The 69,672-nt window shown below is 54.0% G+C and overlaps 3 protein-coding genes and 1 long non-coding RNA gene across 4 annotated transcripts in view; 2 read left to right on the top strand and 2 right to left on the bottom strand.

Moving 5' to 3' along the window:
• The first annotated feature begins 15,774 nt into the window (after positions 1 to 15,774).
• Positions 15,775 to 60,012, top strand: LOC135291629 (oocyte zinc finger protein XlCOF6.1-like). The gene is made up of 3 exons (XM_064405885.1): positions 15,775 to 16,534; positions 16,723 to 17,289; positions 59,297 to 60,012. The coding sequence occupies exons 2-3, from the start codon at positions 16,775 to 16,777 to the stop codon at positions 59,991 to 59,993; spliced, it is 1,212 nt and encodes a 403-aa protein (XP_064261955.1). The 5' UTR covers positions 15,775 to 16,534; positions 16,723 to 16,774; the 3' UTR covers positions 59,994 to 60,012.
• On the bottom strand, positions 38,847 to 39,761 carry LOC135291631 (uncharacterized). The gene is made up of 3 exons (XR_010354396.1): positions 39,629 to 39,761; positions 39,297 to 39,445; positions 38,847 to 38,976 (listed from the first exon to the last, which is right to left on the bottom strand). It is a non-coding gene; the product is annotated as an uncharacterized LOC135291631 (long non-coding RNA).
• Positions 47,893 to 48,974, bottom strand: LOC135291630 (olfactory receptor 14J1-like). The gene has a single exon (XM_064405886.1). The coding sequence runs from the start codon at positions 48,972 to 48,974 to the stop codon at positions 48,042 to 48,044; it is 933 nt and encodes a 310-aa protein (XP_064261956.1). The 3' UTR covers positions 47,893 to 48,041.
• A 9,236-nt stretch (positions 60,013 to 69,248) lies between the features above and the next one.
• Positions 69,249 to 69,672, top strand: part of LOC135291576 (serine/threonine-protein kinase pim-1-like) — a 7,922-nt gene continuing 7,498 nt past the window's right edge. The window contains exon 1 of the mRNA XM_064405857.1: positions 69,249 to 69,359. Coding sequence (XP_064261927.1) covers positions 69,249 to 69,359 — 111 coding nt within the window. The remainder of the gene's footprint in view (positions 69,360 to 69,672) is intronic.

The following is a 69,672-nucleotide window of genomic DNA, read 5'->3' as shown; positions in this document are numbered from 1 at the left end:
CAGTGCCTCAATGGTCTCCACAGGAAGAAAACAGCCGAGCCCCAGGGGCAGATGAGAGGCAGTCACCAGAGGCCAAGGCTAACCAGACTTGACTGTATTGGCAGATTTTGTCTGGGAGAACGCCTTGGATATAGGGAATTTTAGAGGTGGAATCCTAATTTAAGCCATGGGAGCCTAGACAAGAAAAATAGTTTTCTTTTCCATAGGAAGGCAAGCACAGAGTCCCAGTGCTTCACAGTCAGATGGGAAGTGGCCCTTGACATGTCAAATTCAGCGGGACCTGTCAGACAGCTCCCAGGAGGCCAAACCAGGCAGACCTGTTCCATGTTCCGCTGATATCATGGGTCCCCATACCATCACAATGGTCTCCTTGATTCCATGAAGTCTGGCAATGTCACAATGGCTTCTTGGTTTCATGGGACCCAACAAAGTCTCAGTGGTCCCTTGGCTCCATGCGGCCCTGCTGTGTCACAATGGCTCCTTGTTTCTATGGGCCCCACAGTTTGATCATTGACCCTTGCTTCCACCGGGCCCCTGAACTGCACAATGCTTTCCTTGATTCCATGAAGTTCCACAGTCCCACCATAGTTTCCTTGGACCCGCGTTGTCACAAGTGACCCTTGGTTCCATGAGGTTCCGCAGTGTCACTGTGGTCGCTGTCAGAGGCTGGATGAGATCGATGTCCTGAGACACCTCGGGATGCTCGGAATGCCCGTGTGGGGCCAGGGCCGGGTCAGGCCTTGGTTTGTGGGGGAACAGAGCCCCGTCCCCAGCCCTGGCCTGGCAGAGCTGTCAATCACACAGCAGGGGCGGTGCTATCCCAGCTGTGATTGGCAGCAGAGCAGATGTAGCAGATGTTGATGGGACAGGAGCCCTGCGGGGCTGTCAGGGACCTGCAGCTTGCAAGGTGCTCTGCTCTCCCTCAGGTGCTCTCGGAGAGATCCAATCCCAGCTGGGCACCTCAGGGCACAAGTGGCACTGCCTGTTCATGGGCACACAGCCTGGAAAGAGGCACAGGTTTTAATACCTGTTAGTTTCATAATGTACCAGAAAATATTTTTTATCTGGATTACTTGAGTACTTTGAAGAAATGGCAAAGTTTTCCCACCAGGAACAGGAGTTTCCTGGATCTCATGGATTCTTCTACTGATGGCAGGAGAAAAAATACTGATCTTCCCCTCTACCTTTGCCAGCAACATTCAGTGTAGTATTTCCCGGCCGTCTTCCTTTAGGCGTTTGGAGCTCTTCTGGATAAATGGCCATGCCTAATGACATCTCTTCATTTAGAGCAGCTGGATCTATGCCCTTCCCCTTGCTCCCAGATTTCCTCCTACAGCTGTTCTCTGGTTATTCCAATGTGTCTCCCTTGACTGGCTTCATGCTTTGAGCATCAGGGAATTGCCCAATTTTTCAAAACTTTAAATACCTTCTTAGTCAGCATCTTAGTTGTGTTTTTATCTTTTCTATCACCTCTTCCTATGTCTTTGTCTAAACTCCTTCCTGTATGGCAATCCCTTGTGGATAGTGGACATGTCAGATGTTGCTGGGATGTCACAAGGAACTTAGGGAAGGGGTTTGATATTTCTTAAATTTTATAATGTTCACTTTTTTTTTATGTTGTCCATGAACAGAAACCTTTCTGTGCCTCTGAGTCTCACTAGTTCCTGGTTCCCCAAAGGACACAAACCTGATGAGTTGTGGTTCCCATTCCAGTGGTTGCACTTGGACCTCCCTCCATAGCCAAAGCAGAGCTCCCTTGTCCCAGAAAGTGCATGGCAATGCAGGGATAAACGAAACAGGCTGTGGGGATCAGGGGCAGGGCAGAGCCAGGGAGAAGAATGACTTTTGCATTTAATGGAGCTGTGCCTTTCCTTGGCTTTGTTGGCTGACAAGAAATGAACATCCCTCTGTGTCTCAGGCAGCTCCTTCTCCAAGGAAAGCAGGTGGGACTTAGAGCCAAGGAGCTGAAAGCTGCAGGTCCAGCCTGGGCTGGAGGGAGCTCAGATTTGCACAAGGCTGCTTTGAATGCCAGGGGTTGGATGGGGGAAATCGTGGGGAGAGGGTAGGGATGGAGTCTGACTGATTGTCAGCCATGAAGGATCTTGATTTTCATATCTATTCAAACTGCATGAGGAGGTACTTGGATTCAATGCCAACTGGCAATTGCACAAATCCATTTATTAACTGGGAAAAAAAACCTAAAGAGGACCTAAAAAATTATTTCTCACTGACTTTTAAAATAGTATATATTCAATTTGAATACACTACTGAAATCTGTCTAATTAACCCCAAAAGATTTGAATACTGAAATCAAATTATCCCCAGAGGCTTGGCTTGTTAAGGTATTCTAAATGTTAATGAGCCCTGGGACACTGAATTCCTGCACTGAAGAGCTGCAGGCTGAAGAAGCCTCTAGAGCAGTGAATCCAGCAGCAGCCTCCAAGTTGCTGAGGATGTCAGCAGCCCCCACTGAGGCCATCCCTGCCCAGAGACCGTGGGGGAATGGGCAGACAAGGAGAGCGTCCCTGGGGCTGGGCCAGCAGAACTCAGAGGCACCAGCAGCTCCAGCTGGGAAATGGAGTGTGGAATGTGGCTGGGAAAGCCCTGCCTGGGCTGTGCCAAGCAGGACAGACAAGCCCTGACTCCCATCCACTAAAAAACTCTCTCAAGGAGACATTTAAGAGGAATTACAGTCGCTTGTGTACTCTGAGTTTTATGTGCTGGAGAAACACTGACAACAGATTCTCAGGAGGTGAAAACAACAAAACAGCCTTTACTGGCAATTTTAGAAAATTAGAGAAATTTTGCACGAGGTTTAATATGACATTCAGTCAATCAAAGACACTTCAGAAAGCATTAACTTGGCCCATTCAATTTCACAAACTCTTAGCTTGTTCAATTTTAAGTTACTCAAAATTTGCAAGCAGGAGGCTGTGAAGTCTCTTACTGGTGTCTCCATTGTTCCATGAGGACTTGCAGTGTCAATTTGGCCTGTTGGTTCCATGACACCCCAAGGTGTCCTAATGGTCTCCATGCTTCCAGGAGGCCCCACAGTGTCACAATGGTCACTTGGTGTCACAGGCCCCACAGTGTCACCATGGTCCCTTGCTTCCATGGGCCCTGTGCTGCTGCATTCCCCCCTCCCCTTCTCAGGCTGCCCTGCCAGCTCAGAAATGCTCCTTGGACCTCGGCCTTGGCCAACAGCCCCTGGGCTCAGCTCCTCTGCAGCTCAGCACAAACACTGTCTGCTCCAGGCACTGCTGCTGCCCAACCAGCTCCTGGTTGCTGTAGGAGCAGCCCTGGGAACTGGTTTTGTTCCCTCAGTGGCACAACATCCCTGTTCTCACAGTGCCAAAGAAAGCTGTTGATGCCAAGTGTGGCCAGGATGAACCATTGCTGTGACTGAAGCCCCTCTCTTGGGGCCTTACAAACAGCGTTGCAAAAGGAGCCCCTTGGAGCTCTCCTGGGCCAGCGACTCCCTCTGAGTGGGGCCTCTCCCAGCTGGGAACTCTCCCATTTGCTGCACTCGGGGATCCCTGAACAACGACGGAGCCTGGGCCGATCCCCCCACTCCTCCAGGCTCAACCCTTCACCCTCTGGGGAGATGCCAAAGCATCCACAGGGAGCATTTCCTGCCCTCAGGGGAATTTCTCACAGGTGCCTTGCACTGACTCTTTGTGTCTGTGTGCACACAGGAGTGCCTGTGCTGGGGAAATGTGGCAGAAATGCTGCTCTCGGAGGGGTTGGAGTGCCTTGGATAGCTGAGTCAGTCAGGCCTGGAAGAAAGGCTGTAACAAGTTCTAAGTGAAGTTAAATGCTGCTAAGAGTTGTTCTGTTGCTAAGTTGTTATGTTTAACATAAGTTATAAGCTAAGTTGTATATTGAGTGTTATTCCTCTGTTAAATTGCTGATCCCTTGCTGGGGATGTTTTCAGTGCTCTCAAGCCCTCGTTCGTAACAGGGTGAAGGAGCCCTGGCCCAGGCTCTGGCCCTGGGGGACACAGGGACACTGCTGGGGGTCCCTGTCCCCCTGTCCCACCCCTCAGGGCCCCGTCCCTGTGTCAGGCTCTGGGGTCGATGTCGTGGAACATCCTCTGGGGGAGGCTGCGGTGCCGGGGGCAGGGGGACCCGGGGGGACAGGGGACCCCGCTGTGCACGAGCAGCGTTGGACTGCTCTGGGGGAACTGTGAGGGGGGCTGGGGCAGAGTCACCTCCCCAGTGACATCACACAGCTCCTGTGACCTTACACAGCTCCTGTGATGTCACAAAGCCCCTGTGACATCACACAGCCCATTTGTGATGTCACAGCCCACATTACGATGTCACAGTTATTGTAGTGATATTACACAACCTACCCTGGGATGTCACACAGCCATTTTGTGATGTCACAACCCCTCTCTGATGTCACACAGATACCCTGTGATAGCAGAATCCATTCTATGATGTCCAGCCTATGATGTCACAGAGCCTACTCTATGATGTCACAGGCAACTCAGTGATGACACACTACTGCTCTGTGATGTCACAGCCTGCTCTGTGATGTCACAAAGCAGCTTCATGATATCAAGGGGCCAGTGCTGGGATACCATTCTGTGATATTATAAATCTGCACTGTGATGTCACAGAAGATTTGGTGATGTCACAAAGTCACCATGTGATGTCACAGTCTGTTCTATGACATCACAGCTGGCTCTATGATATTACACCGTCACACGGTGATGTCACAACCCACTCTCTGATGTCACAGAGTCACCTTCCATGATGGCAGAGGCTACTCCATGGCCTCAAACACTACTCTATGATGTAACAGACAGCTCTGTGATGTCACAACCCCCTCTGTGATGTTACACAATCCTCTCTGTGATGCCATACTGCCACTCTGTAATGCCACAGCACACACTTTCACATCACAGCCTGCTCTATGATGTCATACAGCCATACCATGATGTCACAGCCTGCTCTGTGATGTCACACAGAATCCCCTCTGTGATGCTGTTGCTACTCAATGACCTCACACAAGAAACTCTGTGATGTCATAGTCCAACCTGTGACCTCACACAGCCCACTCGGTGCTGTCACACAGCCCCTTGCTGACATCACAGCTGCTCTGTGCCTCTAGGACACAGCCACAGAGGTGTCGCTGTGACACAGCCCCCTCTGGGACATCCCCCAGCCCCTGCCAGTGCTGAGCCCCTGTCAGCTCTGGCTGTGCCCTGCTGGTGTCCCTGAGCTGCCCTGGCAGTGCCCCAGCCCTGCTGGGCTGTGCACAGGAGCTGCTCCTGGCCAGAGCTGTCTCTCTGCAGCACTGCCCTTGCCAGGAGCTGCCTCTGGGCCAGGAGCCCGGCCCAGCTCAGCAGCACAGACACAGCACAAGGACTTTAATCACCCTCTGGGGCTTTGGTGCTCTTTGTGTCTGCCATGGCCCAAGTGCTGCCCAAGGTGGCTCTGTCAGGGTCTCGCAGCTGCTGCCCATCCCTGTGCCCTGTGCAGCCCAGGCTGTCCTACGGTGTCCCTGCCCTGCACCTCTGTCCCTGCAGGCTGTCATCATCCCCCAGCTGCCCCACCTGGCTGGCCCCTTCCTTTGCTGGCAGCTCTGCCTCCTGCCTGCCTCTGCCTGCCCACACAAAGCCTTGGGCTGCTCCAGGCTCCTTCTGGGGGATGTGCTGCACCACAGCCCTGCCCTGGGAGGGAAATTCCTTTCTCCTGGTGTCCAGTCTGGACCACCCCAGCTGCACTTGGTGCCTCTCTCTGTTTGATACAGTGAAGAAAAGCTCCAGCCTCTCTGAAACCACCCTTCAATCCCTCCTAGGCTACTACTGTTGTCCTCAGTTTCCACACCACTGAGCCCAGAGCCATCAGCCTCTCCCTGCTGCTTATGGGATCAGGCCTCCACACCCCATCTTGGGAGATTTTTGGATCTTCTCCAAGGTCTGTGAAAATGGAAAAACACTGGTCAAAGTTATTTTCTCCCAAATCTTGCAGTGACAGAAAAATCGTCAATATCTCTCAACTGAATGAGGGTGGATTTACATTTGTTAGACAGAAGAAAAATTTTGCAATTATGAGTGGTACAAAATTGCAACTGTTTTTCCCGAAAAGTGGATGCCCCATCCCAGGAATTGGGAAATCTCCCAATCCCAGGAATCCAAGAGCAGGAGCTTTGTACAACCTGACCCAGTGAAACAATCTCATCCCCAAGGACAGAATTCCTGTTGTGTGGGTTCTCTGCTGTGCTGGGTGCCCTCACAACACTTCTGGCCAGAATGTCTGCTGAGGGCAGCCAGGCTGCTGCAGGGGCAGTGACCTCACAGCCATCACCATGGCAGCCCTGTGCCCTGGGCCTGGCTCTCCCCTTTCCTCTGCCCCTGCCTTGTCTCTGCTGGCATGAAGAGTTTTGTCATTCATATCTTGTCCCCAAGGTGCTGGGGCCAATGGCTTCCCAGGCAGGCTCCTGGAGCAGAAGTGGCTTTTCAGAGCCCAGGCAGAAATGAGCCCTGAGGCAGCAGCTCTGCAGTGCTGGCCACCAGGCCGGGCTGCCAAGGGAGGCTTCTGGCCATGGCCTGCAAGCAGCTGCTGCTGCCAAGGTGCCTTTGGTGTCTCAGGCTCTGCCTGGCACAGCTCCCAGCACGGCACTCTGCCCTTGTGCCCGAGCCCTTCCCTGTGCTGGGGCTGGCCTGGGGCTTTTCCTGCAGCGGGACCTGCCCTGCTGATGGCACAGGAAAGGCAGTTCCTGCTGGAGCAGGAGGCTCTGCCTGCCATGGGCTCCAACAACTCCAGACAGGCCCTGTTTGCAAAGACCCCAGCGGGAAATGAAGGAGGGTCATGTTGCTTTTGGGGTTGAATAATGCTGAAAGCAGACTTCTCCATCCCAAAATCCTGAGAGGGAGAGGAAGCTGTGGCAGGGATGGAATATTTCACAGAGAAAGCAAGAACCAAGGGACAGCACTGTGAGCTTCTGCAGAGCTGCTGAGCTGGCCCAGCCTGGGCACATCTGACTGAGAGGGCAGCACTTCAGACCAGAGAAGCCCTGTCCCAGATTTTAACTGCAGCATCCCCTGACATTTCCCTACTTGGGGGTGTGGTGATTCCTCCCTACAGTGGGGACACCCCTCAAGGTCACTTCTCCAGGCTGAGACAAAGGAACTTGCCCACGATCATTCGTCTTGGGGAGTGACATTAATCTCTCTTAAATAACCGGTTTTGCTTTAACACAGTTGCTTTGAAATCACTTCCAAGTACTCTATACAATATAATATGTTATAGCTCTTATATATTGGTGTAAATATTTCTGATTAAGATCATTTTGTCTCATCAGTGCTATAATAGATATTTATATAAAAATCTCTGGTTTGCTATCCTTAATCCTGTGAAACAAATTCTATAAAGGTGTCATGGTTTGGCCCTGGCACAATGCCAGTGCCCCCATGAAAGTATACTTGCAAAATGGTTACTGTGAGATGGGACTTGGAAACAGAACAAAGCAGGCTCCAACTTGGGAATGGAGCGGAAAAAAACCCCAACACTTTATTAATCTACAACATAGAGACAAAAGGGTGTTGCCATGATATTTTAGTGAAAAAGCCTCTGCTAGGATTTTTCCTGTCCTGATGAGCTGAGAGCCTCAGAAAAGAAATGTAAACAATAACTATCTGCTGCTGTGGAATGCCACAGGTGCATCTTCCATTGGTCCATGTGGATTGTTTTCAATCAGTGAACAATCACAGCCACCTGTGCCAAGGCTGTGAGCAGTCACAGGATTTTTGTTATTCATTCCTATTCTATTCTTGTCTTTGTAGCCTTCTGATCTTCCTCTCTCTGTTCTTTTAGTGTAGTTGTAATGTAGTATTTTAGTATAATATATAACATAATAAATCAGCCCTCTGATGAAAATGGAGTCAAGCCTCGTGTCCTCGCACCAGGGATCACAGTCTAAGCAAGAATTGGTGACCCCTGGATGTGTGAAACTGATGGTCACCCCAAGAGTGACCACGGAGTCCAGCCTGGAGCTGAAGAAACGAGACCCCGAAGATGGGCAGAGTTCACAGCCAAGGCAAACAGGAGAACCTGTTGGACTTTCCTGGACATTGTGTCCAGAGACCGCAGAGCAGCAGAGCTGCACAGCTGGATCCACAAGGACACTGTCTAAAGGTACTGTTATTTTTTCCCTTCCTGAAGATCCTGCCATTCGCAGAAGGTGGGAGGAAAGTTGGAAAAACATACCTTCGGGAGCTCAGGTTCCGTTTACTGCGTCAGAGAAGAAAGTTATTAAAATCTGGCACAGATGGGGACACGAGAACGGAGTTAATAGTGTGTGGGAGAGACTGTGTTATGAGTTTTTCAGATGGGCAAAATTTCATAGATTTTTTACAAATGTCGTATACTCCCTTGATTTAGATCTTTGGGAGTTCATGGACGCTGCTTTTGAGTGGACAAAGGACCAGGGTGTTACACTCCCAACAATGTATGGAGTACACCTATGGCTCTTATTCTGTATTTTGGAAAAAAGGGAGGCTGCAGGGGACATCGTGGCTCGGTGGCGCGGTCGCGCTCCGTTTCCACCAGGTTCAGCACGAGAGGAGCCTCTCAAAGAAGACAAACCGCGGGTTCGCAGCGCCCCCGCATTGCCCACAGCTGAGCAAAAGTTTTTCTCCGCTCCCTTGGAGCATGAGCAGGCAGAGCTGCCTTCCCCCCCGCTCTTTCTCTTGGGGGAGATGGGGAGCCGGCCCCGCTGCCCGTGCCGAGCCTGCTGCTCCCTGCCAACCCAATTGCAGTGAAAGAGCATGCCAAGAATGGTGCTGAGCCCACGGGACCGTCTCAAGAGCCGACACCAGCGCCCGTGCTGCCCGCACCACCCACCCCAGTTGTCCCGCTGCCTTCCAGAGCTCCGACCTTCGCATCAGACCCTGTGAACAGTCTGTCCCTCCATGGAGAGGGCACGGCCCGCCAGCTCACCGCAGGAGCAGTTCGGCTGGCTGTGTTCAAATCAGTGTGGTTTCTGGGCCATTTCGCGTGTGGTCGGGGGCTTCTCCCTGGGGGTTGGGGTGCCTGCCTCCCCCCGAGCGCCCCAGCGGCGTGGGGGAGTTGGCTCCTGTGGTATCTGCCTCTGGTTCCCAGCCCAGTGGGGATGGGGGTGGTGCCGAGGGGCAGAAAGCAGGAGCAGTGGCATTTGCATTGCAGGAGCAAGAGAAACAGAGCAAAGCAAGCATTGCTCGCTTGCTCTGGGGACAAGAAACCCTCAGATCTGGGATGACAATTCCTGAGAAAGCTTCTCTTCCCGAGCTGCCGGTGTGCACCGGTGCTGCCGGGGGGAGGAAGCATTTGGTCACTTCTGCTCTGAAGACACTGGCAGCATGGTCCTGCCAGGTTCTGAGCACACAGAGCCCGCCTCACGGGCTGGTTCTGGGCCGTTTGGCTCATTTCCCTGGGCCAGGGCCTCCGCCCCGTCCAGTGCTGGGTTTGGGGACTTTGCTTTCCCCACAGGGACCTGGGCCACCATTCTGTGAGCCAGGTCTGGGTTCTCTGGTCCGCCCACCAGGACCAGGGCCACCTAAAGGTCCTAGAGACCCTCTGCTGCTGCTGTTGCTCTTCTTCTTTTGGAAAAAAAAAATTAATAAAGAAAAGTGGAAAGAGCTAGCAGCTCAAAAGCATTGAAAAGCCAAAAATTAGCCTCAGCCCAAGTGGTTCAGTAAAGGGCTGTGGCCAGGGCATTCCAGAAATTTTTTCTCTGAATTGTTTCATGACTGTCAATGAATTGTTTGATAATTCTTGTTTTCTTTAGCAGTTCTTTGTTTCAGAATTCTGCAAGCCTGCTTCAGGACCAAAGGGGATTTCCAGAGATGTCAAAGAAGAGCATCTTCAGTCCATGCACTCTGTCCTGAAATTCAGCTGTTTGGACTTGAAACAATGAACTTTCTTTGCATGAGTTTTTGCATTGTCTTATTTTTTAAGATTGTTTTAGTGATATGATAGAATTTGATGTTTTACAGGTGAAGAATTTCCCTGACCATTCCACATCAGCAGATGATTGAGATTTTGATTGGCAACAGATGAACCTCAAGAGGTGTTGTTCTCTCTTCTGCAAAGTCCTAGTAGAAGAGATTGCAAACATTTCTTTTTCTATTTAATTTAATAATTTAAAAGCGTGAGAGGTTGCCATGATAATTTTAGGGAAAAAGCCTCTGCTAGGATTTTTCCTGTCCTGAGGAGCTGAGGGCCTCAGGAAAGAAATGTAAACAATAACTATCTGCTGCTGTGGAATGCCACAGGTGCATCTTCCATTGGTTCATGTAGGTTGTTTTCAATCAGTGACCAATCACAGCCACCTGTGCCAAGGCTGTGAGAAGGCACAGGTTTTTGTTATTCATTCCTATTCTATTCTTGTCTTTGTAGCCTTCTGATCTTCCTCTCTCTGTTCTTTTAGTATAGTTGTAATGTAGTATTTTAGTATAATATATAACATAATAAATCAGCCCTCTGATGAAAATGGAGTCAAGCCTCGTGTCCTCGCACCAGGGATCTCAGTTTAAACAAGAATACGGATCTTCCCCTCTATCTTTGCCATGGACATCATTCACTCTAATATTTCATGACCCCCTCCTTTACGTGTTTCCAGCTCTCCTTTTGAAATGGCCATGTCTAAGGACATCTCTTCATTTAGAGCAGCTGGATCCTTGTCCTTCGCATTGCTCCCAGAAGTCTTCCTCCAGATGCTCTCTGCTCCTTCCAATGTGTCGTCCTTGATTGGCTTCATGATTTGAGCATTAGGGAATTGCCCAATCTTTCAGAAGTTTAAATACCTCCTTAGCCAGCATCTTAGTTGTAGTTTTATCTTTTCCATCACCTCTTTTTATGTTTTTGTCTAAAATCCATCCTGTAGGGCAATCCATTGTGGATGGTGGACATGTCAGAGGTTGCTGGGATGTCACAAGAAACTGAATGAAGGCTTTTGATATTTATTAAATTTATCATGTTCACATTTTTTGTTTTCCATGAAGAGAAACCTTCCTGTGCCTCTAGTCTCACCAGTTCCTGACCTCCAAAGGACACAAATCTGATGAGTTGTGGTTCCCACTCCAGGGGCTGCACTTGGACCTCCCTCCATAGCCAGAGCAGAGCTCCCTTGTCCCACAGTGCCTGACAAAGGAGGGATGAAGGAAGCAGGACAGGCTGTGGGGATAAGGGGCAAGGTAGAGCCAGGGGGAAGAATGAATTTTGCATTTGATGAAGCTGTGCCTTCCCTTGGCTTTGTTGGCTGACAATCAATGAACATCCCTCTGTGTCTCGGGCAGCTCCTTCTCCAAGGAAAGCAGATGGGAGCTGGAGCCAGGGAGCTGAAAGCTGCAGGTCCAGCCTGGGCTGGAGGGAGCTGAGATTTGCACAAGGCTGCTCTGAGTGCCAGGGTTTGGATGGGGGAAATGGTGGGGAGGGGGTAGGGACAGAGTCTGATTGATTGTCAGCCATGAAGGGTCTTGATTTTCAAATCTATTCAAACTGCATGAGGAGGTACTTGGATTCAGTGCCAGTTGGAGATTGCACATATCAATGAATTAACATGGAAAAGAAACCTAAACAGGTCCTAAAAATGTTTTCTCATTGTCTTTTTAAATAGAATATATTCAGTTTGAATAGGCTTCTGAAATCTGTCTAATTAACCACAAATTATTTGAAAACTGAAATCAAATTACTCCCAGAGGCTTGGCTTGTTAAGGTGCTCTGAATGTCAATGAGCCCTGGGACACTGAATTCCTGCACTGAAGAGCTGAAGGCTGACCAAGCCTCTGGAGCAGTGAAATCCAGCAGCAGCCTCCAAGTTGCTGAGGACGTCAGCAGCCCCCACTGAGGCCATCCCTGCCCAGAGACCGTGGGGGAATGGGCAGACAAGGAGAGCGTCCCTGGGGCTGGGCCAGCAGAACTCAGAGGCACCAGCAGCTCCAGCTGGGAAATGGAGTGTGGAATGTGGCTGGGAAAGCCCTGCCTGGGCTGTGCCAAGCAGGACAGACAAGCCCCGACTCCCATCCTCCAAACAACTCTCTCAGTGAGACATTTAAAAATAATTACAATTGTTAGTGTATTCTGAGTTGGATGTACTGTAGAAATACTATGAAGTGATCCTGAAGAGCTTAGAACGACCAAGCAGACTTTACTGGGAAATTTAGAAAATCAGATGACCTTTGGAAGAAGGTTTAGTATGACATTCAACCAACAAAAAACACTTCTCAAAGCATTAATTTGGCCTATTCAACTTGACAAACTCTAAGCCTGTTCAATTTTAATTAAACTCAAATTTTCCTAGAGGGCATATAAAGTAGAAGTAGACACAGAGAGAGAGAGAATGAGAAGTAAGAAATATAGAGACAGGCACACACTGAGCTACCAACTCCTGTATTCCAGCACTGTTCAAATGAAAATTCCAAGAGGAGGTAGGGTCAAGATGTGTGCTTGCCTTGTGGTCAGCCTTCAATAGCCCTGGTTCTTCCTGGGCCCTTCTCCCAGGTGGGACTTGGGCTCATTTGGTCACTCAGGAGCTGGGCTGGGGCTCCAGAGGTGGCTGGGGAGCATTGCCTGTGCTGTGCCAGGGACTGGCAGCCACTGCTGGGCAGGGATAGAGGCTCTGGGGGGATTGGGATTCCAGAGCAGGGCAGTGCTGGGGTTCCAGGGCAGGGCAAGGCTGGACCTGCCCCTTCCTCCCCCACACATGTAATATTTCGAGCCAAAAATTTCCAGTCTCTTCACAAATAGGCAATGTTCGAGGTGGAATCCCAATTCTGGCCATGGACACCTGGAGGACAATGACAGTACTTTTCCATAGGATTGAAAGCCCCAGTTCTTGGTTCATTTTTTATTTGATTGCTTGGATTTTGTTTGGTTTTGTTGTTGCCGTGTTTCCCTGGTGTGCCTGAAGTGTCCAGTCAGAAGCAGAGTGACTCTTGCCAAGTAACTTTGTGGTGCTGTCACTTAATATTAAATCTGGTTTCTGCTGATCTCTTGCTGGGGATTTTTTCAGTGCTCTCAAGCCCTCATTTGTAACAGGGTGAAGGAGCCCTGGCCCAGGCTCTGGCCCTGGGGGACACGGGGATGCTGCTGGGGGGTCCCTGTCCCCCTGTCCCACAGCCCCGGCCCCCCATTCCCATGTCAGGCTCTGGGGTCGATCTCGTGGAACATCCTCTGGGGGAGGCTGCGGCACCGGGGGCGGGGGGACCCGGGGGGACAGGGGACCCCGCTGTGCACGAGCAGTGTTGGACTGCTCTGGGGGAACTGTGAGGGGAGCTGGGGCAGAGTGACCTCCCCAGTGACCTCACACAGCCACCTGTGATGTCACACAGCCCTTTTGAGATGTCACACAGCATCCTTGTGATGTTACAGAGCCAATTCTGGGATGTCACCCTGGAATGTCATGCAGATGCACTGTGATATCACAGAAGACTCTGTGATGTCAGAAAGTCAGCCTGTGATGCCACAGTCTGTTCTGTGATGACACAGCCTGCTCTATGATGTTACACAACCACCTAGTGATGTCACAACCCACTCGCTGATGTCACAGAGCCACCCTCCATGATGGCAGGATCTGCTTTTTGGCCACACACCTTACTCTATGATGTCACAGACAGCTGTGTGATGTCACAGCCTCCTCAGTGATGTCATAAAACCCTCTCTGTGATTTCATACTGCTACTCTGTAGTGCTACAGCACACACTTTGACCTCACAGCCTGCTCTATGATGTCATACAGCCATGCCATGATGTCACAGCCTGCTCTGTGTTGTCACACAGTCTCCTCTATGATGCTGCAGCTGCTCAGTGACCTCACACAACAAACTCTGTGATGTCACAGCCCAACCTGTGACCTCACACAGACCACTTTGTGCTGTCACACAGACCCTTGCTGACATCACAGCTGCTCTGTGCCTCTAGGACACAGCCACAGAGGTGCCGCTGTGGCACAGCCCCCTCTGGGACATCCCCCAGCCCCTGCCAGTGCTGAGCCCCTGTCAGCTCTGGCTGTGCCCTGCTGGTGTCCCTGAGCTGCCCTGGCAGTGCCCCAGCCCTGCTGGGCTGTGCACAGGAGCTGCTCCTGGCCAGAGCTGTCTCTCTGCAGCGCTGCCCTTGCCAGGAGCTGCCTCTGTGAAAAACGGAAGGTGGTTTTCAGAGTGTCACCTTCTCAGCTGATTTTGTTTGTGTCCTCCTTTCTCTCCTGCCTCTCTTTGCCTGCTCTGTTTCTCTCTCAGTGTCTCTCTTGACCCAGGGCAGCTCCCACCAAAGACCCTGCCCTGATTTAATTCCCAGTCCAAGGAGCTACAACAACCACGGGTGAAGTTATGAATGCTGGCAGTGAAATGTCACTGTAGGATCTTGCTCCACTTGGCTTTTGGCTCCTTCTGAAGAGCTTTGCCTTCAAGGGCAGGAACATCTTTTCCTTGCTGGGAACTGGAATTGCAGCCCCTGGGAGTGTGTGCCATGGATCCCAGAGGGGCATTCCCGAGGCTCCCAGGGTGCTGCTCCTGCCGTGCCTGCCAAGGAGCTGTGCAGGGCCAGGGGAGAAGGTGCAGCAGCTCTGTGGGTTCCCAGAGCAGGAGCGGGAGCGGGAGAATCCTGGCGCCCGCACGCTGAGCCTGCAGCACCCCCTGCCCCGGGAGCATCGCCCCCAGCCCCAAGCCGCAGCTGAGGGGGAGGCCGAGCTCGCCCCGGCTCTACCGAGGGGTCTCCAGGAGGATTTTTTTGGAGAGTGTTGGGAGCCGGCAGATCCCGGACTCCAGCCCCGGATATCTCCGGGCTCCCTAGAGGAGCTTTTTCGGGGGGAGAGGAGCTGTGATCGCCCCTCGGGAGGGTCCCGGCGGTCCACGTGAGGATGGCCCGGTACCGACAGGGCGGGACATTGGTTTTGGGGATCCCCGTGAGAGCCGGGGCTGTGGAACGTGGGAGCCCCGGGGCAGGGAGAGGGGAAGGGGCGATACCGGAGCCGGGGGACCCCCGGCAGCCCGGAGATGAGGCGGGGATGGGACCCCCTGACCCTGACAGGGGCATGTCCTGGGTGACTTCATGATGCTCTTACCCCTTTTGGTCTGTTTAGCCCAGAAATGAGTTCTGCACCTCTAAGGCTGGTTCTAAGAGCAAAGGAGGGGAGGAAGAAGCTGCAGTTTGTTTTCAGAAACTGCACTCACTCCTCCACATTCCGGCTCCTGGACTGTTGTGATGCCTTAAGGAGCTGGAACAGAGGCTAGAGGGTGTTAAGAGGAATAAAGTGGATTTTTATTGAAGTGCTTTAAAAGGTCACACCCTGGCCCTACTGGAGCCTCAGTCCTGACTCTGCCTGGATGGCTCCAAGATGGGAGCAAAAGAGGGCTCAGTCATGAGATCTCACATTTTTATAAGTTTTAGTTCATTAGCATTTAGGAGTTAACTGCCCAATTAATACCTTCAAATGATGAAGTTTCATCCTCCTTGCTTTCTTTCCTGCCCTCCTCTTTTCATGTTGTTTATGCTTTGGGCCTGAAGTTTGAAGAGATTGTCCTTGAGTCTCCAGCTTGAATGGGATTGTTTTGTCTTCACCACCCTGTGAAAAGATCCCAGTAACACTCAATATAAAGCTAAAAGCTGCACACCAAAGCAGAACAGAAAAACTTAAAACCTAAGGTATCAGTTGTCTGTGGACAGGCAGACAGCAGGACAGAGCTCTCCTTTGCATTTAGTTAGTTTTTAGCTAGCTGAGGCAGAGAAGTTTCCTGGACTGTGGTTTTCCTTTTTCTTTGGAGCTGCTTAAACCTGCTCTGGACTGAACACCCAGAGAGCACAGGCAGCTCTCTGTGGCCTGTGGCCACGGGGCCGAAACTGGGCTGAGGCATTTCCAGTGCTGGAGGGACTCATAAGAGACTGATAGGAGACTGAGTGAGCGAAGCTACAGCCCACAGGGCGACTTGCTGAGTTTCTCATCTCCTTTGGAGCAGCAAGAGGTTTTATTGTTTAATATTGTTAATTTCTTGCTGGATGGTGAATGCTTTGTCTGTAAAATAAACAAGGTTTTTCCACTTTTCTCCAAGGAAATCTTTTCTCGAACCAGCTGGGGGAGGAGCTGTTTGAATTCGCTTTCTAGTGGAAACCACTTTGGAGGTTTTTTCCCAAATTTGCCCTAAACCAGGACAGGGCGGTGGGGAGAGAAGGGAGCCCAAAGTGGCTGGATTGGGGTGAGGCTGGATTCAAGAACCCCAAAACCCCCCAGCATGTTGAAGCAGGACCCTGGAGAGGGGGGATCCCCAGGATCCATGGCATCCCCAGCACCCTGAGACAGGGATGACCGGAACCCCAGAGGGATGAGACTGGAAATGGGACACTCCTGGTGGCTTTTTTTGATTCACTCTTGATTTTTGGAGGTTTTTATGGACATCAAGTGACCTCTAGAGATAGATTTGGGCGAGAGGAATGCCCCGACCAAAGGCATTCACACCTTGTTTTTCCCCAAACCAGGATTTCCCATACCCAAACCTTGGCCAGATGGAGGAGAGGCTGCGAGGAAGAGGAAGATGCCCCAGGACACGCAGGCAGGTGGGGAGGAAGTCAGTGCCCCTTTCCCCTCTGTCCTGCTCCATCTCCCAGCCCAGCATGGCCCCCAGCTGCAGGACAAACCCCATTGCTGATGCTGTCCTGCCAGGGATGCACTGGAGAGGGATCTTCTTCCCCTTCCCTCTGGCACGGAGGCAAATCCCATCCTCACCTTGTCCTTCCTCCCACAGACAAGGAGCTGAGGATGGAGACCAGGCAGGACAAATCCCAGGGCAGAACCTCATGGAAGTGGCTGTTCTGAGCAGCTCCACGGGGCAGGAATCCAAGGGGGAGGAAAAGCCCCAGAGATCCCACAGGAGGAGGGGCTGCAAACCCAGCACAGAGTGCTCTGAGGAGAAAAGACCCACCCTAGGCTGGGAAGGCAGCCAGAGATGCAACCAGAGCTCAGAGATGGTGGTCCATGAGCAGCTTCATGACAGGGAGAGGCTTTACAAGTGCTTGGAGTGTGGGAAGAGGAGCAGATTCAACCTGATCCGCCACCAGAGGATCCACACTGGGGAGAGGCACTACGAGTGTCCCAAGTGCCAGAAGAGGTTTTGGACCAGTTCCACTTTCCTCCTGCATGAGCGGATTCACTCAGAGGAGAGGCCCTTCCGCTGCCATGACTGTGGGAAGGGCTTCAAGCAAAACTCCACCCTCATCATCCACTGCCGCATCCACATTGGGGAGAGGCCCTACGAGTGTCCCCAGTGTGGGAAGAGCTTCACCCACAGTTCTAACTTAACCAGACACCAACAGAGGCACCAGTAGGGGAAGCCCTGCAAGTGCCCCAACTGCAGGAAGATCTTCATGCACTGCTGCAGCTTCATCCCCCATTGGATGACCCATGCTGGTCAGAGTCCTGGTGATCCATGTTCCCAGTGATCCATACTGGGAAGACACCTGTCCCTTCTGCCCCTGCCGATGGCATGATGTGGGATTGATGAACATGAGGGTTTGGCCATGGCTGTGTTGTTACATTCACTCCCACCTCAGGTCATTGCCATGGGCAAGAAAGGGAATCTCTCTATCTTCCTACGAGGAGAAGAGTGTCCTTTCTTGGCAGGAGGAAATTGTGTCTGGGAAGAGTCAGCTGAGTTGTAGTTTTCCATTTTTCTTATCCCTTTTGTTATCAATATTGTTGCTGTTCCTGTTTGTTCCTGATCTTGTTGCTGTTCCCAATAAATTGTTCCTATCCTAGCCCAGGATCTTTGCCTTTTGTGCTTTCCATGGGAGGCAGGAGGCTAGCAATCGGCAGCACGGTTTTAGCGGGACCAGGAAATTGGGGAATCCCATTCCTGAACCCCACCCTGTGGAAACCAAGCATCCCAGCTGGTCCCAGCCCTGGTTGCCATGCTAAGGATCAGATTTGTCACAGGCCCTCAGAGGGGTTCCATGAGGGCTTTCCAAGAGTCTCTAGGCTGTCCAAGAGCTGGAATGTCACAGGCAGAGACAGGGGCTCCATGGACACCTTCCAGGGGTTTCTGGGGATGGTAAAGAGCCCTGTGGACAGAGGCAGTCACAGCCATTCCATGGTGACATCCCAGGGCACCTTGGGCTGCAAAGGCACCAATCTGTCACAGGCACTCATGGGGGCTCCACGGTGACATCCCAGGAGTCCCCAGGCTGCCAAAGCACCGGGATGTCCCAGATACTCACAGGGGTCCCTGTCATGGGCACAGTGGGAGCTTCAGGCAAAAGCTTTATTTCTTTATTGGAGAAACTCATGCTGAGTCATGAGGTGGGGAAATGACACCCAAAACCCACCATGGATCCTCAAACCCGTGCAGGGCCCCTAGACTTCTAAAATTCCTTCTGAAAGAGGAGACTGGGAGCGGCTGGATCGAATCCCAGCCCCAGACTTTGTCAAAGGTGTAAAAGATTGGACAGGTAGAATTGAACCTTAATTAAATTTGTCCCACAGGATTAACAATGGAATATCAGATATATTTATATAAATACAGCTCTGACTGATTCTGATCATGATTTGATAACATGCCTTATTTACTCCACAGAGTAAATTTTAAAAAAACCCAGTTATTTACTCCACAATACAGGGACTATAACAATTATTTGAATATTCTGCTCTAGGAAGCAATTTTGAAGTCAACAATGCCTTGCTTGAGTTGATGGAGCCCATGGCAGGCAGAGCCTCCTGCTCCAGCAGGAACTGCCTTTCCTGTGCCATCAGCAGGGCAGGTCCCGCTGCAGGAAAAGCCCCAGGCCAGCCCCAGCACAGGGAAGGGCTCGGGCACAAGGGCAGAGTGCCGTGCTGGGAGCTGTGCCAGGCAGAGCCTGAGGCACCAAAGGCACCTTGGCAGCAGCAGCTGCTTGCAGGCCATGGTCAGAAGCCTCCCTTGGCAGCCCGGCCTGGTGGCCAGCACTGCAGAGCTGCTGCCTCAGGGCTCATTTCTGCCTGGGCTCTGAAAAGCCACTTCTGCTCCAGGAGCCTGCCTGGGAAGCCATTGGCCCCAGCACCTTGGGCACAAGATGTGAATGACAAAACTCTTCATGCCAGCAGAGACAAGGCAGGGGCAGAGGAAAGGGGAGAGCCAGGCCCAGGGCACAGGGCTGCCATGGTGATGGCTGTGAGGTCACTGCCCCTGCAGCAGCCTGGCTGCCCTCAGCAGACATTCTGGCCAGAAGCGTTGTGAGGGCACCCAGCACATCAGAGAACCCACACAACAGGAATTCTGTCCTTGGCGATGAGAGGGTTTCACTGGGTCAGGTTGTACAAAGCTCTTGCTCTTAGATAATTCCTGAGATGGGGAATCCACTTCTCTGGAAGAACAGTTGCAGTTTTGTGCCATTGTCATAAAGGTAAAATATTTTTGCCTTTAAACAATTGTAAATCTACCCTCATTCAGTTCAAAGATATTGAGCCTTGTTCTGTCACTGCAAGATTTGGGAGAAAATAACTTTGACCGCTGTTCTCATTTTCACAGACCTTGGAGAGAATGCAAAAACCTCTCAAGATGAGGTTTGGAGGCCTCAAACCATAACCAGCAGTGAGAGGTGGCAGACTCTGGGCTCAGTGGCGTGGAGACTGAGGACAGAATAAGAGTAGCTGTGGAGGGATTGAAGGGTGGTTTCACACATCATGGAGTTTTTCTTTATTGAATAAAACAGCCAGAGAAAGAGATAATGGCACCAAGGGCAGCTTGGGAAGCCCAGGCTGGACATGAGGAGAAGGAGTCTGGAGTAGCCCAAGGCTGTGTGTGGGCAGGCAGAGGCAGGCAGGAGGCAGAGCTGTCAGCAAAGGAAGGGGCCAGCCAGGTGGGGCAGCTGGGGATGACGACAGCCTGCAGGGACAGAGGCGCAGGGCAGGGACACCGTAGGACAGCCTGGGCTGCACAGGGCACAGGGATGGGCAGCAGCTGCAAGGCCCTGACAGAGCCAACTTGGGCAGCACTTTGGCCATGGCTGCTGGCCCTGGGCCTGAGCCAGGAGCAGGAGACAAGTGACCCTTGCAGGCCTGGGGCCTCATTGCCTCCTTGTCCCCGCTCAGCAGCTTGGCAGGGGCCGCCCCATGGTGCTGCCCTTGGCATTGCACATCCCCACATGCCAGAGCCCATCCCGGGAAGAGCCCTGAGCAAGGAGGGAGGGACAGGATCTGCCTGGCCAGGGGCTGGGGCTCAGGCCTTGGCCCTTTACATTCCTGAAACACATCCAGGTTTGCTCAGCACCAGAGACACCTTTGCCTTGCTTGTCGCCAGCTGTCAGCAGTTCATCATTGCCTCCAGTGTTCTGCTCTGACTGGAACCTGGGGACACTTTGAAGTGAGTTGTGTCCTTAAGAGGGATCATTAGTAGTTAAAGAAAGTTTGGTGTTTGAATCTGATTTTGAGTTCCTGAGAAGTTTTTTGAGCACACCCTGAGGGACTGAGTCTGATGCAAAGAGCACCAAAGCCCCAGAAGGTCATTAAAGTCCTGGTGCTGTGTCTGTGCTGCTGAGCTGGGCCGGGCTCCTGGCCCAGAGGCAGCTCCTGGCAAGGGCAGCGCTGCAGAGAGACAGCTCTGGCCAGGAGCAGCTCCTGTGCACAGCCCAGCAGGGCTGGGGCACTGCCAGGGCAGCTCAGGGACACCAGCAGGGCACAGCCAGAGCTGACAGGGGCTCAGCACTGGCAGGGGCTGGGGGATGTCCCAGAGGGGGCTGTGTCACAGCGGCACCTCTGTGGCTGTGTCCTAGAGGCACAGAGCAGCTGTGATGTCAGCAAGGGGCTGTGTGACAGCACAGAGTGGGCTGTGTGAGGTCACAGGTTGGGCTATGACATCACAGAGTTTGTTGTGTGAGGTCACTGAGCAGCTACAGCATCATAGAGGAGACTGTGTGACAACACAAAGCAGGCTGTGACATCATGGCATGGCTGTATGACATCATAGAGGAGACTGAGGTAAAAGTGTGTGCTGTGACATTAGAGAGTGGCAGCATGACATAACAGAGAGGGTTTTGTGACATCACTGAGGGGGTTGTGACATCACAGAGCTGTCTGTGACATCATGGAGTCGGGTATGAGGCGATAGAGTAGATCCGGACATAACAGCTGGTGGCACTGTGACATCAGCGAGTGGGTTGTGACATCACTAGGTGGCTGTGTAACATCATAGAGAAGACTGTGACATCACAGAACAGACTGTGACATCCCAAAGCAACTTTCTGACATCACAGAGTCTTCTGGGACATCACAATGCAGCTGCATGACATTCCAGGGTGACATCCCAGAATTGGCTCTGTGACAAAACAAGGGTGCTGTATGACATCCCAGAGTGGGCTGTGACATCACAGGTGGCTGTGTTACATCATAGGGTGCTCTGTGACATCACAGGACGCTGTATGAGATCACAGGTGGCTGTGTGACATCCGAGGGGCTGTGTGACATCACAGGGTGGCTGCTTGTCCCTGCTCACCAGCCTGGCAGGGGCCAGCCCATGGTGCTGCCCTGGGCATTGCACATCCCCACATGCCAGTGCCCATCCCGGGAAGAGCCCTGAGCAATGAGGGAGAGACAGGATGTGCCTGGCCAGGGGCTGGGGCTCAGGCCTTGGCCCTTTGCATTCCTGAAACACATCCAGGTTTGCTCAGCACCAGAGACACCTTTGCCTTGTTTGTCCCCACCTGTCACCACTGCCTCCAGTGTTCTGCTCTACCTGGAACCTGGGGAGACTTTCTCAGTTGTGTCTCTCAGTGGGACCCATTAAAACTTCAAGAAAGTTCAGTGCTTAAATTTAACTTCGAGTTTTGGAGAAGTTCTTTGAAGACTCTCTCAGGGACTAAGTCTGATGTAAACAACACCAAAGCCCTGAGAGAGTCATTAAAGTTTTCCAAGTCCAATTATGGAGAAATATTTCAAAGAGCTTGTAAGACATACACATGCCTATTTTAAAGGGTTTATTTTATTACATTTCTCTTTAGATCAGAGGTGATTGCAGCATTCTGTGATTGATATTGACCCAGGGTCTCTCCTCAGGAGCTCTGGCCTGCTCAGAGAAGCTGTGCCTTGAGCTCTGACCCAGTGTGGACAGCCTTGCTCCACGTTCCCCAGCCCCATCCTGTCTGTCCTCACTCACCTGGGACCTGCTGTGCTTGCAGAGCTGGCTGCACTCAGCCTAAGAGGGGTTTTCCCTTTTTGTATTTTTTGAAGCAATCTCAAACTCCTGAGTTTCCCCACTGAACACAGACACACTCCTCAGGTGTGTGCCAGCCCAAGGTGCCACCAAAACCACTGCAGAGCTGCCCTGGGCCAGCTGTGAGGGTGGATCATCAGCCCAAGCTGCACTGGGCCACTGCAAGGGGCTGTGGCCATGGACACTGCCCTGACCCCACTGCTGGGTTTGGCTGCCACGGCAACCCTGAGAAATTAAACTGTGCTTGGAAACACTGGGGAGGAGTGGGACATACTGGGGAGCCCTGGAACGCTGTGGGAGACACTGGGACATCCTGGGAGTGACACTGGGAAGAACCTGGACAAGTTGGGAACACAGGGAATGCTGAGGGGCAATCTGGGCAGAATGAGTTGGACTGCAAGGGTACACACTGGGACATACTGGGAGTGGTACTGGGGGATACTAGAGAAAACTGGGGATACTGGGAACATTGTGGGGAGGACTGGGGGACACTAGAGCATACTATGCATGGCACAGGGGGGAACTGGGAAGGACTGGGAATGTACTCATGGGTATTGGGAGGTACTGAAGGGGCACAGGGGCTGTACTGGGAATAAACTGGGCTGTACTGGGAGGGACTGGAGAGGGTGAATGGGTTGTTCCCGCCTCCACCGCCTCCCATTTGCCGAGGCTCCCGCCCATCAAAACCTGCTGCCAATCAGCGCCGGTCTGGGACTGTCGAAGGCGGTGCCTGGAGTCAGTGCCATATTTTCTATTTTCCATACAACTCCCGCCATGCCGTGCGGCCCGATAGCGCCCCACTGGAGCAGGGACTACAACGCCCGTCATGCCCCGCGCTCCACAGAGCCCACCCCAGTATCCACCCCCATCTGTCCCTTAAGTATCCCCAGACACTGCAGGATCCCTCAGCGCCCCTCAGAGCCTGTTCGGGACCCCTCAAGAGTCCCTGGATCCCCTGAGTGCTCCCAGCCCCACAGATGCCCGGTACAGCCACTTCTGGGAATTCATCTCCTCTCATCCCCCGCAGCCCCAGAGCCCTCATAGCACAGCCCCGCACCTAAAACTCGTGCCGTGTCCCGTGCCCTAAAGAGCCCAGTTGGAGCTCCCCAAGCGCCCCCCAGGTATTCCCGAACCATTTACGTTCCCCCCGAGGACCTCACGTCGCGGCTCGGGCCCTCAAGTGTCACCCCAAGTGCCTTCCTGAACCCCCAAACGCCGCGGTCCAGCCACTTCCGGGACTACAGCTCCCATCATGCTCCGCAGCGCAGGTACGGCGCTCTTCGAGCCGGGACTTCATCTCCCATCATGCCCCGCCATCACCAAAAGCCATTGCAGCTGCGCCTACAACTCCCGTGATGCTCTGCGGCCCCGTTTAACCGTATTATACCCGCGCCTACAACTCCCATCACCCCCCGCGCCCCAGAGAGCCCCGTTCGAGCCCCCCAAGGGCTCGACCAGACCCCGAAGGGCCCCAAATTCCCCTCCCTGACCTCCAAGGGCCGCCCTGGACCCCCAAGTGCTCCCCCGGACCCCGAACTGTCCCTCAGAATTCCTGAGTGCCCCTCCAAGTGCCCACCTGGCTCCCCTAAGTGTCATCTATACCCTCAAGTTCTTTCTAAATTCCCTCTCCAGACCCACAACTGCCTCAAATGTGCCCCAGAAATGTCTCTCTGGACACCAAAAGGCTCTCCCATGCCCCTGTCTGAGAAAAAGATTATAAAAACCATGACAAAATGACTGGACATATTACTAATTACCATAAAGAGGAAGAAATAAATAGCCAATGGATCTTAATTAATTAAGGAAGGGGGAATGTGCTACATAGAACCAAAGAACATTAATGTTCTTGGCTACTAAAAATGTATAGATTTTTTATGCAAATATAAAAACTAGGTAAGAAAAACCACTGTTAATATTATAAATGAAAATAAATATATACATAATTAAATAATCACACAAAATAATGTGTTACAGAATAAAACAAAAGAATAAATTACATTAACATTTTTGGATATTTTGGGATGTCAGGCCCAGGTGGGTTATGACAGACATGGTGAGGTAAGGGGTGAAGAGCAGGCTGTCCAAAAAGGGTCAGCCCAAAAAGGCTCATTCGTCTCCATGCCCAGACCTCCAAAAAAGACATTCAGCATCAAGATCACTTCAGGAATGCTTCTATCACCTCTTCTCTGCAATGAAAAATAAAAACAAAACTTACATATGTGATTAAAAAACCAAAAATCAGAAGGTGCACTTTGTAATCTCCCTCCTTAACTCCAATCACTGCAGAAGCCCTGGAGACTTGAAGACAATTGAAGGGAGACAAAGAGCTCCTGAGGGCTTTCTGTGTTTTAATCAGCCCCACGGTGGATTTGGGGCTGGGTCCAGGAGCCTCAGGCACTGAGAGAAGGATGAAGAAGCTGCTCAAGGAGTCAGCAGCAAAACTCCAAGTGCCTTGGAGCATGGCTGGGCCCCAGTGAGGGCAGGGAGTGCCAAAGGCTCCCCAGGGACTGCTGAGAGCAGATCCTTGAGGCCAGGAGTGCAGGGAGCCCAAGGCTCTGGGCAGGGAACTGCAATGCTGAGCAAGGCCTGGGCTGGCTGGGGGAAGCAGAAAGGCCAAGCCCTGAGCCCAGCCTGGGCCAGCAGGGCCTGTCCCTCACGGGGGGCTCGGGGCTCTCTGTGGGGCAGGGGGATGTGAGGGGCAGCAAGGACAAATGCCATCAACCTGCAGCCCCTGCCAGCCTGGCCAGGGAGGCCGGGGGAGAGCCAAAGTGCAGCCCCTGCCAGGAAAGTTCCTGCTGTGGGGCCTCCAGAGGCGCTGCCCAAGCCCAGGGCACAAAGGCCTGGGTGCCTGTGGCCCTGCCAGCCCTGCCCAGCCCTCGGCCATCTGTCCTGCAGGCTGTGCCCCCTGTGCGTGCTGCTCCTGTGCCCTGGCCGGCTGCACTCGCCCCTCTCGCTGTGCCCCAGCATTTCTCAGCCAGCGTTTCTGTGCCCTCCCTGGGCTCCCTGCACCCAGCGCTGCCGGCTCCTGGCACACAGAGCCGGCCATGGCCCAGCCTCAGGCTGCCACACCTCGAGCACCACAATTCCACCCTGGCAGGGACTTTGCTTTCTCCTCAGCTCCAGCCTGAACCTTCCAAGCTGCACTTTGGGGAGGTTTCCTGCAATTCCCACTCCCAAGGAAAGCTCTGTCTCCTGCTGTTCATGAACAGAGAAGGGCTGGTGGGAGAAGTGCTGGTCAGGAGGCTGTTTAGGGCACAGTCACAATGAAATTATTGACTTTTTAAATATTCTGTAAAAGAAGGAGGGGCATCAATAAATCTTCTACACTGGACTTTTGAGGGCAGACTTTGGCCTGTTGAGGATGCACATTTGGGGAGTACCAAATCAGGTATTGATTTTTTTAAAAAAACAGCCCTTAAAAACAACTAGTTCCAGGAAGGATGGAAACACTTCAAAAAAGAAATCTTGAAGGGGCGAGAGCAGGCTGTCCCTTTGTGCAGAAAGATGACCCAGAGGGAGAAATGACTGGCCTGGCTGGGCATGGAGCTTTTCAAGGAAAAGGGGGATTAAAAAGGGATTAAAAAGGTTATTTCTAGGGATTAAAAAGAGGGTGCACCACCTTTGGACATAGAGGCAGGTAAATCAAGAAATGTTTAAGGATGTTGTTAGGTCATGCAGAAAGAAAATTAGAGAGGTAAAAGCTCAGTTAGGACTTAACTTGGATACTTCTGTGAAGGTTAATTATTATGTTTTTATAGGTACATTAATGTCAAAAGGAGGGGTAAGGACAACCTGCATTTCTTACTGTGAGGGATATGATTACCAAAGATGAAGAATGGGCTGAGGTACTTCACCCCTTCTTTGCCTCAGTTTTCAACAATAAGACAGGCCATCCTCAGGCCAAGTGTTCTCCTGAGCTGGTAGATGGGCACAGGGAGCAGAACAGCCCCCTGGAATCCAGAAGGAAGCAGCTGGGGAGCTGCTGAGCCACTCAGGTGCTCACAGGTGTCTCTGGGATCAGAGGGGATCCATCCTAGAGGGATGAGGGAGCTGGTGGATGATCTCCCCAAGCTGCTCCCCATCATTTACCATCAGTTCTGGATCAGCAGGGAGGTCCCAGAGGAGTGGAGGTGCCAGTGTGAGCCATCCCCAAGAAGGGCTGGAAGGAGGATCTGGGGAACTCCAGGCCTGTCAGCCAGATTTGGGTGCCTGTCAAGGTTATGGAACAGATCACCTTGAGTGCCATCACAGGGCACCCACAGGATGGCTGAGGCATCAGAGCCAGCCAGTGTGGATTTCAGTATCTGCACTGATGATCTGCATGAGGGGATTGAGTGCACCATCAGCAAATTTGCAGATGACACCAAGCTGGGTGTGAGTGTGGATCTGCTGGAGGGTAGGAGGGCACTGCAGAGGGACCTGGACAGGCTGGATCCAGGGTCCAAATCCAACAAGGTGAGGTTGAACAAGTCCCAGTGCCGGGTCCTGCACTTTGGCCACAACAACCCCTGCAGTGCTACAGGCTGGGGACAGAGTGGCTGGCGAGTAGCCAGGCACAAAGGGACCTGCAGGGACTGATGGACAGCAGGCTGGACATGAGGCAGCAGTGTGCCCAGGTGGCCAAGAAGGCCAATGGCTCCTGGCCTGGATCAGGAATGGTGTGGCCAGCGGGAGCAGGGCAGTGATTCTTCTCCAGTGCTCAGCACTGGTGAGGCCACACCTCGAGTGCTGTGTCCAGTTCTGGGTCCCCAATTTAGGAAGGACATGGAGGGGCTGGAGCGTGTCCAGAGAAGGGCAACAAGGCTGGTGAGGGGCCTGGAAGAGAAGTTTGTTTGAAAGCACATGAGGGAGCGGTGGTTAACTGGACGATGCTCTGGGTAGACAAGGTAGTGTTAGGGTGCAGGTTGGACTTGGTGATCTCAAATGTTTGTCACAATAAACCAGAGTGGTTTCCCTGGTGTCCCCCAGCCCTTGCTGGCCCCAGGGGCTGATGGCATTTGTGCTCCCTCAGGTTCATGTCCCCACAGCAGCAGCATGGGGGTGCTCCTGCCTGCTCTGTGCAATGCAAACAGGGGCTCCTGAGCCAGTGCTGCTGTGGCTGTGCCTGCAAGGATGCGGCACCTGTGTGAGCTGGGGGAGAGGCCAGGGCTGCAGAGGGGGGATGTTGTTGGCAGCTCCATGAGGACGCTTTGGGACGCTGCCCTGGGCTGTGCAGCGCACTGGGGATGGATCAGCCCCTGCTCTGCTGCTCCTTCCCGTCTCCCCCAGGGCCCTTGCACGGCCCCAGCCATGCTGTTTGCCCCCAGCCTGCCCACGGCCAGCCTGGGGCTGCTCACCCTGGGGCTTTTCTGTGCTGAGCATTGGCCTGGCCGTGTTCTTGAGAGAGCCTGGGCAAGGAGCCTGGAGCCCCCAGGGCCTGGCCTGAGGCGTCAGCGCTGCCCCAGCAGTGCCCATGGCCTGTCCCTGCTGCAGCCCCGGCACTGCCACCCCCAGGACTGTGCCCGGCCCCGAGAGCACTCAGGCCCTGCAGCAACACCAGGGCCACCAGGGCAGCGGGGCAGGGCCACGGCAGCAGCACTGCCAACACCAAGTGCTGCTGCTGCTGCTGGGCACAGCTGCTGTGCCAGCACTGATCTGCCCTCAGCTCTGCACACAGACATTGCTGCTGCAGCTCCAGAGAAGGCAAGAATAGAGGGATCTCTGCAGAAAACTCTGCTGGGAGATCCTTTAGTTCTTTTAAAGTCACTGAGAACACGGCTCCTCATTGTCACAGTCTGTGGCCACTGTGAATGTGTAGAGTGACAAAGTCAGAAATAGCAGAAACAATGATCTAGATTTAGGAAGAATATAAAAAAAAAAAAAGACAGGGAAATCAAAGAACCAAACCAACAGAACTATCAAAAATTAATTTTGTTACAAGTGATTTGCAGAAATTGGCAATCAGATTAATGCTTCCTAATATGTCCAGTCATCAGTCTCCACACTGCAGCCTTGAGCTCCTGGTTCCTCAGGCTGTAGATGAGGGGATTCAGGGCTGGAGGCACCACCAAATACAGAACTGACACAAACAGATCCAGGGATGAGACGGAAATGGAGGAGGGTTTCAGGCAGGCAAATACTGCAGTGCTGAGAAATGCATTTCTCCTGCATTTTTCCTTTCCAGATTCTTTCAGTCATCTCCTGAGAGGTGCAGATTGTTCTGGGGCTTTTCATGAACTGATTGTACTCTTGATTTAGATGGAGACTTTAGGACTGATTTCAGATGTAGCAGAATCTGAAGTGAGCCCAGAAACAAACTCCCTCTGTCAGCCCATTTTCATCTTCTAGATCACTTTCAAGATGTCCTTGGGGGTGTTGGAATGATGATCACACAGCTCTCCACTTCTGGCTGCAGGCTCTGCAGATTCTTTCTTTGCATTCAGTCAGGCTTGCATTCCCCAGGAGTTCTTGGTAGCCTGTCATGTTTTCTTAGGGTAGAACAGTAACAATGAAAACCTTACCAATGGCACAACTGCCCAGCCCACAAGGAAAAGAAAAGAACAAGCTGCAAAATTCTTCAAATATTTGTCCTGCTTTGCTGCAAGAGTTGTGCTGCACACACAGTGTGGAAAGCTGCAGTTGGTGGCACACATTGTGACAGAAGCTCCACCTCATTCTTCAGGAAAGGTTCTTGGAAAAAGCAAACAGGACTGAGGAGAAGATTCTGGAAAAACTGAAAGAGCTTTTAAGAAATTAACTGAAAATTGGAACAATTCAAGACATTTTTCTCTATTTATTTTTATGCTCCCCTTTTCCATCTTGCACTAGTTGTCCATCCCATTAATTCCAAACAGATCTCACCGCTAAGATCCATGAGTTGGCAAGTTGTAGACATTTTAAAATACCATGACCTACACACAGTTTGGCTTCCCCTGTTTTTCTTGGAAAGCAATGTTGGAGAGGTAAGTGCAGTGCTTGGGTCAGGTACAAATTCTGCATTCAGGGGACACGCTTTGAGAGTGTTTGACCCTCAGCAGGGACAATGCACAGCAGGGACCGAGGGGATTCCTGAGCCACTGTGCGGGAGTCCAGACTCTGGCTCTTGGCTGAACTCGGCAAAGTTCCCGTGTTTGGACAGGCTCAGGGGCTGCCCTCGGGGAACGTGGGGCTCGAGGCGGGGGGAGCGGGCAACGGACAAACGGACACGGGGACAAACGGCCCCGGAGCTTCAGTTGCAGCAGCGGCAGCGGCAGCAGCAGCAGCGGCAGCAGCAGCGGCAGCAGCAGCAGCGACAGCGATAGAAGAAACTTTAGATTCTCTTCTCCTCTCCCTCTCCCGCGGTCCCGTACCTCTCCCGCTCTCCCTTTCCCGGTCTCCCCTCCTCTCCCCGCCTCCCTCTCCCTGTGCCCGGCCGGGCCATGCCCCTGGCCCGCCCCCGGCCCCGGGCGGGGCTGCCCCGTGCCCGCCCCCGGCCGTCCCACCGAGGTCTGGTCCCAGCCCGGCTCTGGCCGTGCTGGCGGTGGCGCTACTGGGCGGGTATCAGTGCCTGGGGCTGGGGTGGTATTGCCGGCTTTTGGCTCCGCCTGGCCCGAGCCCGGCCCCGGCCCCGACGCAGGGTCCAGTCCCGACCCCGACCCTGAGCCCGACCCCGGCCCCGGCCCCGGCTCCTCCCGGGGCCCGCGGAGGACACACGCGGCCCCGCCGCTCCCGCCGCCTCCGCTGCGGCTTGCCCGGCCCGAGCTCCGCCGCTCGGCAGCGCGGCCCCCGGCCCCGCGGCTCCCGGGTCGCGTTGCAAAGAGCGAACGCCGGGGGATGGCCGGGCCGGGGCGGGTGAGGGGCGCTCGGGGGCCGTTGCTGGCCCCGGGCCGAGCGCTGACAGCCGCGTCCCGCCCGCAGGGAAGGCGCAGGAGGCCCTGCAGGAGCGCTACTGGCTGGGTTCCCTGCTGGGGTGCGGCGGATTTGGCAGCGTCTTCGCAGCAACGCGGCTCTCGGATGGCGCCCCGGTGAGCGGCGGGGCCGGCGGCGGGCGGAGGAGGAGGGGGCGCAGGAGGAGGAGGATGGGGCTGGGCAGGGCGGGCGTTGAGCTGAGCCCGCTGCTCCCCTTGGCTTGCAGGTCGCCATCAAAAGGGTGCCTCGGAACCGCATCTGGCATTGGAGCGAGCTGGTGAGTGAGCCGGGACAGCGGGAGAAGCCGGGCCGTGCCGGGCGGGGATGAGCCGAGCCCCGGCAGGGTGGAAGCCGCCAGGACATCCCGAGGGAGAGCGGGCGTGGGGCCAGCGCAGGGCGCAGAGCATCCCGGGCTGGCTGAGGGGTTGCCCAGCCCTGGCCCAGCATCGGCCCCACTGACGGCATCGTGCTCCTCCCACAGCCCGACGGCACCCACGCTCCCCTGGAGGTTGTGCTGCAGGACAAGGTGTCCACAGGCTTTCCCGGTGTCGTCCAGCTGCTGGAGTGGCTTGAGCTGCCCAGCGACATTGTGATGGTGCTGGAGCGGCCAGAGCAGTCTCAGGACCTCCTGCATTTCATTCGGGCACGGGGGTTCCTGCGCGAGGAGGTGGCGCGGCAGCTGTTCCGCCAGGTGCTGGAGGCCGTGCGGCACTGCACCAGCTGCGGGGTCCTGCACCGCGATATCAAACCAGAGAACATCCTGGTTGACCTGGCCACCGGGCAGGCCAAATTGATTGACTTTGACTGTGGCACCTACCTGCAAGAGACAGCCTACACTCACTTTGCAGGTGAGCCTACACAGGACTGTGCTCCCGCTCCTGGCATCTCACGGCCCAAGATCTCACAGCCCAAGCTGGGTGTGGCAGCAGGGATTCTCCCTTTTGCTGCCACTCATGGGACTGAATCTGCAGCTGAGTTGCTTTAGAGCAGGGCTGGGTGGGGAGCCATCTTCCAGCCCTGCTGGCAGCCTTTGCCCACCACTGTGCCCAGGATTGGGGCTGGGCTGGTGCAGCCAGCCTGACAAAAACAGTCGTGGGTGAGGGTAGCAGAGAGGGAGGTCAGAACCTGTGCCCCAGCTGGTTTGGTGTGCAGGCAAGAGGAAGGGCTTGGACTGCTCCACTTGCCCTGTTTGTCTTGCCTTTATAATATGTTTGGGTCAGTGCAGGCAGGGAGAATGAGGGCATGGTTTTTCCCCAGCACGCAGTGGGTATTTCCTTTGCATGTCATGGTCAGGCCTAGCCAGGGCTTCCACTGTCCCCTTCCCACACCAGTGGCTTCTTTTGCAATCCCAAGTTTGTACACCAGTCCCAGATGCTGGTGAGAGGGCAGTGGTCACCCTGTGTGCCACTGATGCAGCCCCCACCCGCCCAGGGTTGCTGGGGCCAGGCTCTGGGAGCAGCAGCATCCCCCTGATGAACTCCATCTGTATTCCACAGGAACACCATCATACAGCCCCCCGGAATGGACCCGCTTTGGCTGGTACCATGGCGAGCCAGCTACCATCTGGTCCCTGGGCATCCTGCTGCACGAGATGGTCTGCGGGAAGATGCCTTTCAGGAGGGGCTGGAACTTCAGCTGGGGCCAGCTCTCACTGCCACAACGGCTCTCTCCAGGTGAATCCTCTTCTCTGGGCACGGGGGGAATACCAGTGCTGGGAGACAGCAGCGGGCTCGGGAGCATCCCGCTCTGGCAGCTGCTGAGGAGGTGGCACATGTCCTGCTCTCCCCCAAAACCAAGAAAGTTCAGGCCCAGCTCTGAGCGCATCCAGCATGGCCTGGGCATGGGAATAGTGGGGCAAAGCAGACAGGAGCCTTCTCCAACTGACGGGCAGTTTCTGGTTTCTCTCCCCAGAGTGCCAAAATCTGATTGGGTGGTGTTTATCCATGCACCCCTTGGCCAGACCCTCATTAGAAGAGGTGTTCTGTCATCCTTGGATGCAGGATGTTCATCTGCCCTAGAAGAAGGGAGAGAGCCACAGGCACACTCTGCTGCAGGGCCCTGGTAAGTTACAGCTGCACACATGCCTTGGCAATGAGAAGCAATGAAAGCCAGCCCGTGTCACTGCACCAGGGTCATGGGATGGGAACATGCAGCCCTTATGCTGGAGCTGAGCTGCTCTGCCCAGCCCTGGTGGCTGCCATCCAAGCAGGTTTTGCTTGTCCTGGTTCCCTGACAGCTGGGGCCCTGGGCAGAGCCCTGACAGCCTGGTCTCACCCCAGGGAAGGAGAAGGAGCCCCCAGAGAAGCTGTACCGGGTGGGGCTGCTGCTGCAGGAGACAGCAAGGATGACATCAAGGATGACATGAAGGATGACAACCTCTTCCTCATCCTGGCCACCAGCAGTTGAAGGTGATGCACTTTGATTGTGGCACCTTCTTCAAAGCCAAACTCCACAGGGAATTTGCAGATGAGTCCACACCTGGGGAAATGCTCCCAGATTTGGGCATTGCCCAGCCTGGCTGGGAAGCAAAGGTTCCCCTTTTGCTGAGGCAGATGCAGCTGATCCTTCAGTCAGCTGCCCAGCTGCTTTTGGCAGGGATGGGGGCATGGGCTGGGGTGGGTACGAAATGGGAGCGGGCTCCTAGTCCTGCCAACAGCCCTCAGCACCCACCATGCTCCAGGCTGGGGCTGGGGCTGGGGCAGCCAGACCAACACAAACAAACCCCCATGGTGGGAGCAGAGGTGGGACTCCCAAATCTGTGCAGGGGCTGCTTTGCTGTGCAGGCAAGGAAGGGCTTGGGCAGCTCCACTGCCCTTGTTTGCTTTGGGATCACGGTTATTGTGGGGGACAGTGCAGGGGAAAGGGAGAAAACCTGGGCTTTGCTCACACATGGCTGGGTTTTTCCCTGGCTTGCAGGGCTTGGGCCTTCCTCAATCCCCTCACAGAGATATGATTTTTACCTTTGTTCTTTTTTTCCCTTTTTGTCTGTAATCTATTTTCAACAATTTGTTGTTTGTTTTTCTAGAGTAAGCATTCTGGTTGGTCCAGTCTGGATCGGGAAGTTCTTGGGAGCAGCTGCGGCGTGGATGGGCCATGGCCTTGGAGCAGGCTGAGGACATCGTTTGGGACCAGCTTTTCTTCCAGCCATGGATGGCATGAGGTGGGTCCCCGTGTGCTTGGCAGGGTGGGCTCAGAGCTTTTGCGAGATGGCAGCGAGCACAGGAGCATCCTGCTCTGGGCAGCTGCTGAGCAGGTGGATGTGCCATGGCTGGCTGCAGGCTGGGCACATGTCCTGCCCTCCTGCCCTGCTCCCCAAGGCAGCACTGATGGGCAGCTCTGGGCACTGCTCTGGGCACAGCCAGCATGGCCTGGGCACCACGGGCAGCTGGGACAAGGGACAGGAGCTTTCAGCTGACGGGCAGTTTCCGCTTTCTCTCCTTGCAGCCAGGCTCTGCGGATGCTGAGGCTGTTCTGGGCTCTGCCAGGGCTCTGCTGGAGCTCAGCACGGGGCCGGAATCAGCCAAAGAAGAAATGGTGTCACCTGCAGCACAGACTTGCTTGAGCATTTTGGCAACACAGCTCAAGTTTGTAGAGTGACACCTCCCAAAAATTCAACTTGTTCAATATCTTCTGAAATCAAATCAATCTGGGATGACTCCAAATGACATTTTTCAGCTTGCTCAAGATGTAGCTCAGCCCTTCTCTGAACAGTTCTCTCCCCCACCTGCCTTTTACTTCTCAACTGCTCCCTTTTTTCCCCCAGTGAATTCCCAGCCCATCGCAGTCTCCATCACTTGCTGGCCTTCCTTGTTGCCCCTGACCACAAGGAGGGCTGAGCCCCAGGTTTAGGGACTCATGCTGTCACTGGCTGAGGAGCAGCAATGTCTCAGATGTCCAGTGGCATTTTAGTGTCATTCAGAGCCACTCTCCAGCCCTCAGCTCTCCTCACTGCTGAGTTCCCACTCCCTTTTCCTTGTCCTTGCAGCAGGATGAGCTCTGTGAATCCCCTTGAGCCTCCCCACTCTTCCCAGCCAATGCACCCACCTCAGTGAGGCTGAAGCTGAAGCTTCTCTGTCTCCTCTGGCACACCAGTCCAGTCCCCTGTGTGGGGAGCCCCAGCCCCAGAGCACAGCACACAGCAGTGCAGTCCGGGCTGGAGCAGCTGCCCTGCAGCCCTGGCTTGGCTGTTTGTGGCAGCTGAATGCTCCCTGTTTCCAGCTGTCCCTGCAGGATGGCCCCAGGGCAGAGCCCAGCCAGGCTCCCACTGCAGCCCCTGGAGCTTGGGGCAGACAGTGCTCCCAGAGCTGAGGTTGATGGGGAGCACCCAGAGCTGTGCTTTGCACTCTGTTGCCGTGTGTCACAGCGCAGGCTGGCTTGTACTGTGTGACGGTACCAGCCCCTGGTGTGACTGACAGGGCCTCGCCCAGTCACATCTCTCCCAAGGCTGCAGCATTTCACTGCCCAGAATCTGAAGGGGCGTAGAGATCAGACCCATGACATTTTCCAGACTGGGTTTTTCAAAGGCTCTTTATAATGAAGGGCTTGAGAATAAGCGCTCTCTGTTTGCAGAGATGAAAATCAGGGTGAGTGGTCTCTTTGTCTCCAACCCACTGCCACCCCCGGGCCAACGTTAGAGCCACCCAGTCCCTCACCCACCCGCCTTGTGCCTTCCCACTGCCTTGTCCTGTCAGGGCTTCTGCTGCCCCTCATCCCTTCATGGCCTCGTCCCCTCAGGGTCTCCCCCAGCCCAGCCAAGCTGCCCGGCAGCAGCGCCGCAGCCCCCCAGGAGCTCCAGAGGAGCCCCATCCAGAGGCACCTGGGAGCCCTCAGCAATGCAGCCAGCAGCACACAGGCAGGAGGACACAGATGGCGGTTCCTGCCTGGGACAGGGCTTGTGGCAATCTCCAGGTACCGGTCTCACAGGGATCCCTGCAGCTCCGGCCTCTGCCCACCTGCTCTGTTGGCAGCACAAAGGCTTCAGCAGACCCACCAAAGGCCAAGGGGCTTCTGGCCATTTTATCTGCAACACTGCACGCCTGGGCAGCTTGTTGAGCCCAGACACCCTTTTCCCCCTCTTCCCCTATGCCCTGCAGACCCTGGGCAGCAAAAGAAAGCTCCTGGGAGTCTGTTTATTACAACACATCCTACATTCATATACTAAAGGAAAAAACAAGAAGAAGAAAAGAATAATCTGAAAGAAATGGAAAATTCCTGCTGGCTCAGGTGAGCCCAGCAGACAGAGCCTCTGGGATCAGCTCTCTGCAGAGCTCCAGCAGCACAGCCAGCCGAGCCCTGACAGACGAGGCCGTGTCCTCCATGCCCTGCGGAATTGATTTTGCAGCCTCTGGAAGACGGAATATCGCCCACTCTGTAGTGCCCGGAGGACATACAATGTTTGAAGTGCTGCGTCTGACACGGCACTGCTGATGTCCTCTGTCAGGTGTTCAAGGGCTGAAAGAGAGAGGAACAGAGCAATGGTCAGATCCTGGATCTGCAGGGACCTGAGGAGAGCCCCCTGCTAGGGCCATCCCAGCCCGCTCTAGCCATGGCCGGGAGGGAGCATGGAGCAACGGGATCAGCCCGAAACTGCTGGCCACGAATGCCCCAATGGCCCTGAAATCTCTGTGTGCTCTGCCCACGCTGCCCCTTGTCCGCACCGGGAGCAGAACCCTTGGCAGCCGGGGCAGGGCTCGCAGCTGGCCCCGCCAGCCCCCACTGCCAGCCTGCTGCCCTCACTCACCACTGCAGATGAGCTGGAGCTCTTCCCTCTTCCCCCTCAGGTGCCGCCCGGCCATGCCTGGGAACACAGAGCCTGTCACGGCGCCAGCGGCACAGCTCCCTGCCAGCGGCGCTGCCGGCGCTGTGGCCACACGCCCTGCTGGCCCGGCAGGGCTCAGCCCGGGCCACGCCGCACGCTGGCGCCCGAGGGCACGGCTGCCAGAGGGCAGCAGCAGGGCTGAGCCCAGGCAGGGCTCCATGGCACCAGGCCCGGACAGCGCTGCCGGGGCAGCGGGCGGGGCTGGGGCCGAGCTGCGGCGGGCCGGGGAGGGAGCCCGGGCTCGTGGCTGACCCATGAACCTGATGGCCGCCTCTCGCAGGGACTCCTGTGGGTTCCGCAGGTACGGCAGGGCCCGGCGCAGGTGCTCGGCCACTCGGCTTGTGTCCTCTGCCAGCTGCAGAGAGCGGCAGCAGGGAAGGCTTGGCGCGGGCTCAGCCCCTCGGCCAGGCGCTCCCTGCGCCCGGCCCCGGCCTCCCCTGCCCGCACAGCCCTGAGGCGCGGCCAGCAGCCGCTGGTGCCGGGCTCTGGAGGGGGCAGAGGGCCGGCTGCTGCCCGGGGAGCCGCACTGCCATCCCATCCCGCAGCCCTGCCAGGCCAAGGCTCCATCGGCCCCCGGCTCGGGCCCACAGGAGCCTGGAGAAGAGCCCGCGCGGCCTCGGGGTGCAGCAGCGGGCAGGGGCACAGCTGCCAGCGCCGCACACTGAGCACCGCGCTCAGGGGCCTTCTCCAGGCTGAGGCTGGGGCTTCCAGCCCGTCCTTACCAGGCACTCAGTGAACTTCCACAGCTTCTTGTCCTTCACCAGTTTTTCAAGATCGCTTCTCTTCAGGAACTCCACCACACAAAGCAGCGTTTCCAGAGAGGCCTGGAGAGCAGCAGAGACGCGGAGATGACCCCACAGCCCAGGGTGCAGGACCTGCGTCCCTGTGCCAAGGCGTGGAGGAGGCTGCAGCCTGGCAGGCACCAGGGGAGGAGGCAGCCGAGCCCCCTGCCAGGGGGACAGCAGCAGCCCACGAGTCCTCACCTCTGCCACACGCTGATTCTCATTGTGGCAGTGGAAGAAGAGTGGCAGCAGGCTCTGGCGCAGGTGTGTCTTCAGGGCCTTTTTTTCCTTTTCCTGTGGACAAGTCACCAATGTTCGGAAGAGCAGTATGGAGAGCAGCTGCACCTGGCTATTCTCCTGTATGAAAGGAAGAAAAAAAGACCTCAGCATCAGCTGCACAGGGCTCAGCTTGGCGCAGCCTGCAAATCCACAGGGCAAAAAGTGTCTGGGCAGCACCCAGTGCCCGTGGCTGGGGGCAGCAAGCCTTACATGGTCAAAGAGTGGCAGGAGCGCCTCAACCAGCTGCAGTGCCATGGGGCTGGGTATCAGCATGTCATTGTCCAAGATGATAAAGCTGAGTAGCATGACTGTCATGCTGACTATCTCTCCATCTGCGTCCCACAGGAGCTCCACAAGACTTTCAGTCAGGCTCCACATTTTTTTGCTCTATGCGGAACACAAGTTTGTGAAACACCATCCATCCTGCTGCCACAGGGCTCAGAGGCTAAAGGTCTGTCCCTTCAGCACTCAGGCAGCTGAACCGGGAGGCAAGAGAGCTGGGAGCATCTGCCCCAGTTCCCAGAGCCCAGCCAAGCCCAAGAGACTGTATTTTCTAGCTCAGCTTCAGGCGCTGCCCCTTTCTCACCATTGAGGGATCGTCAATGATCTCAAAAAGGACCCTGAGTGCCAGGCGACGCCTCTCCCTGCACTTGCTCTGCAGCTGCCTTGACAAGATTTGCTGGAGTCTGTTAGCACCATGTTCACTCAAGTCCAGCAACTCGAGGACCTGAAAGGCACAGGGCAGTGTCAGGGGACCCGGCCGGCAGGAGCCCAGAACTGCACAGGGCTGGGCCCAGGCAGCAGCACAGGGTGCGGGCAGCTGTGGCTACGAGAGGGCAGAGAGCTGGGAGGCAGCTCAGCGAGGCAGCACTGGCCATCAGGCTCACCTCCGCAAGGAACGCCAGGGCAGGCAGCTCCCAGCGTGGCTCCTGGGTGCTGAGCAGCCGGAGCAGGTAGCGAATGATCTGGGAACGCAAGGGGATGGAGACACAGGACATCTCCCTGGCAGGAGAAAAAGTAACCAAGACTGTGGGCTGGGGGATAGACCTCTGCCAGGACTGACTCACAGAGGTCTGGTCTTTCCCCAGCATCCTGCACGGGGCCCTGGGCTATTTGGGAGGCGGCTCCTTATGGGCACCCTCCTCTCCCAGCCTTTTCCACTCTGCTTGGCTGTCCCTCAGTGACAAGGCCCTGTGGTTCATGACCACAGGGACTGTGTGGGGCTCCCTGGGCACAGAGCACGAATGTCAGAGGCAGCGGGGAGAAGGGGGTCTCACCTGGCCAGCAGACCCACGGCATAGTGGTGGGTGTCAGCACACAGCAGCGTGTCCCAGCCACACTTGCGTTCCATTGCCACCACCACATCCTCGTGCTGCATTCGGCAGAGCAGGGACATCAGGGTCCGCACTGCAAACCTGCGTGCAGAGCAAAGCCCAGGTCACGCTGGAGCACTGGCTCCTGCCCAGGGATGTGGCAGGGACAGGAGGAGTGGGATGGAGAACCTGTTGGGGCTGATGGCAAGGTCGTATTGCTTCTGGCATCCCTTCCAGAAGGTATCGACCTTCTCTGGCATATCCAGAGTGCTGAAGAGCACTTGGAAGAGCAGATGCACAAAGAGGCAGGGGAAATACACCATCACAATACGTGGGATACAGGGCACCTGGAGGATCTTCCACATCACCACAGTTGCCTGCAAAGCCCCCCGAGACAGCGCTCAGTGCTGAGGTGTCCATGTGGCAGGGCATGAGCAGGGGAGGGAGAGGCCCGGAGAGAGGCAGGGGGAGCACCGGGCCTGGTGCCCCTGAAGCTGCCCCAAGGCCAGGTTTCAGCCCAGCGCCTGAGGCAGGGAGATGCAGTGGGGGAAGGAGGATGGAGAGCTGCTGGAGAGGCGGCTTTGGGGCCAGCAAAGGCCAGTTGCAGAAACTCACAGCCAGGACAAAGACACCCGTTTTGTCCCCATCCGAGGTGCACGTGCTGTGCTCGGGCCATCTCCTCAGCACATCCAGGAGTATCAGCAGCGCAGGCTCCGCAGTCCTGGACGAGCACATGATGCTGTTCCACATGGTCAAAGCAGCTCTGTGGGGTTAGAGCTCTGTCTCAGGGGGGTCTCAGACACAGCACCATGGCTTGGGCAGCAGTGGGGACCTGAGCTGGCTGCCAGCTCTGCCTCTGCCCTCTGTCCCTGGCCAGCAGCAGCCAGGCAGCCCAGCCCTGTGGGGACAGGCCCCTGAGGGGCAGCGAGGGGGCATGGCAGCAGGCTCGGGGACTGACGTGCCAGGGTGGCAAAGGGAGCAACCAGAGAGCCCTGGAAATCTCTGTTGGTCAGACACCTGGGACAGGCTGTACAGGCTGATGGGCTGGGGAGCCCTGAGCCCTCTGGGCAGGTGGGCCCATACCTGTCACAGGATGGGGCCACACGCAGGAGCGTCATGACTACATCAGCTGGCTGTGCTTTGGTGAGATACAGCAGGGTCCTGTTCAGCCTGTGCTCTACAAACTGATTGGCCATGAGCCACTGGTGGATGTACCTCACCATGGCGGGCACCTGGAGAAGGCACAGGGAGACTTGGAAAGCTGCCAGAGGGAGGAATGTTGCCAGCTTCCCCAGGGAAGTGCTTCCCTTCCCACCACACTGCCATGGCCTCAAAGGCGTCCAGCGACCAGCGGGTGTGGCTTGGGAGGCCAAGCACTTCCTGGGAGCATCAAAACCTGGCCACAGGCTGCTTACTTGCTTTGGATTGCAAAACCCCTCCTGTACGAGCATGCTCAGCAGGGCAGCACTGGTCTTGGTTTTGAAGATGTGCGAATATGCTCGGAGCCCAGTGCCCATGGTGCTGGTCTCTTCCTGCCGAATTCGCTTGATGAATTTGCAAACCAGCTGTAAGAGAAGGGCAGAAGCTAGGGATGTTCCACAGAATGCTCCAAGCATGGTGACAGCAGGCCCAGCCCAGGTGGGGATGGCTGCAGGTACCTGCACTGTTCTGCGGAAGCGGCCACGGGCAGGGTCCTGCTCTTGTGTCTGCCCCACGGCTGCATCTGGCAAAGAGCGAGCGCAGCCAGAGCTGAAGGGCTGCAGGAGAGGCCAGAGAACACAGCCCAGCCCTGCGCTCCCCAGGCAGGGACAGCCCTGGGATGCCCCAGGGGATGGAGCATGGCTGCTGTGGGGTGTCTGCCTGGCCCCTCTTCCGTCCTATCCATGGGCATGTCCCCAGGGGATGGGATGGGATGGGATGGGATGGGATGGGATGGGATGGGATGGGATGGGATGGGATGGGATGGGACGGGATGCCACGGGATGCCAGGCTGGCTGCAGGCACCAGTCCTCTGGCCCAGCTCTGCCACTCACCCTCCTGTGGCAGCTCTAGTGGCACCACCTCTTCAGTCTCCTGTGCTGGGGCAGCTCCAGGGCCTTCTTCCTCCTCCTCCACCCAGGCCAGCTTGGGCAATTTTGGCGGTCTCTGCTCCATGTTAGTGACTGGATTTGTGGCTGCTTGCAGGAGAGATGCCTCGGAAAACCTCAGAGTCGTGCAGTCGTGCCTGGAAAGCACCTTCAAGAGAGAAGCCTCAGGACAGCAAGTCCTGCACTCTGGTCTCTAGGGCTCCTGCCACAAGGACAGGAGACTCCTGTCAAAGATTGTGGTCTGGCCTCGAGGGCACCGGCAGCAGGGATGGGAGATGCCTCCAGGACACCAAATCCCACGGTCTGCCCTCGAGGGCACCTGCAGAAGAGAAGCCTCGGGAAGGCCAGGGCTCAGCAAGTCCTGTGGTTTGGCCTCGAGGTCAGCTGCAGAAATAACGTCTCGGAAAGGCTCTGGGTCAGACACGAACGAGTGTGCTGTGCAGGGGCTCCTCACAGCACCGCTCTGTCCCATCCTGTCCCGTTGTGTGCTCCGAGCACTGTGGCGTGGTCTTGCCACCTCCAGCTCCTATGTCACCACGTGTCACAAAGAGCTCTTGGACACCCGTTCCATGCCACGGTGACCATGCTGCACTGTGTCACAAAGGGCCCCTGCGCATACCGCCCCCTGCCCTGGGGCCACCCCCAGCCCACCCAAAGTGGTCCAGGTTGGAAGGAATCCCTGGTCCCAAGTGTCTAATGCAGCCCGACAGAGTCTTTAGGAATGGCTCAAACCATCAGCAAACACTGCCCTGCTCTGCGGGCTCAGGGCAGCAGAAGGAGCCCCCAGGGCTGCCGACACAGCCGCGCTGGGAAGGGCACGGGGCCTTCCACAGAAGCTGGCACGGCCTCCCTGGGACACGTCCCGGCTGGTGGCCATCCTAAACCCGCAGGTGTGACCCAGACAAGGAATGTGTGGGCCAGGGCACAAATGCTGCTCTGACCCCTGGAGCCAGAGGAGCACTGACATCAGCAGGTGTGGCAGAGTCCCTGCCCAAGCATACCTGCTACCCCCTGAGCCCTGGCAGTGCTGCTGTCCCTCTCCTGCCCCAGAGACCTGTGCCCCCGGGGGGCTTCTGTGCCTGGGGCAGCCAAAGCCCATGTGCACTGGGGGCTGTGCTCCTTCCTGCAGGGGCTGTTGGCAGGAGCACCCGGAACAACTGCTGGCAACACTTGGTCTCAATCAGAAGCCCTACATCCTGAAATTATTTTTCTTATTGAAGTAATTTCCTTCAGCACAAAAACACCTTAGTGGGGTAGGCACAGAAGAATCTGGCATTTAACAAGCCTCACTTCAGGAAAGCTTTACTTCCCGTTGCTCAACTCAAGTAGTTCCAAAATGTTGCAAACTTCCCAAATTGATTGGGATGACCTGAGAAGGTGAAGAATTGGAATTTTGCTTCCCATCTCAAAGCAGCAACTCATTTGCATTAACCTCGTCCACTGAGAGTCACTTTACAGAACATAACACTACACAGAGGCAAAAAAAGGGGCCATTCTTTGGTTTGCAAACAGTTTTCTGTGAAAGGATGATATTATCCAAATTCTCTTAAGAAATAAAAGCTCTCAAGAAATGAAAGTCCACTCAGTGTTACAAAAGTAGCCCAAACAAATGAGTAGATGGCAAAAGGGCTAATCCTCCCCCTGGTACAGTTATCTCAGTGGCCAGTAAAGTACAGCTCTCCCCTCTTGTTCCCTACAGGAGAATCAGGACCATGAAGAGGAAAAGTCACAGATAGTCTTTCTGCCCTCCGTAACCAAAGCTGTGCCAAACCACAGATGCTGCCTTCAAACTGACTCAAATTCCAGCCAAGACCTTTCACCTTCCAGACAACGCCTTCTCCAACACCCCCCCAACACCAACTCCCCAAACTCCCCCACAGAAGCTGTTAACACCCCGCCAGGACCCCCAGCTGTCCCCGTCCCTCCGCAGAGCTTTCCCACCTTCCAGCAGACGCCCTGGCTCCCTGCACGTGCTGTGGGATGGCCCTCAGGAGGATTGCTCCAAGGCCTTCCCTGGTGGCAGCTCAGCTGCCAGGCCTGTGGTTCCTGGATCACCCTTCCCACCGAGCCTTCCTGTGCATGGCTGTTCCATTGGCAACTTTGCTCAGCTCGGACTTCTCCACTTAACCAGGACTGCTGGTCAAGGATCCAGAGCAGCCTGGCCAGCTCTTTCTCCAGCTCCCTCTTTACTCTCTGGGAAGGTAGAACATTCCACAGGAAAGCAACAGGTGCCACAAGGAGCAGGCAGCCTCAGGCACCTTTGGCAATGAAACAAGGCCTTTGTTTGACATAAGGAAGCACAAGCCATTCACATTAGTAAACAAGTAATTAGCACAGACAGACATAAGTACTTAGCACCAATTAGCATAAGAAAAACCTGGCTGGCCTAACTTGACCTGAGAGTGACTTGACAAAAAGCTTTAGACATAGTCTACCAGAAGAACTAAGGGGAAATACAGAATCAGCCCAGTGCAGAGAAGGCATGAGGAAGACTTTGTGCTTTTTAGGGCATCGAGATTGCTTCTGGCCAGTATCTGGACATCAGCTTCAAGTATAGGAATCACAGTGTATTTTGAACCCCCTGCCAATCAAATCATCTCAGCAGCATAAAGATGGATGATATGTTTGATGCAATTCCTACATCAACCCACTGAAATTTATACGTGGCAGAGAAATATTTTAGTGGGGGGCAGACTCCTGCCCTCCTGCCAGGTCAGTAAAAGGGCCAATTTCTTTGAATGAGGGAGACCACTCAGGACTGCTGTATCCTGAGGGAACACCGTTGGCCTTGACATGTAGGCACCTGCACAAGCTTAAAATCAGCTGCCTCAGCTTCCAAGACCTCTCTTGGCCAGCATCCTGATGTGGATGCAGGACTGCTGCGAGGCACTGCCGGGACCCAGCGGGACAGGACCGGCTGTCTCATGTCCACGTAGCACCCTCTGACACAGCCAGGGTCATCCCAAAACCAGACAAACGCTCATGAGTCAGCAGAGGGGAGCAAGGAGCACTGGGCTCCTCTCAGGGTATCTCAGCTGGGCTTGCTCCACAACACGGCCCCAGTTTAAAGCCTGCTGATGCCCAGCTGCCAGAAATGCCTACCTTGTTCTCTCCAAGATGCACAGGGAGAGCCAATGAGCAGAACACCTGGGGAGGCAAAGCTTCCAAGCCTTTTCTGAGGCCAGGGACACATCAAGACTTGCCATGCTGCCTGACCCACCCAGCCCAGCTCTGTGCTGGCCCTGGGCCACAGCAGCTTCCACCAAGCAAGAGGCAATTGCATCTTGCCAAGAGTTGAAACACAGCAGACAGGGAAGATGTGAAAAGTGTGTGCATAAAGACTTTTAATTCACAGATCTCAGAGAGTTTTGGAGCTTGTGGATGGACAGAGATTCTCCTGCTCACACCTCTGTCCAAAGTGGGGGAAGACACCCTGCTGCAGGTGCTTGGCTTGGTCTCCACAGGTCCAGGCAGATGCCAAACCCGCTATTCACTGCCCTGCCCCTCTGCCAAGTGCAACAGGCCTCAAGGACTGAAAGGAGCACAGAGAGCCAAAAGGGACACTTTTACCTACCTCACTGGGAGCTCCCTGGGAAGCACTTTCCTTGAGAAGCAAGCCCCTTTCCTCCAAAGGCATTTCCCCAAATGTGTAGCTTTCCTGGGGAACACCTTAAGAAAAGCTGGCAAGGCTGAATGACTTCAGGATCTTTCAGGACAGGCACTCCAGCTCTAGCTCGTATTCCCCAAGTGAGTTTCCAGGTGGAGGTTCAGGCGTGCAGCCCCAGGCCCTCTACAAACACAGACTGCTCACTGCCTCTTCACCACCTTCAACTCTTGCCTGTGGTCACAGCAGCAAAACCAGGCTTTTCCAGCCAGACACCAGAGCCCTGTCCCTGAAGGATGCTCTTGCCAGCACCTTCCAGGACTCTCCACTGTGCACACAGTGCTTTTCATGCCTGCACCCAACAGGCTTTGGAACACAGAGCACAACCTGGCTGGCTCTGCCAGCAGCACACCCCAAACACAGGCGGAGGAAGAAGCAGCAGGGGTTGTTTGGCGGCCATGCCCCAGAGAAACTGGAAGGGTGCCCTCCCTCTGGTCTCACTTGCTTAGATTTCTGACTGGGTCTGAGGCTGGGGCTGCCATTCCTCAGCTGTGGGGACCAGAACCACACCCAAGATCCCAGCACTGTCTGACAGGGCTCCGGGCACTGGCACGGTCGCGCTTCTGAGTCTCGGGCACAGTGCTGCTGCTTCATTTGCTCTTAGGCACACCCAAAGCTCTCTGTTAAGCCCAGATGGTCTCTGGTTCTGCCCTCTTCCTGATCCTGTGCAGGGATGGAGCACTGCTGTGCTTTCAGCAAGCTGCTCTTGAAACCGTCCAGCATTTCCAAGCTCCTTTGCTCTCTGTGGATGCTTGCCATGGAATCCCTCACAGCTGGGTTCAGAGCATCCTCAGCTTGGCTCTTCCAAAATCCAGGGGCTCCAGGGTGCTCAGCAAGATCTGTAACTGCAGTGTTGTGGAACAGGACCTTCAGCACAGGGACCTTTCCAGCCTGATTTGCCCTCATTCCTCTGTGTCTGTGCACAAAACACGGCGTGGAAAAGAACGGCAGGAGGGGCCTGTGTGTCCCAGGGCTCTGGATTTGTATTGCATCAGTTCCACAGAGATGCAGGCAAAGCGAGGAAGCCAAACTGTTTATTAATGGAAGGTGAAGCAAAGGGGTGAGCTGGGAGGGAAGAAAGGGGATGGGCAGGGTCTGAGGGCTGGAGGGAGGCAGCTGTCAGCAGGGAGGGAGAAGGCAGGAGCTATGGGAGCTTCCCACAGGCTCAGCTGTGCCAGTCATCAGCTGTGCCTGGAGCTCCAGCTGGTCTCCTCTGGTCTCCAGGTGGTCTCACCTTCCAAGGGATCTGAAGGTCTTAAAGAGAAACAGGCTCTTCTGAGCCAGCAAATGAAAGTAGTTCTGCAGCTCTTCCCTCCAACATCACCTGAACAAATATGCTTATGTGGGAGGGGCTGTTGTTTTCACTCAGGGCTTGAGGGGCTGGAAGAGAGAGGAACAGAGCCACTGTCAGAACCTGGATCTTCAGGAATCCAAGGAGACCTTCCTGCCAGGGCCATCCCACCCAGCTCTTGCCATGCCCACAAGACAAGAGCAGCCAAGGGGATCAGCTGCAAGGTGCTGGCCATGAATACCCTCACCCATGTCCCTAAAATCTCTGTGTGCTCTGCCCACACCACCCCTTGTCCACAAAAGGAGCAAAGCCCACCGCAGCCGGGGCAGGGATTGCAGCTCCCTGCCCAGGCATTGCAGCTCACCCGGCCAGCCCCGACTGACAGCCCGCTGCCCTCACTCACCCTCACAGAGGGCCTGGAGCTCTTCCTTCTGCCCCATCAGGAACACCCCGACATCCCTGGGAACACAGGCTAACCATAGCTAAGGCTGCTGTGGCTGTTATCCAGTTTGCTTTATGGGTTAATAAGGTAAGGATTTAATGGATCTTTAACTTCCACTGCAAGGCAGACACATGGATTCAGAGCTATCACATGCTAACTATGTGGTTTTGGGGTTACTTTAAAAATGATACGTACTGTGACAAAATGATACCAAGGCAAATTTTCTCCCAACCTGTCATAGGTTAAGAAGGAAGTGAGTTTTTTGGGAGGTTGTGGTCAAACCAATCAGTGCTTGGATTGGAATATTGGCACCTGGTTTGGCCACTGAAGGTGCGGACCGCCTCTGAGAACACAGGGGGTTAAAAGCAAGAACTCCCAGGAGAGCTCTCTCTTGGTCCCGGTCAGTGGAGGAGCTCAGAGCTCCCCTGCCCGGCTGGGGCTGGCTGGGGGAGGGAAGCCATGCAGCCGGGTGAGGTAGGCCGGAGCCTTGGGCAGAGGAGGGGGGTGAAGGCCTTGCAAGATGGAAGGGTGGAGGAGCCTGAGAAGCATCGGGCCCCCCTCCTACCCCGCTGGAGAGAGATAGAGAGAGAGAGAGAGAGCCAGTGCCTGTGCTGCCTTGAAATTTGGTATCATGGACTGGCATCATGGCCAGCAGCTGTAGGAGTCCTGGGCAGACAGAGGCGAAGATTTTAACCCCTTGGAAGAATAATGTAAACCTTACAAATACTGATCGTCCTGAATCAGAATGAGGAGAGAGAGAGAGAGAGAGAGAGAGATGAAGCATTACGAAATGGGCAAGTGCGAGGAAAGTTGGAAGAGGTGAGAAGAGTCCTGGGTGGGAAGAGATGATGGAGTGGCCTTGAGCTGGACTCTTTCTTGTATGGCCATGGATGGACCCATGTTTTTCCTGTGACCCGGAGACTGTATTTAGGGAGAGGCAGCACCTTGGAGTCAAGAGTGAAGCAGTGGCGAGAACAGAGATGGGTGAGGAGGGTGTGAGATGCCCTCTGTCCTCAGAGAGGGTTTGAGATCTCTGTTCACGAGGCCCCTCAGCCCCAGGGGGTGAAATCTGGGGGGACTGATGTCCCGAAGTTGAGAGACTGCTGCTTTTGGAACTGGGTGGAGCATCCTTAAACAGGGAACCCTAAAAGCAGTCCTGGCCCGTGTCCAGTGGTGAGAGCACTGGACATGAGGGGAGAAGTCGCGAGGGCCGATGTTCTCTGGGTGGTGCCACAAGTGACACGGAAACACAGGAGGTTTCAATTGTGTTTCCGGGGGAAGCCTATGGTGCAAGGGGGGGACTCCTCTCTTCCTGATGGATTTGAGGGTTGATTATTTGAGGGTTGATGATGGACTGAAAGTTGATTATGTGAGAGATTGGTGACAGGGTGAAAACCTATGATGTTATTTCATTCTGTGGAGAAAATGGAGGGGAGGAGGAGGAATGTATTTGGAGGGTTTTCATTCTTAGCTTTGTGTGTGTGTTCCTTTTTAGATATTGTAATTAATAAAGTGTTGTGTTTTTCCCTCCATCCCCAAGTAAGAGCCTGCTCTGTTCTGTTTCCGGGTCACATCTCCCAGTAACCATTTTAGAAATACACCTTTCATAGAGGCCCTGGCCCTGTGCCAGAGTCAAACCATAACAGCCAGTAAGAGCACTGACCCTCATTGACACAGTGTGTGGCCACAGGGAAGGTGGAGAGAAACAAAATGGAAAATGACACAAACAATAGGTTTACATTGTGGACAATATTAAAAACCTCAAATGCAGGGGAAAAAAGAACAAATGCATAACCAAACCCAAAAGAATTATCAAAGATTATTTATATTACAAATTATTTATATTATACAGCTCGTCTCTGCTGCAGCCCTGGCACTGCCACCCCCAGGACTGTGCCCGGCCCCGAGAGCACTCAGGCCCTGCAGCAACACCAGGGCCACCAGGGCAGCGGGGCAGGGCCACGGCAGCAGCACTGGCAACACCAAGTGCTGCTGCTGCTGCTGGGCACAGCTGCTGTGCCAGCACTGATCTGCCCCAGCTCTGCACACAGACATTGTTGCTGCAGCTCCAGAGGAAGCAACACAATGGCATCTCTGCAGAAAACTCTGCCAGGAGATCCTTTAGTTCCGTTAAAGCCACTGAGACTGCAGCCCCTCATTGATACAGTGCGTGGCCACAGGGAAGGTGGAGAAAAAGAAAATGAGAGATGGCACAAATAATGACATTACTTTGTGGGCAATATTAAAAAAGTAAAACAAAGTAAAATAACGTCTAAAATAAAACCAAAAAGAAGTATTAAAAATTACTTTTATGACAATTGATTTGATGAAATTGGCCAGCAGTTTAATGTCCCTGAAAGCATCCAGTCGTCAGTCTCCACACTGCAGCCTTGAGCTCCTGGTTCCTCAGGCTGTAGATGAGGGGATTCAGAGCTGGAGGCACCACTGAGTATAGAACTGACAGGGACAGATCCAGGGATGGGGAGGAGATGGAGGCGGGCTTCAGGTCAGAAAATAGAGCAGTGCTGATAAACAGAGAGACCACGGCCAGGTGAGGGAGGCAGGTGGAAAAGGCTTTGTGCCGTCCCTGCTCAGAGGGGATCCTCAGCACGGCTCTGAATATCTGCACATAGGAGAAAACAATGAACACAAAACAACCAAGTGCTAAACATATGGAAAACACAAGAAGTCCAAGTTCCCTGAGGTAAGAATTGGAGCAGGAGAGCTTGAGGATGGGGGGGATTTCACAGAAGAACTGGCCCAGGACATTGCCATGGCACAGGGGCAGGGAAAATGTATTGGCTGTGTGCATGAGAGCAGTGAGAAAGGCACTGGCCCAGGCAGCTGCTGCCATGTGGGCACAAGCTCTGCTGCCCAGGAGGGTCCCGTAGTGCAGGGGTTTGCAGATGGACACGTAGCGGTCGTAGCACATGATGGTCAGGAGGGAAAGCTCTGCTGAGATGAAAAAGACAAAGAAAAATAGCTGTACAGCACATCCTGTGTAGGAGATGTTGCTGGTGTCCCAGAGGGAATTGTGCATGGCTTTGGGGACAGTGGTGCAGATGGAGCCCAGGTCGCTGAGGGCCAGGTTGAGCAGGAAGAAGAACATGGGCGTGTGCAGGTGGTGGCCGCAGGCTACGGCGCTGATGATGAGGCCGTTGGCCAGGAGGGCAGCCAGGGAGATGCCCAGCAAGAGGCAGAAGTGCAGGAGCTGCAGCTGCCGCGTGTCTGCCAGTGCCAGCAGGAGGAAGTGGCTGATGGAGCTGCTGTTGGACATTTGTTGTTCCTTGGCAAGGGGATCTGTAAAAAAAGTAATCATGGAATAGTTGAATTAGGAGAGGACTTTAAATATCCCAGCACAGCCTGGGGGCACTTTCCTCCCTCTGCCTGCCCAGAGCTCTGCTGCCTGGAGCTGTCCCTGCCAGCAGCTTCTTCCCTGTGCCCAGGGCTGAGCCCTGCCACTGCTGCCAGAGCCCAGCCCAGCCCTGGAGGCTCAGCTCTGGCCTGCAGACCCCTCCCAGCTCAGGCACTGCCCAGGGGCAGCTCTGGCTCTGCAGGCTCTGATGGCAACATCAGAACAACCCTGAGGATGCTGGAAAAGTGACACTGATGCTGCCTGGAAGGGGCCCTGTGCTGATTTTTTTCTCTGCCTGTTTAATTACCAACTGAGAAAAAATGTTTTTATTTTTCTCAACTGAACATAGAGATGAATATCTATGTGCAATTTCCCATCTAGGCAACCCAGAAAAAGAGATTTAAAAAGCAGGATTTTCCCTTTTATGCAGCCCATCACTTGTTCTGCTTCCTATGTAACCTCATTTGAAATGTTCTGGAGTTAAACGCCATGCTGAGAACAATTCTAAACAATGCAGCATCCTCACCACACAAGGAGAACACTTCCAACCCTTACCAGCTGGCTCCTTCCTCCCAGATCTTGTCCCCCAGTGCTGGCAGCAGCTCCCCGGGCCGGCTGAGAGCTGTCCCTGGCAGGCAGCAGAGTCCCTGCCCCAGCACAGCGCCCTGGGCTGCAGGAGCCTGCTCTGCAGGACAGCCCTGGGCACCCCTGGCTGCTCTGCACCAGAGAGAATCAGAGAATGTACTCACAGAGTCTGCAGGCTTTGGGATGTTCCAGCTTTAGGAGATGGCTCCAGGAGCTGCAGCTGCATTGTCCTGCAGCCAGAGGTTCCTGTGCCAAGGGCTGGCAGGGATTCTGCCCCAGGCACTTCCCAGCACCTTCCCAGCCCTGACTGATTGAAGTTCTCTGTGCCTCTGGGCTGTGCCCGGGCTGGCTGCAGGCAGTGCCCCAGCCCTGCTGGGCTGGCAGAAGAGCTGCTCATCAAGAGAAATGTGCTTTTGAAGCTCTTCTTGCTTACCAGGAGCTGCCTCTGTGCCAGGAGCCCAGCCCAACCTCAGCAGCACAGACACAGCACAAGGACTTTAATGACCCTCTGGGGCTTTGTGATCAGGCCCTGAACATCAGTCCCTCAGAGGCAGCTGAAGAAACCTCTCCAGAACCCCAAGTCAGAATCCAGCTTCAAAGTTTCTTGGACTTTTAATGGGTCCCACTGAGGGACACGACTGAGAAAGTGTCCCCAGGCCCCAGGCAGAGCAGAGAAGTGGAGGCAGTGATGACAGGTGGGGACAAAGAGAAGCCAAGTCTTGGTGGCCTGGGGCACAGCAGGGTCTGTGCCAGCAAGGGCTGTGAGGAGACACCTTGTCCTGAGGCCCTGGGGCCTCCTGGCACAGCCCCAGCCAGGCTGGGCACTGTCAGCCCCTTGTCCTGCCCTCAGCATCCCCCCCTAGCCCACATCCCAGTGGCCTCCAGGATCTGCTGGAAGGAGTCCCTGGGGACCCTTGCTCAGGAATGGCCCTGGTGGTTCCTTCATGCTCCCAGGGACTACAGGTTTTTCAAAGGACTTTGGGTTTGGCTTTTGCCTTGGACTCTCTGAGAAGTTTGTGCAATCATGGCCTCCAATTATCTGCTGTAATTAGTCCCTGGAGAGGCTTTGTCAGTAGCAACACTCAGTGGGGCTCATTAATGCTTCAAGGTACTTCAGTTATTTGAAGGTACTTGGTGTTTCCCTTTTGATACAGACTCTGTGAGAGGTTTGTGCAATCATGGCCCCAATTATCTTCTTTAATGAATCCCTTGAGAGCTTTGCATTGACACTCAGTGGGGCTCATTAATACTTTGAGGTGCTCAAGGTTTTTAAGGTATTTTGGGTTTTCCTTTCCACACTGAGTCTCTGAGAAGTTTTTTGTGCAGTCCTGGCCTCCAATTCTGTCTTCCAAGTAGTTTATGGGGAGCCTGTGTTGGGGATGGACCTCAGTGAGACCCATTCTTGCCTTGAGACACTTTGTGGTTTTCTTCTGACTTGGACTCCTGGAAAGGTTTGTGCATTCTCCTCTCAGGGCCTGAGATTCCAGGGCTCAGCTCCAAATGCACCACAGGGCTCACTGGGATCAAACAGTCCTGACAAACCATTGCCCTGTCTTGATTTTCTCCTGCTCTTGTGCAGTTCATCAGGATGGTTTCTGTAGTGGTTTTTGTTCGCCAATTTGAGATTTCTTGACGAATGCATCAATTAGTGTGGTGGGTTCAGTGTTGGCTAATTATCAGTGCACTCACTAGAATATTCTTACTCATTTCCTGCTGCGAGATAGGATTAGGAGAAAGGCAAAGGAGACTTAAAATTGTAAAAGGGTATAAAGAATAGTTTATTTACAGTAACTAAAAGAAAGTGTAATAAGAATCAGAAGAAAACGTTCAGAATACTTTTCCTCTCGGTACAACCTTTTCTTTCTTACTAACAACGTAAAGAGGCAAAACCTAAAAGTTTCAGTCAGTTTATAAGCTCTAGAATTGTTTTTCTTCATTTCTTTTAGGGAGAGGTGTCTGTCTTCCATGCTCTGGAGACTCCTCCATTGGAAGTTCTCTCGTGGCTCTCAATTTCCATGAATACCAGCTGCCTAAAAAATTAACCATTGTGAAGTCCCTCACATTTTTTCACAGCTTTTTGCAGAGCTGTGTTTATGGGCCATGTCAGCTTATGGGGTATTAGTTTAAAGATGAGCTGTTTAAGAGCAAATGTTCTCATCATCTTCATCTCTGAGAACACAGATCTTCTCTCTGTTCAAACTTCTCATGGGATCACAGCTACTTCAACATTTGCTTACTTTAGCATGGAGGCCTTTGCTGAACAAGTCATCTCCCCATGCTTTTCAATGCATTTTAGGGAAAAAGAGAGTCTGATGTATCAATTACATCATTCTCTATAGCTTTACAAGGGAATTTCAGCCCCAAGATCAAGGCATCACCTCATCTCTCGCATATGGGACTCAATTTCCTCTTCACTGACGTTTGTGTCTTTATGTTGCTCCTCTGTGTGCCTGCACTTTGTCCTTTTCTGTCCCTCAAGGGAGGATGGAAGCACTGAAAGAGTTAATATCTCTCCTGGGGCCTGCAGATGGTTCCGTGACCCAGGCCGGGCTGGGTCCTTGTGGCCGGAGCTGTTTTACCATGGAGGTTTCTGCAGCGGCTGCGCTGGGGCTGTGTCAGGATGGGCCGCGCTGGGGCAGGGCCAGGATCTCAGCAGCCAGGCCAGAACACAGCATCAGCACGGCCGGGGCCCATGGCTTCTCCTCCCCCTGCCCAGGGCTTGCGGGTGAACCCCAAGGGTGGCAGAATCTTGGCCGAGCCGGCCCGGCCCGGGGCTGCTCCTGGGGCCCGGCGGATCCTGGCTTGGCCCGGGCTGGCGGCAGGGCAGGGCTCGGTAGCGCCCAGGTGTTGGCAACCGCAGCCATGGCCCGGCCCGGCCTCGGCCCCGCGGCCTCCCCTGCCCTGCCCGGCAGCCGATGGGGCCTGGGGGGCTCCCTGGGAAGGGGCCCGGCCCCACGGCAGGAGCCGCCCGGCCCGGCCCGGCTGAGACGGGGGCTGGGCCAGCCTTGTTACCTCTTTGCTGGACAGAAGGGAAAGAGACCCTCCCAGGCTTTTTCATCTTCAACATGTGTCTTCACAGAGTCATGTACAGTTTCCTTAGTGGTTTAACAGATTGTCAATTCTCAAAGCTATTACTGATTTTTTTTTATTAGACACAGAGGAATCTGCTAGCAGCTTCTCTTAGAACATCACTTCCATGATGCAAAACCACCGGAACAGCACACAGCACAGAGCTCCTTTCTCCATATGTAGTGCTCATGAGCCCAAGGCCTCAAAACCCATCCTTGGGAGATCTCTGGGCCCTCTCCAAGGTGTTTTCAAATGAAAACATTCAGCTCATAGTCTAAGAAAATCACCAGAGGACAGGGCCAGCCTGACCTGTCTATCCTGGCTACTTTTGTCTGGGAGCAATCCTTGAATATACCGAATTTGGGAGGACAAATTCTAATTTCGGCCATGGCATTTGGACATGAAAGCCAGTTTTTTTCCATAGGAAGGAAGGAACAGAGCCCCAGTGTTTCCCAGGTGGATGAGAGGTGACGACCAGAGGCCAAGGCCAGCCAGAGCTAGCAAGTTTTGTTCTGAGAGATTCCCTTGCATACAGGAAATTTTTTAGGGAGAGTACCAATTTTGGCAATGGGCAACAGAAAAGACCAAGGGTTCTTTTCTATAGCAAGGAAAGCAGAGAGCCCCAGTGCTCCAGGAGCTGATGAGAAGCAGCCCTTGACATTCCAACATCAGCCAGACCTGTCAGGTGGCCCTGGCAGGCCAAGCCAGCCAGACCTGTTCCATGTTCCCTTCGTTTCATGGGGCCCCACAATTCCCATTGGTCCCTTGCTTCCATGAGGCCCTGAGGTGTCATAATGTCCCCTTGGTGACATGAGGCCCTGAAGGGCCCTAATGGTCTCCATGGGTCCATCAGGCCCCACAGAGTCATAATGGTCTCTGGGTTCAATGAAGCCCTGCTGTATCACCATGGCCCCTTGGTTCCATGGGCTTCAGTGGTGCCACAATGATCCCCTTGGTTTCATGAGGTCCCCACAGTGTCCCAGTGATCATCATGGGAAGGAAAGAACCAAGCCCCAGTATTGCAGGGGCAGCCACTAGAGGCCAAGAGTCATAAGCTGACAAGGAAGTGAGTTTTCTTGGGAAGTTCTAGTCAAACCAATCAGTGGTCAGATTTTAATATTGACATCTGGTGTAACCATGGATGACATGGACACACCTCTGAGAACATAGAGGGTTAAAAGCAGAGAACTCCCAGGGGAACTCTCTTTTATTCCAGTCAGTGAAGGGTTCAGGCCTCCCCTGCCCAGCCACAGTCCGGGTGGGACAGGGGAAGCCATGCGGCCTGGGCTGAGGGGGGCCGGAACCCCGGACAGAGAAGGGGTGAAGGGAGTGGAACCAGGCACGGCCCCTTCAGGAATGGAGGGGTGGAGAAGCACTGAGATGTCCTGGGCAGCCCCCCCAGAGAGAGCCCCCCTGCCAGACAGAGAGAGCCTGTGCCACCTTGAAATTTGATATTATGTGCTGGCAGCAGGGCCAGCAGAGGAGAAAGAGAAGGGAGGAGGAAGGTGCCCAGCCGTGGGAGTCCTGGGCCAGCTGCTGGGAGATTTCAGCCATCCTGAGGGCAGCAGAGCCTGAGACTTTAACTCTTCCTCAGACAACTTTGTGAAAACTTTGTGAAACTCTAATCCTTGACCTGAAAGAGAAGAGAGACAGCCTGGGACTTGAGATGTCAGAAGATGGGAAAGAAGCCTAGGTGGGAAGAGATGATGGAGTGGCCTTTGGCTGGACTTTTTCTTGTATAGCCATAGACTGAACCAATTTTCCTGTAACAGAGAGACTGCATTTAGGAGGATGCAATGTCTTGAGCCAAGAGAGTGACCTGCTGCAGTGATTGCCATGTGAGGAGTGAGAGTGACCTGCTGCAGTGACGCCATGTGCAGGAGTGAACAGAGAAAGATGAGGAGGGTGTGGTGGTGCCCTCTGTCTTCAGAGAAGAAGAAGATCTCTGTTCTCAAGACCCTCGGCCCCAGGGGAGGTGAAAATGAGGGGGTCTGTTGTCCCAAAATGAGAAAAACTGTCATTCTCTGGTACTTGGCAAAGCATCCTTAAAAGGAACCCTAGAAGCAGTCTTGGTCCATGGACAGTGGTGAGAGCATGGAAGGAGGAGGTCACAATGGCAGATTTTCTCTGGGTGGTGCCATGTGTGAGATGGAAATATGAGAGGTTTCAACTGTGTTTCCTGGGGAAGACTATGGTACCAGAGAGACTCCTCTCTCCCTTGATGAACTGCGAATTGATTATCTGAGGGGTGGTAACTTGACTGAGAATCCAAGGTTTTGTCTCACTGTGCTTTGGTGGAAATTGGGTGGGGAGAGGAGGAATGTTTTGGAAGGTTTTAATTTTGAATTTTGTGTTTCTTTTTTTATAGTTGTAGGTTAATAAAGTTTTTTTTTTCCTTTATTTCTAAGCTTGAGCCTGCTCTGCTCTGTTTCTGCTCACATCTCACAGTAACCATTTGAGAAAAATATATTTTCATGGGAGCACTGGCATTGCTCCAGCACCAACCCATGACACAGAGAAAGGCCAGAGGGGCAGGGAAGACACTAGGAATTGGTCACATTTTCTCCTGTCACAGCCATGACTCAGGGAATAGGATTAAACCTGGAAAGGCTGAGGCGCATTACTGACCTCTTGCTGCCTAAGGAAAGAAAGAGAAATTAAGATAATTTGTCCTTTTTTGGGTTGTCCAGTTCAAAAAAGACACTGAGTCAACCAAGAAGGTTGGGCAAGCTGGATATGCAAGGATTGACAGGGAAGCTGGGAGTAGAAGATGTGCCCATACTCATGGTGAAGGAAAATCCTGTTCTTGGATGAAACTCCCTAAGGCAAGGATTCCTTGAGAGAAGATGGATCCCAACTCTTGGAGATACTACAATTTTGACTGGAAATTGGGTGACCTGAACAGCTGGGCCCTATTTGGAACAGGTTTATGGACTGGTTAATTCAAAAGAGGATGTCCAATCTAAATTATTCTGAAGTTTTATATAAAGGGTTCTCTTGAGGATTTTTTGCAAGTTGCAAAACAATGGCCATATTCAGCCGATGCACAATCCAGCCTGATGGTAACAATGGATAATGGACATGTTCACAGACAATGGATAACGGAAATATTCAGAAACGGGGTCAGTATATCCTGAGAAACATAGAAGAAGAAGAATCATCAAGACTCAGCAAGTTTGTCAGCAAGTTTGAAAAAAAAAAGAGAAGCAAAGGGTGGGCCAGACAACCACAGCAATCAGATGATCCAATCAGCATTCTAATTTAGATGCATGAACAGCTAGGATTAACCAGTCATGTATTAGCTAGAGACATGTGAACAGTAGAAACTTATTATAAATTAAGCCTTTTTAGGATACTAAATTAGCTTCACTCGATCGTATTGATCATGATGTGATGTTCCCATTCCTGATTCTCCATTTTGGTGGAGAATGTGGGCACCCCCAGCGTGATAGCACGAGAGGGACTCGAGGACGGCAATTTGGCTGCTGTGCAGAAGATCAGAGCCAGCCTTTGAGGAGCAGAGAAGCCAGTCTGAAGAAGTGTGTTTCCTGGCCTGTTGGAGTCCACTCCAGCTAGCTACAGACCCTTGCCCACACAATACTTCATAGACGATGGTAAAAGATTACAGAAGTGTTCTCCTCCACGTGGGAAACATTGTCCTTTATTCCAAGACACACATCAGGCAGACAAACCCATGGGAGAAAAGAGGGCTTTCCCTAGCAAGCAGAGAGCTTTTCTACCCCCCTGGGATGGGGACAGAGGGAGAGGTCCACAGCCAAAGGGATACCAGTGAGGAGTGGTGAGGGGAGGGGTAACCCAGGGGAGAGACCACCAGATGGTACCGGGACAGGTGAGGGAAAGACCATGTGATAGGGAAAAGGGGTAACAAACCACATGATGTAACATAAGCTATACAGTGCAATATAAAACTATTCTGTGCAAATTCCCAATCACCCAGTGCAAGAGAACAACTAAACTGGTGCACCACAACACCACAGTAGTGAGAGGGACACAGAGCCCCTGGTCCCCAGCCCTGCACAAGCATTCCCTGAGGCCAGAGGGATGGAGACACCCCTGAGCATCCCTCAGGCAAGGGGACAGAGACCCCTGAGCATCCCCTGGGCTGAGAGGGACAGAGACTCCCTTGATAACCTGCTTGGCATGGGGGTGAGAGGGAGAGAGACCCCCCCAGGCATTCCCTGGAGTGAGAATGATGGAGACCCACTGGGGAATGGCCTGGGGTGAGAGGGACAGGGGCAACCCCTGGGGAATAGCCTGGGGTAGCAGGGACAGGGATAAGCCTGCCATGTCCCTCCCAAGCATCCCCCAGGGTGAGAGGCACAGAGACACCTCGAGCATCCCCTGGGCACCAGACAAAATAAACTTGGCAGAAATCAAACTCAACCCTACATAAAATGCCTTGAATTTGCTCTTCCCACTAGTCACTTGTGATAGAAATGTAAACAAATCCCAGTCATGAATAAACTGACAATAGAAGAAATTAATAAACTGACAATAAAAACAATGGCAATTTCAAGTTTCATTGGTTCCTGCACAGCTCCAGCTCAGCTGCCGGAAGGTTCTGATAAAAGAAAAGTGGAAATTCAGCCCAATACAAGTTATTAAATGGGAGGGAAAGCTCCGTATAGTGGTCAGAAAGGTGACAGAGACAAAGAGAATAATGATTCTCACATATTGCAAAGCCCCTAAGCCTGTGAATTCGGGATTTATTTGTGAATTTAGCTCATGGAGCTGGGCTTCTTTTAGGACTTTTAACAGCCTTGTGCTCCTCACTGTGGGGTGAATGAACCTTGTCAGTCTCATTGGTATAATTTGCTCCCTTTCCTCCAGTGATTTTAACAAACTTTTCAAGGAAGGACAAAAAAATATTTTCTTTACACTGACCACCCACAACAGCCATTTTCCTCATCAGTTCTCCCATATGTCTCCCAGAGGAAGCTGCATCCAAGATTCCAAGAGTTCCTCCAGAAAGAGCTACAACCTCAGAAGAGGAGGGAACCATGCTGTTGTCAAAGGCACTTAGGGTCAGACAACACTGCCTAAACCCACTGTGACAAAATAATGTTGCAATCTGGTTAATAAAATTGTTAGAGAGATGCTTCTGCCCCAATGAAGGTACTAATGAGACAAAATCCAAAGTGGATTTTATTGAACAGTAAATGTGAGGTAGTGAGAGAGATGGAAAGAAAGAGAAAAGGGGAGAGGGCAAGGGAGTGACAGGGACGGAAACCTTCCCTGAGGCAGAGCAAGTGTGACGTTGTCCCCTGTGTGTGTGGCCTTCCCTGGGTGGGGGTTTGACACCTGAGCCAGTTTGGGTAAGGGGGGTGGTGTTCACACCCCCAGCAGGGATTACCCCACTGTTTCAGGTTGCAGTGTAAGATGTAACCAAATGCATGTTTTCCATCACCACCTTTAGAAACTGTTATAAACAGGCGGGGCAGTGTTCTTTATCTCTTCCAGGACTCAGCCCTAATAACACCCTCCAGGGGGTCTCTTCTGTGAATGGGCCATTGAGTGTCCCTGCAGGACTGGTAAAATGACATCATCCCATTGTGGGATGCTCCACCCAGGGGGAGGAGCCACACATTCCTACCTGCATATAAGCTGAGTCTTGCAACACCAGGAGCACCTTGCCTACTGGATTGCCAGAGGACAGGAGCTCCATAAGCACCACTGGACCTTCAGAGGAGGACCAGACCCATCTCCAGGATCACTGCTTTGACAGAATCACGATCATCACTGCAACAGGACTGCAGTCACCATTTAATGGGACTGCTACCAGCACCCTGACCAACAGGGTGCCAGGTTATATCCTGACTGTGTCAGTTTAAGGCAGTGTTTTTGTATCATTGCATTGACCTTAATTTTCTTAATTGTAATTCTGGCCTAGAATCTCCCCCTGGTTTGACCTCAAACCAATACAAAACTCAATGCATTAATCTCTTGTTTCCCCCCCCCAAACATAATTTCCCATCCCAAAATCTTTGCCAGATGGAGGAGGAAGCTGCGAGGAAGACGAAGATGCCCTGGGACACCTAGGCAGGTGAGGAGGAAGTCACTGCCCTTTTCCCCCTTTCCTTTGCTCCATCTCAAGCCCAGCATGGCCCCTGGCTGCAGGACAACACCACCGGCAATGCTGTCCTGCCACAGATGAACTGGGGGAATTTCCTTTCCCTTCCCTCTGGCACAGAGGCAAATCCCATCCTCTTTCTGTCCTCCCCCCCCCCCCCCCCCGACAAGGATCTGAGGATGGAGACCAGCGAGGACAAAGCCCCATGGCACGACATCGTAGCAGAGGCGATGATGTTGAGCAATTTGAGTGGCTCCACAGCACAGGAATACAACAGGGAAGAAAAGCCGCAGAGATCCCATAGGAGGAGGGGCTCCAAACTCAGCCCAGGGTACTCTGAAAAGGAAAGACCCACCCTGAGCCAGGTAGGTGGACAGAGCTTCAGCCAGAGCTCGGAGCTGGTGATCCATGAGCAGCCTCATGATGGGGACAAGCCCCACAAGTGCTTGGAGTGTGGGAAGAGGTTCAGGCAGAAGACCACCCTGATCTGCCACCAGATGATCCACACTGGGGAATGGCCCTACAAATGTGGGGAGTGTGGGAAGGGGTTCAGCTACAGATCCACCCTTGTGACCCACCAACGCATCCACAGTGGGGAGAGGCCCTACGAGTGTCCTGAGTGTCAGAAGAGGTTTCAGATCAGCTCAGCTCTCCTCCTGCACCAGCGGATTCACTCAGAGAAGAGGCCCTTCTGCTGCCCTGATTGTGGGAAGGGCTTCAAGTGCAACTCCAACCTCGTCAGGCACCGGCTCATGCACACCGGGGAGAAGCCCTACGAGTGCCCCACGTGTGGGAAGAGGTTTCAGGCCCGCTCCAATCTCCTCAGGCATCAAAGGATTCACACAGATGAGAGGCCCTTCCGCTGCCCTGACTGCGGGAAGGGCTTCAAGCAAAACTCCCACCTCATCAGGCACCGACGCATCCACACTGGGGAGACGCCCTACGGGTACCCCACATGTGGGAAGAGCTTCACCCAGAGCTCTGACTTGACCAGCCAGGAGTCACTGGTAAGGGCTGTCCTGCCAGTGCCCCAACTGCAGGGAGAGCTTTGTGCCCTGCTCCAGCTTCATCCCCCATTGGAGGACCCATATTGGAAAGAGCCCTGGAGATATGTGTTCCCTGTGATCCATGCTGGGGAGACACCTGTCCCTCCTCCTGCCCCTGCCAATGACATGGTGTGGGATCAAAGACCATGAGGGTATGGCCAGGGCCATGTCATTACCTTCACTCTGACCTCTAGTCATTGCCAGGGGCAGGAAAAGGACTCTTTCCCTGAGGAGAAGAGTGTCATTTCCAGGCAGGAGGAAATTGTGGCCGGGAAGAGACAGTTAGTTGCATTGTAGTTTTCCCTTTTGCATATCCCTTCTGTGATCAATATTGTTTTTGTTTCTGTTTGTTTCATATCTCATTGCTGTTCCCAATAAATTGTTCTTATCCCAGCCCAGGATCTTTGCCTTTTGTGCTTTCCATGGGAGGTGGGAGGGCAGCGAGCGGCAGTGCAGTTTTAGTTGGATCAGGAAATTGGGGAATCCCATTCCTAAACCCCAGCCTGTGGAAACAGAGCATCCCAGCTGGTCCCAGCCCTGGTGGCCATGGCAACAGCCTTGAGAGCGGGTCCCTGGCTGGGGCTGTGGGAACCTCTTCCCTCTGGTGCCCAGGGACAGGACTAGGGAACGGCTGCAGCTGAGTCGGGGCAGGCTGAGGTTGGATCTCAGGAAAAGGTTTTTGCCCAGAGGCTGCTGGGGCACTGCTCAGGCTCCCCAGGGAAGGCTCCCAGCTCCAGGGCTCTCTGAGCTCCAGCAGCATTTGGACAGCGCTGCCAGGCTCTGGCTGGCATTTTTGGGGTGTCCTGTGCAGGGCCAGCAGTTGGACTCCAGGATCCTGATGGGTCCCTCCCAGCTCAGCCAATTCTGTGGAACTGGGGGAACAGGGGCCTGGTGATGGATGCCATGGAAACTGACCATAGAAATGGGGCTGGTGATGGTTGCCTGTTAAGGATCAGATTTTTCACACGCCCTCAGAGGAGTTCCATGGGGACATTCCAAGAGTCTCCAGGATGTTCAAGAGCTGGAATGTCACAGGCAGAGACAGGGGCTCCATGGACACCTCCCAGGGGTTTCTGGGGATGGTAAAGAGCCCTGTGGTCAGAGGCAGTCACAGCCATTCCATGGTGACATCCCAGGGCACCTTGGGCTGCAAAGGCACCGATCTGTCACAGGCACTCACGAGGGCTCCACGGTGACATCCCAGGAGTCCCCAGGCTGCCAAAGAGCCGGGATGTCCCAGACACTCCCAGGGTTTCCTGTCATGGGCACAGTGCGAGGTTCAGGCACAAGCTTTATTTCTTTATTGGAGAAACTCCTGTTGAGACATGATGTGGAGAAATGACACCCAAGAGCCACCATGGATCCTCAAAACCCCTGCAGGACCCCTACACTTCTAAAACTCCTTTTAATACAGGAGACTGGGAGTGGTTGGATCCCATCCCAGGCCCAGACATTTTCAAAGGTGTAAAAGATTGGACAGGTAGAATTGAACCTTAATGCAATTTGTCCCACAGGATTAATGATGGAATACCAGATAAATTTCTATTAATACAGCTCGGATTGCTTCTAATCATAATTAGAAGAAGGAACTTAACTACAGTTATTTACTCCACAGTACAGGACCTATAACAATTATTAGAATATTCTGCTCTAGGCAACATTTTGAAATAAACAGGGCCTTGCAGGAGTTGTTGGAGCCCACTGCAGGCAGAGCCTCCTGCTCCAGCAGGAACTGCCTTTCCTGTGCCAGGAGCAGGGCAGGTCCCGCTGCAGGAAAAGCCCCAGGCTAGCCCCAGCACAGGGAAGGGCTCGGGCACAAGGGCAGAGTGCCGTGCTGGGAGCTGTGCCAGGCAGAGCCTGAGGCACCAAAGGCACCTTGGCAGCAGCAGCTGCTTGCAGGCCATGGCCAGAAGCCTCCCTTGGCAGCCTGGCCTGGTGGCCAGCACTGCAGAGCTGCTGCCTCAGGGCTCATTTCTGCCTGGGCTCTGAAAAGCCACTTCTGCTCCAGGAGCCTGCCTGGGAAGCCATTGGCCCCAGCGCCTTGGGCACAAGATATGAATGACAAAACTCTTCATGCCAGCAGAGACAAGGCAGGGGCAGAGGAAAGGGGAGAGCCAGGCCCAGGGCACAGGGCTGCCATGGTGATGGCTGTGAGGTCACTGCCCCTGCAGCAGCCTGGCTGCCCTCAGCAGACATTCTGGCCAGAAGCGTTGTGAGGGCACCCAGCACATCAGAGAACCCACACAACAGCAATTCTGTTCTTGGGGATAAGAGGGTTTCACTGGCTCAGGTTGCACAAAGCTCCTGCTCATGGGCAATTCCTGGGATGGGGCATTCACTTATCTGGAAAAGCAGTTGCAGTTTCCTGCCTCTCTCATAACTGTAAAATATTTCCTCTTTCTAACAAATGTAAATCCACCCTCATTCGGTTTAGAGATATTGAGCCTTGTTCTGTCACTGCAAGATTTGGGAGAACGTGACTTTGACCACTATTTTTCCATTTTCACACATCTTGGAGAGGACCCAAACATCTCCCAAGATGAGGTTTGGAGGCCTCATCACATAACCAGCAGGGAGAGGCTGATGGCTCTGGGCTCAGTGGTGTGGAGACTGAGGACAGAACAGGAGTAGCCTGGGAGGGATTGAAGGGTGGTTTCAGAGAGGCTGGAGCTTCATATTTAAATGATCCTGAGAAAGATAATGGCAGCAAGGACAGCTGAGGAGGCCCGAAGTGGACACTAGGAGAAAGGAATATTCCTCCCAGGGCAGGGCTGTGGTGCAACACATCCCTCAGAAGGAGCCTGGAGCAGCCCAAGGCTTTGTGTGGGCAGGCAGAGGCAGGCAGGAGGCAGAGCTGTCAGCAAAGGAAGGGGCCAGCCAGGTGGGGCAGCCGGGGGATGACGACAGCCTGCAGGGACAGAGGCGCAGGGCAGGGACACCGTAGGACAGCCTGGGCTGCACAGGGCACAGGGATGGGCAGCAGCTGCAAGGCCCTGACAGAGCCAACTTGGGCAGCACTTTGGCCATGGCTGCTGGCCCTGGGCCTGAGCCAGGAGGAGGAGACAAGTGACCCTTGCAGGCCTGGAGCCTCATTGCCTCCTTGTCCCTGCTCAGCAGCCTGGCGGGGGCCGCCCCATGGTGCTGCCCTTGGCATTGCACATCCCCACATGCCAGTGCCCATCCGCGAAGAGCCCTGAGCAAGGAGGGAGGGACAGGATCTGCCTGGCCAGGGGCTGGGGCTCAGGCCTTGGGCCTTTGCATTCCTGAAACACATCCAGGTTTACTCAGCACCAGAGGCACCTTTCCCTTCCTTGTCTGAAGCTGTCATCACTGCCTCCATTGTTCTGCTCTAACTGGAACCTGGGGACACTTTCACATGAGTTATGTCCCTCAGTGGACCCCATTTAAACTACAAGAAATGTCTATGTTTCAGCTTAACTTGGAGTTCTTGAGAAGCTTTTTGAGCACACTCCAAGGGACTGAGTCTGATGCAAAGAGCACCAAAGCCCCAGAGGGTCATTAAAGTCCTGCTGCTGTGTCTGTGCTGCTGAGCTGGGCCGGGCTCCTGGCCCAGAGGCAGCTCCTGGCAAGGGCAGCGCTGCAGAGAGACAGCTCTGGCCAGGAGCAGCTCCTGTGCACAGCCCAGCAGGGCTGGGGCACTGCCAGGGCAGCTCAGGGACACCAGCAGGGCACAGCCAGAGCTGACAGGGGCTCAGCACTGGCAGGGGCTGGGGGATGTCTCAGAGGGGGCTGTGTCACAGCGGCACCTCTGTGGCTGTGTCCTAGAGGCACAGAGCAGCTGTAATGTCAGCAAGGGGCTGTGTGACAGCACAGAGTGGGCTGTGTGAGGTCACAGACTGGGTTATGACATCACAGAGTTTGTTGTGTGAGGTCACTGAGCAGCTACAGCATCCTAGAGGGGACTGTGTGACATCACAGAGCAGGCTGTGACGTCATGGCATGGCTGTATGACATCATAGAGCAGGCTGTGAGGTCAAAGTGTGTGCTGTGACATTACAGAGTGGCAGTATGACATCACAGAGAGGGTTTTGTGACATCACTGAGGGTGTTGTGACATCACAGAGCTGTCTGTGACATCATGGAGTAGGGTATGAGGCCATAGAGCAGATCCGGACGTAACAGCTGGTGGCTCTGTGACATCAGCGAGTGGGTTGTGACATCACTAGGTGGCTGTGTAACATAGAGAAGACTGTGACATCCCAAAGCAACTTTCTGACATCACAGAGTCTTCTGGGACATCACAATGCAGCTGCATGACATTCCAGGGTGACATCCCAGAATTGGCTCTGTGACAAAACAAGGGTGCTGTATGACATCCCAGAGTGGGCTGTGACATCACAGGTGGCTGTGTTACATCATAGGGTGCTCTGTGACATCACAGGATGCTGTATGAGATCACAGATGGCTGTGTGACATCCAAGGGGCTGTGTGACATCACAGGGTGGCTGCTTGTCCCTGCTCAGCAGCCTGGCAGGGGCCGCCCCATGGTCCTGCCCTTGGCATTGCACATCCCCACATCCCAGTGCCCATCCCGGGAAGAGCCCTGAGGGAGGGACGGGATCTGCCTGGCCAGGGGCTGGGGCTCAGGCCTTGGCCCTTTGCATTCCTGAAACACATCCAGGTTTGCTCAGCACCAGAGACACCTTTGCCTTGTTTGTCCCCAGCTGTCATCAGTGCCTCCAGTGTTCTGCTCTGACTGGAACCTGGGGACACTTTCTCAGTTGTGTCCCTCAGTGGGACCCATTAAAACTTCAAGAAGCTTAGTGCTTAAATTTAACTTCGAGTTTTAGAGAAGTTCTTTGAAGACTCTCTCAGGGACTATGTCTGATGTAAACAACACCAAAGCCCTGAGAGAGTCATTAAAGTTTTCCAAGTCCAATTATGGAGAAATATTTCAAAGAGCTTGTAAGACATACACATGCCTATTTTAAAGGGTTTATTTTATTACATTTCCCTTCAGAGCAGAGGCATTTGCAGCATTCTGTGATTGATATTGACCCAGGGTCTCTCCTCAGGAGCTCTGGTCTGCTCAGAGAAGCTGTGCCTTGAGCTCTGACCCAGTGTGGACAACCTTGCTCCACGTTCCCCAGCCCCATCCTGTCTGTCCTCACTCACCTGGGACCTGCTGGGCTTGGAGAGCTGGCTGCACTCAGCCTAAGAGGCGTTTTCCCTTTTTGTATTTTTTGAAGCAATCTCAAACTCCTGAGTTTCCCCACTGAACACAGACACACTCCTCAGGTGTGTGCCAGCCCAAGGTGCCACCAAAAGCACTGCAGAGCTGCCCTGGGCCAGCTGTGAGGGTGGATCATCAGCCCAAGCTGCACTGGGCCACTGCAAGGGGCTGTGGCCATGGACACTGCCCTGACCCCACTGCTGGGTTTGGCTGCCACGGCAACCCTGAGAAATTAAACTGTGCTTGGAAACACTGGGGAGGACTTGGACATACTGGGAAACACTGGGAACACTGTAGGAGACACTGGGATATACTGGGATTCACACTGCGGAGGACTGGGACAACCTGGGAACACAAGGAATGCTGAGGGAGAGTCTGGATGGACTGGGATGGACTGTGGGGGTACACTGAGACACAGTGGGACATGCTGGAACATACTGGGATATACTGGGAGTGACACTGGGAGTGACACTGGGGCATGGGACATTGCAGGGAAGAGTGGGAGACACTGGGGCATACTGTGGATGGCATTGGGAGGAACTGAGAGGGACTGAGAATGAACTTATGTGTATTGGGACAAATGGTCTCTACTGGGAGGGCCTGGAGGGGCATAGTGGATGTGCTTGGTTGTACTGGGGATGAACTGGGCAACACTGAGAGGGACTGGAGGGATTGAATGGGCTGTTCCCACCTCTGCCGTCTCCCATTTGCCAAAGCTCCCATCCATCACCGCTCACAACCAAACAGCCCAAGGGATCGGGGCCTCAAGGGCAGAGCCTGATGTCAGTGCCATCTTTTCGGTTTTTCCTACAACTCCTGTCATGCTCCAGTCGCAATTGAGCCCCACTGGAGCCGGGACTGCAACGCTCGTCATGCCCCGCGCTCCACAGAGCCCACCCCGGCATCCGCCCCCCATCTGTCCCATAAGTGTCCCCCTGACCCTCCAGGATCCCTCAGTGCCCCTCAGAGCCCATTCGGGACCCCGCAAAAGAGTCCCCGGATCCCCTGAGTGCTCCCAGCCCCACAGATGCCCGGTACAGCCATTTCTGGGAATTCATCTCCTTTCATCCCCCGCGGCCCTAGAGCCCCTCATAACACAGCCCCGCGCCTAAAACTGATGCCGTGCCATGCAATCTAAACAGCCTGATTGGACCTCTCCCAGCGCCCCCTAAATGCTCCCAAACAGTTTGCATTCCCCCCGAGGACCTCAATTTGTGGCTCGGACGCAAAAGTGTCCCCCAAGTGCCTTCCCGACCCCCAAACGCCACGTTCCCACCACTTCCGGGACTTCATCTCCCGTCATGCCCCGCCATCACCAAAAGCCATTGCAGCTGTGCCTGGAACTCCCGTGATGCTCCGCGGCCCATTAAACCGTATTATACCCGCGCCTACAACTCCCGTCACCCCCCGCGCCCCAGAGAGCCCCGTTCGAGCTCCCCAAGGGCTCGACCAGACCCCGAAGGGCCCCAAATTCCCCTCCCTGACCGCCAAAAGCTCCTGTGGACCCCCAAGTGCTCCCCTGGACCCTGAACTGTCCCTCAGAATCTCTAAGTGCCCCTCCAAGTGCCCACCCAGCTGCCCCAAGTGTCCCCCAGACTCCCAAGTTTTCTCTGAATTCCCTCCCCAGACCCAAACTGCCCCAAATGTGCCCTAGAAACATCTCCAGGGACCCCTAAGTGGCCCCCTTTACCCTGTCTGAGAAAATAATAAAAAATATGACAAAAGGTCAAAAAATAGCAAAAATTAGCATTAAGGAGAAATAAATGGCCAGTAGTGGTGAATGAATAAATGAAGGGAATTGTTTTATTTAGAACCAATGACAACCAATCTTTTTGATTGCTAAAAATGTATACTTTTTTTTTATTAAATATAAAAGGTAATAAAATATAGAGTAATACTGATATAAATTAAAAAAAACTAAAATGATATTTTTTAAAATTAATAAATTTTATTTATTTAAAAAATGCACACTTTTTTTATGTTTTGGGATGTCAGTCCCAGGTGCGGGAAGTCAGACATGGTGAGGCTGGGGGTGAGGAGCAGCTTGTCCAAACACGGTCAGCCCGCAAGGGACTCATTCTTCTCTGTGCTCAGACCTCCTAAGGAGACATTCAGCATCAAGATCACTTCGGGAATGCTTCTATCACCTCTTTTCTGAATTGAAAAATAAAAAACCACCCATATGATTAAATCCAAACATCATGTGTTTGGTGCACTTTGACATCTTCCTCCTTAACAGAACTCCAAACTGACTCCAATCACTGCTGAAGCCCTGGAGACTTGAAGACAATTGAAGGGAGACAAAGAGTTCCTGAGGGCTTTCTGTGTTTTAATCAGCCCCACGGTGGATTTGGGGCTGGGTCCAGGAGACTCAGGCACTGAGAGAAGGATGAAGAAGCTGCTCAAGGAGTCAGCAGCAAAACTCCAAGTGCCTTGGAGCATGGTTGGGCCCCAGTGAGGGCAGGGAGTGCCAAAGGCTCCCCGGGACTGCTGAGAGCAGATCCTTGAGGCCAGGAGTGCAGGGAGCCCAAGGCTCTGGGCAGGGAACTGCAATGCTGAGCAAGGCCTGGGCTGGCTGGGGGAAGCAGAAAGGCCAAGGCCTGAGCCCAGCCTGGGCCAGCAGGGCCTGTCCCTCACGGGTGGCTCGGGGCTCTCTGTGGGGCAGGGGGATGTGAGGGGCAGCAAGGACAAATGCCATCAACCTGCAGCCCCTGCCAGCCTGGCCAGGGAGGCCGAGGGAGAGCCAAAGTGCAGCCCCTGCCAGGAAAGTTCCTGCTGTGGGGCCTCCAGAGGCGCTGCCCGAGCCCAGGGCACAAAGGCCTGGGTGCCTGTGGCCCTGCCAGCCCTGCCCAGCCCTCGGCCATCTGTCCTGCAGGCTGTGCCCCCTGTGCGTGCTGCTCCTGTGCCCTGGCCGGCTGCACTCGCCCCTCTCGCTGTGCCCCAGCATTTCTCAGCCAGCGTTTCTGTGCCCTCCCTGGGCTCCCTGCACCCAGCGCTGCCGGCTCCTGGCACACAGAGCCGGCCATGGCCCAGCCTCACGCTGCCACACCTCGAGCACCACAATTCCACCCTGGCAGGGACTTTGCTTTCTCCTCAGCTCCAGACTGAACTTTCCAAGCTGCACTTTGGGGAGGTTTCCTGCAATTCCCACTCGCAAGGAAAGCTCTGTCTCCTGCTGTTCATGAACAGAGAAGGGCTGGTGGGAGATGGGCTGGTCAGAGGCTGTTTGGGGCACAGTCACCATGAAATTATGAGTTGTTTCAATATTGTGTGAAAGAAGGAGGGGCATCAATAAATTTTCTGCCCTGGACTTATAAGGGCAGCGTTTGGCCTATTGAGGATGCAGATTTGGGGAGTACCAAATCAAGTATTCATTTTTTAAAGATAAACAGCCCTTACAAACAACGAGTTCCAGGAAGGATGGAAACGCTTCAAAAAAGAAATCTTGAAGGAGCAAGAGTAGGCTGTCCCTTTGTGCAGAAAGATGACCCAGAGGGGGAAATGACTGTCATGGCTAGGCATGGAGCTTTTGCAGGAATTTAGGGGTTACAAAGAGGGTGCAGCATCTTTGGACATAGGGGCAGGTAAATCAAGAAATGTTTAAGGTTGTTGTTAGTTTGTGCAGAAAGAAAACTAGAGAAATGAAAGCTCAATTAGGACTTAACTTGGATACTTCTGTGAAGGATAATTATTATGTTTATATAAGCACATTCATGGCAAAAGGAGGGGTAAGGACAACCTGCATTGCTTATTGTGGGAGATATGGTTACCAAAGATGAAGAATGGGCTGAGGTACTTCACCCCTTCTTTGCCTCAGTTTTCAACAATAAGACAGGCTATCCTCAGGACAAGCGTTCTCCTGAGCTGGTAGATGGGCACAGGGAGCAGAACAACCCCCTGGAATCCAGGAGGAAGCAGCTGGGGACCTGCTGAGCCACTCAGGTGCTCACAGGTGTCTCTGGGATCAGAGGGGATCCATCCTAGAGGGATGATGGAGCTGGTGGATGATCTCCCCAAGCTGCTCTCCATCATTTACCAACAGTCCTGGCTCGGCAGGGAGGTCCCAGAGGAGTGGGGGTGCCAATGTGAGCCCATCCCCAAGAAGGGCTGGAAGGAGGATCTGGGGAACTCCAGGCCTGTCAGCCTGACCTGGGTGCTTGGCAAGGTTATGGAACAGATCAGCTTGAGTGCCATCACAGGGCACCCACAGGATGGCCGAGGGATCAGAGCCAGCCAGCATGGATTTCAATATCTGCATTGATAGTCTGCATGAGGGCATTGAGTGCACCATCAGCAAATTTGCAGATGACACCAAGCTGGGTGTGAGTGTGGATGTGATGGAGGAGAGGAGGGCTCTGCACAAGGCCCTGGACAGGCTGGATCCAGGGCCCAAATCCAGCAAGGTGAGGTTTAACAAGACCAAGTGCCAGCTCCTGAACTTTGGCCACAACAACCCGTGCAGCACTACAGGCTGGGGACAGAGTGGCTGGACAGCAGCCAAGCAGAAAAGGACCTGCAGGGACTGATGGACAGCAGGCTGGACATGAGGCAGCAGTGTGCCCAGGTGGCCAAGAAGGCCAATGGCTCCTGGCCTGGATCAGGAATGGTATGGCCAGCGGAGCAGGGCAGTGATTC

The sequence above is a fragment of the Passer domesticus genome (genome assembly GCF_036417665.1).
Source record: "Passer domesticus isolate bPasDom1 chromosome 8 unlocalized genomic scaffold, bPasDom1.hap1 SUPER_8_unloc_1, whole genome shotgun sequence".
Taxonomy (NCBI): Eukaryota; Metazoa; Chordata; class Aves; order Passeriformes; family Passeridae; genus Passer; species Passer domesticus.
The sequence above is the reverse complement of the archived record's forward strand: the minus strand, read 5'-3'. Positions and strand labels throughout refer to the sequence as shown.

What these genes read in the sequence shown, in the direction of transcription:
- LOC135291630 (XM_064405886.1), bottom strand. Translation starts at nt 48,974, where the DNA reads ATGTCCAACAGCAGCTCCATCAGCCACTTCCTCCTGCTGGCACTGGCA.
- LOC135291629 (XM_064405885.1), top strand. Translation starts at nt 16,775, where the DNA reads ATGGAAGTGGCTGTTCTGAGCAGCTCCACGGGGCAGGAATCCAAGGGG. An exon ending in AACTTAACCAGACACCAACA is followed by an intron (nt 17,290 to 59,296) that starts GAGGCACCAGTA and finishes CTGCCACCAGAT; the next exon opens with GATCCACACTGGGGAATGGC.